This window comes from Argiope bruennichi, chromosome 4, assembly GCF_947563725.1.
Source record: "Argiope bruennichi chromosome 4, qqArgBrue1.1, whole genome shotgun sequence".
NCBI classification, from domain to species: domain Eukaryota; kingdom Metazoa; phylum Arthropoda; class Arachnida; order Araneae; family Araneidae; genus Argiope; species Argiope bruennichi.
Window position 1 is genome coordinate 119,327,595 of NC_079154.1, and position 72,089 is coordinate 119,399,683.

Below are 72,089 nucleotides of genomic sequence, written 5' to 3' on the forward strand. Positions count from 1 at the left end.
CCTCAAACATCTCATATTTGGGGAAAATGCGCCTATGTGCAATAGCTGCAAAGTTAATTTTACTATTCGGCATGTCTTAATTGAATGTCCCGTCTTTAATTCATACCGTACTCGTTTTTTTACCTTGTCTTCAACATTGCAGGACTTAGTGGGTGAAAGAAACCACCCAAATATTTTTAAATTCTTAAGATCTATTGGCTTTTTAACTTGTATTTAGACTTTTTAATCATTCTTTTTTGCGTTGAACATTCCTTTTTGTGTATTTGTACGTTTCATCATTGTAACAAAATCTCATGAATCATAGTTTTTTAAATTTTAAGATGTTAAAACTATTTTCACATAATTTTTTGGGTGAAATTTTCTTTATTTATCTTTGTTAATTAAATAATTGGATGTTCTTTAACAAATTTTATGCATGTACCATTTGATTGGCGCAGTATAGCCAAATTTGGCTCTTGCGCCAGTAAAACACACAAAACAAACAAACAAACAATCTTCTTGGCAGGAGACATGGAACATTCAAGTTCAAAATAAGCTACGTTCTATCAAACCTACCATTAGTTTGTGGCCTGTTCTCCCTATACGTGAGATGGATGTCAAACTGACTCGTCTCCGTATAGCACACACCCGCCTCACTCATAGGCATCTAATTCTAGGCGAAAAAGCAGCAACATGTCCTACTTGTCAACTGGATTTTACAGTATATCACATTTTGGTCCAGTGCCCTGCTTTTAATTCTCATCGTATTCGTTTCTTCCATTCACCGTCTTTAACTTTAGCTGACTTGGTGGGTGAGAATTACCACCCGAATATTTTTAACTTTTTAAAAGCTATTCAACTCTATATCCACATATAAATTATTTTTTGTTTAATTTTTTTATTTGTACATTTGAAATCATTGTTATGTTTGAATATGATACATCCATTGTTGTTTTTAAAGATGTCTGGTTTTTACTGGAATCGTCTGCTTTTGAAATTTTAACCACATAATTTTTAGGATGGAATTAAACCATACGTTTGGCGCAGTATAGCCAAGATTGGCTCTTGCGCCAATAAACCCAACAACCAACCAACCAACCAACCAACAATCAATAATAATAAAAAAAGATCAAATATCAAATAGGTGTTTTCAGCATCAGAAAACAGATATAAAACGAATAAAGAAATCGGCCGCTTTATTCTTTAAGGAAATACGTATCAATTTTTACTACACAATTAATATTGTCATTTGTTGGATATACCGAATTTCCATCCATAAACGAAGATATAATTGTCCTCTTCAAAAATATTACTTTCGTTTCAAGGATGTTAATTTGTGGAGCAAATAATTTCTCAATTTGTTGTTGTTGCTTATCCTCAAAAGATCTGACATATGTCAGATCAGCTCCAGCAGGTTTTTGACCACCAATAAATCTATAATAATAAAGGGATGAGATGTTAAGCATCCTTAGAAAGTCCGATGCAACCCAGAATGTGATCCAGTGAAGCTGGATGGTAACAGCATTTATTACAAGTGGGATGGAGTTTTTTTAAGTGTCTTTCTTTTGAAAGTGGTAAAGTGGACACTTTTTAGTCTAGCCAGAGAATACCGGGAACCACGGTCACATTTGGTTTCCAGTAGAGTGCCAAGTGATTTTACCGTGCACCATTGGTGCGCAGGTGGAATACGCAATATTAAATTGAGGTTAGATCTTTGATTTGAATATAGTTCTAGATAAGTACGCGATGAGCCAGTGGCCGTTTCATTCTCACAACCCTTTTTGGCCAATCTATCAAAGACCTCATTACCACTAATGTATACGTGTGACGACATCCATTGGAGGTATACGCCCTGGTTTTGAGAGATCTCCCCTAGTTTCAGAAAAATAGATAAGCTGGTTTCACCTTTTGCAGATTGCCAGCCATTAATATGTTGTAGTAAGCTGCTACTGTCCCCCTCCTTATGGTTTTGTTGACTCCTCAATTTTAACTTTTGCAACAAAATGCATCTTCGATAGGACAACCGTTTCATATTCTTGATAATACGCTTGACTGATCAATGATATTTTTTTCTAGACAATATCTTCCCTTTATCATCGGCCACAAACATTCGTAAATATTTCAAATTTCAAATTCATGATTTCATTTGTTTTTTATGTTTGCAAACAGGATAAGAAAATCTACTAAATATTAAAGTTTTGATAAAATAACTGATGATTCGTGTTCACATTTAACACAGAAGTTGTTTGATATCAAAAAATTGATACTTCCTTGTTAGCATATCTTTTAAATAGAAATAGAAATACTTACTTCTGATTTAAAATTATTATTGATAATTTGATTCTTAAAAATTATTAATGAAGAAGAGGATCATGATGTCTTATAAAAAAACAATTTTATTTTTATTCATCTACTGATCAAAGTATATTCATGTTTGTTGCTGTTTTACAAACGGAAATTTCACGAAAATAACAGTAAATTCGATGTTTTTATGCAAATTTGAGTTCATTAGATATGGTTATGTATTGTACCGATTTCCGGAGAAGGGCTGTTTTACATGCGTTTGATTAAATCGAAACTGTTTCAGTTTTATAAAGGCAGAATTTATCAGTTTCCATGCACAACTTGATGCTCTAGAAACCCCATTTTGTATAGATTTATGTACGCAACCGCACACAGCTTCGTTTTGTCGCACTGTATCTAGAACCAATTTACTGACATTTCACCTAAAACTTGAAATTTTCAGTTTCTAAAATGGAATAATGAAATTTCAAATAATATTTGCTAAATCGAAGAGCACAAGAAAATATAGCGAATTATTCAGAATTGAAATTTCGTGAATATTACAGCAAATATGCATGTCTTAAGGATTGTCTTAGATGCTAATACGGTAAAGAAAATTCCCTGATTGAGCGCAAGATGCAGGCAAGAAATAACCAAATATATTTCGCGTTATAATTCCGTAAGGAAAATGAAATTTAGATAATATTTTTTGGCATTCTTAACACCGTAATTTCCTTAACTTTAACTTCAACTTTCCAAACTCACAATCTGATTGGTTGAAATTCATGGAACAGCAGATTTTTCAATAAGAGACGCCATTTTGAGTCAAGTTTCTGAAAGTTTGAGTTGCGAAAAAGCAGCGGATATTATTTTCGAGTGACATTACTTTTTTTGAATAAAAATATTTCATTTTATTTCTTTACTTATTTACTCATATACAAATAAACTATGGATTTTTGTGTGTCTTCTTCAGATTTCGTTGCAGGTTTCGAGCCGATGGACTGGGAGGCTTCCTGCACTGAGGAGCCGATGGACTGGGAGTCCGTGGATTGCCAGGAGCCTATGGATTGGGAGGAAGTTCCTCTTCCTCCCCAGGTAAGTCTTCCAGGTACGTCCTTTTCTACACCTCCAGTAGCTAACCCTGAGGCATCTCCTAGACCAACTTTTGCTAGGAGAACCAAGCGCAGAGCGTAAGATCAAAAAATCCATGTATGACAGAATTATGTATATTAATTGTCGCTCGAATAGAAAACGGTTCTGAAAACATCCAATTTAAGCAGGTTATAAAATGTCTTGATACATCTAATGCTTTAAGTATTTAAAATTATTTGATTCGAGAAACTTTCTATAACATTTGGCGATTACAAAATGTAAAAAAACCCAACCTGATTTCAATGTTATTTAACAATATGTTTCCCCCTCAGGGGCTTACCTACTATAGGTGAGTACGGGTGTCCCAATCCCGAGGTACCCAGGGATCTTTACTCCCTTTATGTTTAATCTCCACTGCGCCTTCTGCTGTCTCCTTTTTTCTTCTTTCCCTCGAGGGTAGGCGAGGGAACTCTCCATGAGAAGCTGTCGCCACTCTGTTTGCGTCCTGCTTCTCATGGACAGCTAATACCCCCACGTGTTTGCCGTGCGTGGCGACCCATTAGACGGGCGGTGCACTGTGGTCCCCGGTGTATCAATCGGCCGTAGCTAGCAACCTGAGTTACTAGTCTGCTAGGGATCAAGCGAAGGGGTTACTCCTTGGGCTTGGCGTTAAGGGTGGTCACTGTCCCCGGGGGTAACTCCGAGCGTATAGGTTCCGGCTAGCGCTAGGGTAAGCGCCGAGGCTGGGAATGGCCAGAGCCGGTGGCTGCCTTCCCTTGTTGGGCTCCGTGGTGGGCGGTGCCGTCGGACCTGAAACTCTATTAATATCGTATGGGGCCTAAACTAATTTCGCAACAAAAGAACGAAAAAAAAACTAATGGAAAATATTTTGATCATTTTTTTATAATCAAAAGAATATCAGAAATTAAAGAAACATTCCACACAGTTTCGCCTTTCCTTGTTGAAAAGGCCGTCGTTGGTACACTTGGTGAAGTTTCTTCTATTCGCAAACTTCGTTCTGGAGACTTGTTGATTGAAGTAAACTCCCGACAACAAGCACAACAGATTCTTAAGTTGAAAGCTTTGGCAACTATTCCTGTATCCGTTACCGCTCACACATCTTTAAATACGTCTAAAGGTGTGATAACTTGTGGGGAGTTATTTAATACTTCCAATGAAGATATCGTAAAAGAATTCAAATCTGAAGGAGTAATTCATGTACGCCGCATCTCAATTCGGCGAGACGGACAACTCCTTCCCACAAAGCATCTTGTTCTCACCTTTCAGACACCAACATTGCCAGAAAAGGTTAAAGCTGGTTACATGCGTCTTGCTGTCCGACCATTTATTCCAAATCCTCTTAGATGCTACCAATGCCAACGTTTTGGGCATTCAAAGATGGCCTGCCGCGGGACACTCACATGCGCCCGTTGTGCAGAGAAGGGACATGACAGCCAGCAGTGTACGGCACCCGAAAAGTGCGTCAACTGCAATGGCGAACACACTTCATATTCAAGATCCTGTCCACGTTGGAAATTGGAAAAAGAAATCGTAACTGTGAAAACTAAGGAACAAATCCCATATCCGGAGGCAAAAAGGAAAATCCTTGCACAAACACCTTCCCCTGGCATAAGTTATGCATCCATTACTAAAAATCCATTTTGCAAAAACTGTAAATGTAAAAGTTGTGTTCAGATTTTAACTGAGAAACAAACACCTGATTCCCTTGTAAAACAAACCCCTGTAAAATCATCTGATTCGGATACTGAACCATCTACAAACAGTGCTCCAGAAACTAATGAAACCAGAAAACGGAAACCTAAACCGAAACCCCAACGTTCTCTAAAGCTAAAACTTTCTAAACGCGGTCTTTCGCAAGAAATGGTATCGGAGAAACTGAAAGCAAAATTTAAATCTAAAACCCACAATTCTGTAGCATTAGAACTTGCAAAGCAGGGCATAGCCCACAAAGATCTAACATCTGTTTTCGGTAACCCGCCCAAAACTCCAGATCTCATCACCCTCCATCCATCTGAAGGGGATGAGGATTTTGAAATGAGTTGCGATGTTTCGGCGACTCAAACTATTGTTTCCAAGCACTCTCAACTTGCAAAACTCTCTTAATGGGTACCTTCCTTTCATGGAATTGTCGCGGCATTCGTCCCAAACTCTTAGACATCAAGACAATTTTCAATAAATTTAATCCAGTTTGTTTATGTGTTCAAGAGACCTTCTTGAAACCAAACACCTCTCTTAAATTACGCGGTTATAATTGTGTTCGGAAAGATGCAGACACAGAACCTCGCAGTTCTGGTGGAGTCTGTATCTTTACTTCAAATCTTTATCCGAGCACACCTCTTACTTTACATACATCTCTACAGGCTGTGGCAGTTCAAGTTCACACACGAGCATTAGTCACGGTCTGTAGTATATATTTACCGCCTCATGATGTCGTTAATCAACAACAACTTGATAACCTAGTGGACCAGCTTCCTAAACCATTTATTATGCTAGGCGATTTCAACGGACATAGTACTTTATGGGGATCGGAAGATACAAATTCTCGTGGGCGACAGATCGAGCAATTTATTTCAAATAACTGTCTCTGCCTCCTAAATAATGACGAGAAAACTTATTTCCATCAACCCACTCGCAGCTTCCACAGTATTGATTTGGCTATATGTTCTCCTGAGCTCATGCCACTGCTGACTTTCGCAGTAAGTGAGGATCTTTTCAATAGTGATCATTTCCCTATTATAGTCTCCCACGCTGATAGCGGCGGTGCGACATTATGTCCTCCGCGTTTTCTATTCCAGCGGGCAGACTGGGATTCTTTCAAGCATTTGGCAGAAATCACAGAGAATATGGTTAATACTTACAACATCACGGAAGCAGTGCAACATGTCGTTGATAACATAATAAGCGCCGCAAATGCCACCATTCCAAAGAGTTCCCCACATGTAAGAAAATTCCGCAGACCGTGGTGGAATGAAGCTTGCCGCGATAGTTATAAAAATCAGAAAAAACGCTGGAACATATTTAGAAGATACCCTACGACCGAAAATCTTGTCGCTTTTAAAAAAGCCAAAGCCTTAGCTCGACGAATTCGGCGTCATAGTCAAAGAGAATCTTGGATCAAGTTCGTATCCTCGATCACATCCTCAACTTCCACTAAACTTTTGTGGAAAAAGATAAAAGCTGCAAATGGCATTTATAGCGAATCCTCCATTCCCGTTTTAAAAACAGGAAATATGTTGTATTCTGCCCCATTAGACGTAGCTAATATTCTAGGCCAAGCATTCGCACAAGTTTCCGCAGCTGATTCTTATAGTCCGGAGTTTTTGGCAATTAAGAATCCCGCGGAACGGTTGCCTTTGCATTTTAATGATAGTCATACCTTTGCATACAATTGTGAATTTAGGATGTTCGAATTGGAAAGGGCTCTATCTCAAGCCCACGATACAAGCCCCGGACCAGATGGCGTAACTTATAGCATGCTTCGCCATTTAAATGCGACTTCTCTATCTAATTTGTTACTATTATTTAACAGGATTTGGACTGAGCAGAAGTACCCTAAACAATGGAGCGAAGCTACTGTAATTCCAATTCTAAAGCCTGGGAAAGATCCATCAAGCCCTTTACACTACAGACCAATTGCTCTTACCAACTGTCTTTGCAAGACTTTTGAACGCATGGTTAATGCTCGTCTAATCTACGAATTGGAGAAACAAGGCTGCATCTCCCAGTTGCAGAGTGGTTTCCGCAAAGGAAGATCGACTTTTGATAATCTGATTTTGCTGGAAACCCAAATTCGCAATGCATTTGTTCGGAGAAACCACCTTGTGTCCATATTCTTTGATATTGAGAGGGCTTATGACCGTGCGTGGCGCTTTGGCATACTTTCTACACTTTTTAAATTTGGGTTTAGAGGAAACATGCCCATATTTTTACAGAACTTTTTATCATATAGAATTTTTCGAGTTCGTGTTGGTAATTTTTATTCAAATCATTTTATACAAGCTGAGGGCGTTCCTCAGGGAAGTGTCCTCAGTGTCACCCTCTTTATTGTTCATCTCAGTCTAATTTTAAATCATTTGCCCTCATTCGTACACGCCAGTCTGTATGTTGATGATTTACAGATCTCATGTCAGGGTAGTAACATGAATATAATAGAACAGCAATTGCAAAATGCAGTTAATAAGGTGGTAACCTGGTGCAATAAAAATGGTCACACTATCTCTCCTGAAAAGAGTCGATGTGTTCACTTTTGTAGGAAAAGAAATGTGCACTTAGATCCGGTTATAAAGATAAGAGGCACACCAATTCCAGTTGTGACTGAAGTACGGTTTTTGGGAGTAATCTTCGATCGCAAGCTCACTTTCCTTCCACATGTCTTAAACTTGCGGAAGAGGTGTGAGAAAAATTTGAACATTTTAAAAGTGCTTTCTAGAACATCTTGGGGTGCCGATCGAACCTCCCTGCTCCGTATCTACCAAGCGATCATTCTCTCGCGCATGGATTATGGCTGTATGGTGTATGGGTCTGCCCGTCCTTCGGTTTTGAGACATCTTGATACTGTTCACCACTCTGCTCTCAGGATCTGCTCTGGTGCTTTCCGCACCTCTCCAGTTGAGAGTTTATATGTAATTTGTCACCAGTTGCCACTTTGTTTGCGGCGTCAAAAATTATCTACTTTGTTTTATTTTCGGGCACTATCTGTCCCAAACCATCCCATTCATTGCACGGGTTCTCCTGAAAACCTTCAAAGAATTTATAATGCCCGACCTTATCATATTCTACCTTTTTGTCGGAGAGTCAAAAGTGCCCTGCATGACTCGGATCTTAATAACATAGCCATTAAATCTCTTGATCCTTATTCTTTTCCTCCTTGGGATATTCCAAATTTGTCTTTTCTGAACCCTTTTCTTGGCTTTGATAAATTTTCAACTAGTTCTGTTATTTTTCAACAGATTTTCCATGACCACCGCTGTCAGTATTCCTCTTTTACCCCAGTGTTTACAGATGGCTCAAAATCAGATGGACATGTTGGTTGTGCCATTATAACTCCATCTGATACACTCAGCTACCGTCTTAACCACGTTTGTTCTGTTTTTACTGCTGAGTTGATTGCAATTTTTTACGCACTAAAGGAAATTTCCCCTTCTACTGAGCGTAATTTTATCATATATACTGACAGTATGAGTGCTTTGGAAACCCTTGCTCATTTCCAAAACCACATGCATCCAATCGCCTTAGAAATTTTGTTTAACCTGCGGTTACTACAAAACAGGGGTTTTAATATAATTCTCTGCTGGGTTCCGGCTCACGTGGGTATTGCGGGCAATGAAAGGGCTGATGTTGCAGCTAAATCTGCATCAACATTTCAGTCTCAGGCCCTCCCATATTGTGACATCAAAAAGTCATTTGTTTATAAACTCTGTACAACTTGGCAAGATTCATGGGACCTACAGACCCAGAACAAACTACATTTAATAAAACCTATAATTGGTTTGTGGCCTGTTCTACCTATACGAGAGGCTGATGTTAAATTGACTCGCCTCCGTATAGGTCATACGCGTTTCACTCACCGTCATCTAATTTTTGGTGATAGAGCGCCAATTTGCCCCACGTGTCATGTGAATTTTAGTGTAAAGCACATCTTTGTTGAATGTCCTTCTTTTAATCATCAGCGTCATTGCCTTTTTAAGTCAACTTCTCTTAACTTAAAAGACTTGATTGGTGAGAAACACCATCCAAATGTTTTTAAATTTTTAAAATCAATTGGGTTTTATATGAGTATTTAACATTTTTCTTTTTTCTTGATAATCATTTTTGCGTATCATATGTGTCTTGTGTTTTAAAACCTTTATCGCTTTTAATTCAAATGGTTTCTAGAATTGAACTTTAACTCAACAAACGTCTGGCGCAGTTTAGCCAAGAATGGCTCTTGTGCCAAAAAAAACACAAAAACCAAACCAAACCAAAAACCATTAACAATATGTTTAAGATATTCCGGGCTTTAAGCTAATTATTTATCATTATTTATCGAAATAATTTTTCGCTACTTTTAACGTTCAATGCAATTTACAATTGTTTACAAAAACATTGAATGCTTCTGCTAATATTATCAATTTTTGCTAATATTCAGAGTTCAAAATTTTTGTTGTTATTTTCATAAGTTTGGATACACATAAACTTTTAAAAATGTTTTCTTACATTTCCGTTGGATCGCCAACAGAATGTCTCAAGTTCAAATGCTGGCGTGAAATGACTGTTAGTTTTTACGCATTGAAATGTGCCAAGTAGTGTAATTTTATGACATGGATTTGGCGAAGTTTCGCTGCATATGTTTATGTTTTTTGATATATTGATTGGATAACGGCTTTCGCCAAGCATTAATGTTGTTGCAAAACGTAGTTCAAATAGAAAATATTAATGATTAATAAAAAATTTTTGAAATTAGAAATAAAATCATTTTTAAAATTTAGCAAGATTACAGTTGGTAGATTGCATACAAATCACATTACATCAATAATAGAAAAAGTATGCTAATTTGAGAGTTGCGACAAAGAAATAGCTTTTTATTCAAGCCAAATTCATATTCTATTACAAGACAGTGCATTGCATCGGGGATATAGCTGAATCGGAAATATTTCACGTTCTTTTAAATTTGAAATACATTTTGAAAGCTCCAAATGGAAATTGGTCCACATTGCTTAAAATATGTCTTAAAAAGTGATTGAGGCTTCTTTCTTTCATCCTAAGCGTGAAAAAGATAATTCATTGATTCCATCAGCAATTATTTTATATGTCGTTATCAGTTGTATGTGAAAATAAAAGATGCAAGTATTTAAAAAGTCAATAAAAGCTGTGCCACATCATTCAATGGCCTCCATTATAACATCTATTTAGTTTTGGCAAAAACTCATCTTACAAAAATTTAGCATTTCTGATTTCCAAAATTTTGGATATTAAGGAAATAAAAATTAAGAAATTTATATGATTTCTGACACTTTAATTCTGCATTCCAGCATTATATTATATTAAAAATAATTTTGAATAGGAAATCTTTGAGCATACGCTTGAATTTAAGAAGGCGAAAAATTATGAATTGTTTCATTCGTTTACATAATTTTCTTATTTCTACTGAATATTCTGAAATATCACACATAAAGAGAGCTTTATATTAGGGCATTTAAATAAAATGAAAATAATTTATGAATCAATAGATATATAATTCTATATTTTCATTACTTCTCATTTAGCAGGATAGTTCTTATCGCCAAGTAAAAATTTTAGTTTCAAATAACAGGTATTTGTTGTCAGTTAGAGAGTCGCCAAATGGAAATCACGTTTATAAAACGCATCAAACTGATACTTTAAATGTATTCAAAAGCTGCTTGATTTCCGGTACTGGCTGACTGTATTTGGCTCGATTTGTAATACAGTCGAAGTAAGAAGTGCGTACTGAATTTCTCGTTGAGAAAATACTGAAATTTTTCTTTCTGCACGAGTTATTGCCAATACTTTTTTGAGTCCTTCATTTCATTTTCTTTCCGCTTTTTATCGCAAATGAGATACGATAACTATTTTCCCCATACTTATAAGCAATGGCCTATTTCGTCGGTTCATCGTGAAGAAAGCTCACCAATTGGATGCTAATAAAATCAATTTGATCTCTAAAGCATCATTTTGTTTTCTTTCGAGAGAAAAAATTATTTTTTACAAGGAGTCCTTTCAAGTCTTTTTTAACCGATGAAAGCGCTATTGTGAATAAACAGAGGTGCTTCAGGAGGAATGGATTAAATAGGATGACTGCAAAAATGACAAATTACGAAAATAGGAGTTACGCCAACATCTTGCTGAACAATACATTATTAGAAATTAATTTGGCGCATGTACAAATAAGTTGGCTATTGTTGTTGTGAAAAGAGAGTGTGAAACATTTTAATAACTTCAATTCTATGAGTGTGTTTTTAAATTGAGCTCAGTTTAAATTAAAATTATTAATTGTTTTTAAAAATAGATTTAGTACAATTTTCTCTGTTTGATTATTAAAATTTTATTTAAAACTTTTGTGACTCATTAATTTTAAGAATCCTAATGTTTTATTTTGATACTGTTTTGGAATATATATATATTTTGTTATCCTGCGTTGGAGAAATTATTGTTTTTATGAATAGCAATTTTATTTCCGATTTTCTGAAATAGTGAAAAAAAAAAACCCAATATTTTCAATTTAGCATTTTTTTTATTTTGTTGCCATCACATTCCAAGATATCCAATTGATTCTTGAATATATATCGTTCTTTTTTCACCTGTTTGAGTGGAGGTTTATAATACGCCAACGATAAACTGGTTTGTATTATCCTAGATATGAAACAAAGACATTAGAATCTAAGATGAGTTGGAATTCTTACTTAGACTTTAAAAAATTTCTTCCTAAAATTTAGGTACCGTTTTCGTTGAAAAATTTAATCTTAGCTCATTTTCTGTTTCACATCATCTTTTGAGTTCTAATAGTATAAATGAATTGCAGAAATTTTACATCGTTGACGCAAATTTAAATTTAAATTTATTTTCTGTTGCTTTTCTAACGATTCAACGACTTATGTAAAACTTTATATATATATCTTTTTCTGTGAGACTCGCTTTCTTTGAAATTGCGCATAATGATTGAATACATTGTTAACGACTCAGCTGAAAATAGAGAAAAGCATATGGAAAGTCTATTTAAAAATATATTCATCCCTTTCTTTCAAACTATTTAGTCCAGAAATTAAATTGATAAATGGAAAGACCTAAATTCCATCAGGCCTTTTTATTGCATTTCAGTAATGCCTGCTCTAACAATTTGTTGAGAGTTCAAAATAGCTATTCCTTGATATAATGATTAAAGATAAGAGGCCGCAGTTTTACTAATATATTTTGCTGTGAATAGGTGCTATTCAGTTTTCATTGTGAAAACCAATGCAACAATCTCTTAATTTTCCAAAAGATTCATTTTTGCATATAATTAACGAACTTAACAGATTTATTAAACTTTCTGAAATATAACAGATGCTATGAATTGCAGATGATTGAAATATATGAGGGTTGGAATTTTAATTGAAGTGTAACAATATATTTACATTCGAAATTATACGAGCGCTTGATTGGGATACTTATTGTTCTTAACTCTTTTTGACTTTCTTGATACAGAGGAAGCGGTTTACTCTCGAAGGAACAATTCAATGAATCGTTAGGGAATAGGACGAAGTGGGCTTTAAACTTCAGGAAAACTATTTTAATACTCCTTAAGAGTAGTGCTGCATCCTTTATTAAGCAATTTTTCTCATATCCATGAGTTCTTTCAAAAATATATAGTCCTCTGTACAGATTTGGGTCACCTCAGAAATCTTACAGTTTGAATATTCCTTACAACACTTTCGAATATATTTTGATAGACGAACATATTTTCGGGGACAGTACTTGATTGGAAGTAGCTTTTCTCAGAAGCTGATTTTGTATACTGATTGCGTTGTACAACGTACGTATATTTAAAGTGAAAATATTAAATTTGTAACGTTTGAAAAATTTAGTTAAACTATTAAAAAATTCTTAATATAAATTTTCACATTTTTCCATCATTTTAAAAAGATTGTGACTATCTTTTATCAATCGTCCGTGACTACCAATCGTCAATGCTGCAGCAGCATAATCAAATATTGCTAGAAGTTTACTGCGCATAGCTTTCTTTTCAAAAATAAGTAACCCGAATAGTACCAGAAAAATCGGAGAAAAACACAGAAATAGAGCATATTTATATAATTTGAAACAATACATGTGCATACTATAATAATTTATAAAAGTAGAGTAATTGAAATAAAGTCTGATTTAAGTGCCTACCTTAATTAAAAAATTCAGTATTTCTTCAGTTATTTCTAATCATTATTTCAGTTATTTTTGAAGTTATAAATATCATTAACATCTTAATTATCAGAAGAATACAGATCTAATTTAAGAATATGCTTAGTATAATTCACAAATAATGAATATTTACAATAATGAACTCCAAATGTTATCATATTAATTTTTAAATCTGTTTCAAAGTCATTAACCTTGTAATCGGTCATGTCTGTGCATTCAGCAACAAGTATTTTTACTGTTATAATGTTTTTTTTCTCAAAATAAAGAAATAAAATATTTAAATTTAGAAGCAGATATTCTGTTTTGAAACATACAACTTAAGTTGTATGATTGCAGTTTCTCGAATTTAAACTTTTGAAAATTATGAACATGTGAAAATTTTTAGTAGAAAATGGAATCAGATGACCAAAGAGTTTTATAGATTTTTTTCAATTATTTTTAATTGTTAAGACATTTACAATGAAGTTTAAGTAAATATAAAAATAATCACAAGAAAAAATATTTAAAATACTCACCTGAAAGAATAATATCGGAGGTAGCTTTGAATTTCAATTTAGAATAGAGTAATAAAGAAAGTCATTTTCAAATAAAAACACTGTAGTAACTGTAGAAAATAACAGAAAACCAAAATATTTTATCCTTCAGTAAGGAAATATTTATGGAAAATAAAAGTAAGGCATAATTTTTGAATCATTCAAACACTTACATTTATTTATTAATTGTCAAATTACAAAACAAATAATATAAAAAATAACAAGTAAAAAAAAGCAGATATTCATAGCTGTTATACATTTTCTTTATGGACGGTAGGAAAAAAAAGGGAGAAAATATTTTAAGAATGTCTTCTTCTTTATTAATTAGTTTATTATTGGAGTAGATAAAATACGCTTCTAAAATAACGTGAAATTTAAAAAAATTTATCAAATTCTTACTCAGTGTGAAAGAAAAATCATAAGAAACATGAGAAACTATTTTAAATGTGTTCATACGTATGTAATTATTGAAAATGTATATTTCTTTAAATTCAAGATATTTAAAAGACATTTCACTTATGCGCAAATACTTATTATTGTAGCATTATGCATTTGTATGAAATGTGAGAATATGATTTCTTGATTATGAAGGAGTGCTTCTAGTAATAGCCATGTTTGCGCACAAAGACTCATTTCAAATCATGATAGGTTCATTCAAAGGATTTGAAGATACAATACACGATGTGTTAACCTAATACAAGACAAAGAAATGAAAACAACAGAAGGAAATCGTGGAAATAGTACAATAAAAGAAACAAATGTTTATAATCATCTCAATTTAAGAGTAAAATACTTAACTACTTCATATTTAACCCTTTAGCAGAACATAGATAATCATTGAAATATAATGTCAAGGTACCATTACAAAAACTATTTATTTAAAGCCTTCAATAGTTGAATTTATATTTTCAATGACGAAGAGCGCAGCCATCCATGTCACCATTTAGGAAATTTTTAGTTTGATGAATTTTAAATTCAGCTTTTGATAGCATAAATTAACATCTATGATCATTTAAGGGAAGAATAATATGGATAGTTCAAAATAGTTAGTTCATTTATTATTTCATCAATCGCACATTATTTTGCAAAACGTATGTAAATATTGAAATTAAATCTAAAACTAAAAATTCTTATCTTATTTCAACTATTCTAACCAGCATCTGAAACTAAATATTTTAAAAATGAAACATACAATAGATGGAAAACCATTTTTTTTTTAAATAGAAAGAAGGTTTTATCAACAATACGCAGAAATGTAGGGGGAAAATCCTATTTCGTTCAGAACTGATACAGCATGCAAAAATGTTTTTTTTTTAAAGTTTAATTAAGAGTTTATTTTATTTAAGGAGTTACACGCGTATTAGTTCATAGAATACACTGAAGGAAAGCGCAGTGACAAAAGTTTCTCAGGAAAATCTAGTTCCTACTGAATCGCCAAGCCTCATTTGGATATATCAAATGTCGCATTCAAGAGATTAGCCATCTCTATGACAAATGCATGTAGTAAATGGAAGCAGGAAATATCATCTTTTCTGTTACATATCTTTGAAAAAGCAAGACTTTTAATCTTATTGACATAAAAAAAAATTTCAAATAATTTTCTTTTGTTGTTTCATTTGAAAAAAAATAATTTTTGGTGCTTTAAAGTAAGCATATTAAAGACTGAAGCTTGACTTTTGAGTTTAATTAAATTAGAATATTCGCACATAATTGCAATGATATTTGTGTCTGTTTTTTTTTTTTAATTAAGCATGGAAAAGGTAAGAAGCGTTGTTCATGAATTTATTAAAATCGAAAGAGCAAGTAAGTGTGAATTCTGAATTAAAAGATACATATGAAAGATCATCAGTAAGTTTAGTTCGTGACATAAATCAGGTACTTACTGTCTTATTAATACATTAATGTGTTTAAAGAAAAACTCTGCGGTTCTGTATATTGCCTTTAATGCAGGATCATCAACATTAAATCAGAACTATTATGGCGAAATTGTGGAAAGATTGTACTATTTTTTCGGCACTGCAAATTATTTTTGACATATTCATTAATTATTTTGAAGATTATATCTTAGAATTTAATATTAAAACTATTTATACTACTGTAAATGAAACGTTATCGAAGTAACTACAAAAGACTAGACTGTTTATTAAAGACATTACACATTTAAAATGCCATTGCTAGGAGAATTATAAACAGTAAAAATAAAAGCATATATTTTTTTAATCCAGCATTTGTAAAAATTAAATGTAATATTATTATGAAATGTTTTCATCATATCTTAGCATTATAACGTATTTCCATCCCAAGAAATAATTTGATAAATTACTACCAATTATAAATCAATTGAGAGCGAAACAATAATGACTTCAGAAATATATAAAAAATTAGCTAGATAGGTTTTCGTATTAAGGTGGCATATATTATTTGAAGAATCTCAGCGCAATTTAGTAGCATCTTCTAAAGACACATTTAAACATTTTTTGCTATTAGGAGCGACAGTAATATTTGAATATCCCGATTATGAGTCTTCAAATAAAAGTGGCCGCGCTGGTCCACTCCCATTCACCAGCCACCTTCAGCGCCCCACCAGTGGCCGAGCGCCGAAGCTCTTTGAACTGGGAGGCGGAGTCCTCCGCTGTGGATAGCGGATATCTGCCGGACTGGCTGCATGGGGTTTACCTGGTTTCCCCATGCTTTGCACGAGTGTGGGCCAGTTTCCTTCCAAAGCCCTTCCAGGAAGGCACTTAGCGCACTCCAAAACCCTCTATTCGGCATCACTTCTTTCCAAATTGATTGTTGAAGGGACCAGTTAGTTAAGCATCATTCACACATATACAATTCCAACATTTAGGTTAATTAAACGATTTAGATATAATTAAATATTTAAGTCTGCAGGAGTGCACTAAGTTGTTGTGGACGCGTTGATCCACCCCCCTACCGTCAACGCACGACACTTTAATTTACTCATACCCCGAATCTATGACCAGCAGATGGAACCCGTTTCTTAGGCGTGTGCGAGGGAGGTCGAGGTTTGTTCGACCTCCCGGGGCTGTCCCGGAATGTAGTGATCGGAGTGCAGGAGGACAGCCCTCGAGGGACTCTGGTAGCCGACCTCCAAGTGGTGTTCCTCGGGCAACGCTGCCAAGAAACTGAGCAGCGGCTGACGGGCTACTGATATTCTAAAAATTAATAAACACTAAGACAATATAAACGTCCCTTTAAAGATCGTCTTGATTTTTATAATTTAAAATTGAAAAAAAAAATTCCCCTCCGTCATTAAGAATAAAGATTATTAAATCTTCTTGAGGTCTATTAAGAACACTCTGATTGGTTGGTTGTTTGTTTTATTGGCACAAGAGCCAGTGTAGGCTATACTGCGCCAGACGTATGGTTAATAAATTTTTTCCTAATACAATCTAAAAAAATGACTTTAATAGGAATAAAAGATGCATTAAAAGCCGACGTTAGAATTAAAACGAAAAGGTGGAAAGTTGAACAAATTTAAAATTATGAAGTTTAAATGGAATTGTAAAAACCAATTGCCCTAATAAATTTAAAAAGGTTTTTGTGAGGATTCTCTCCCAACAGTGTTGGCATGTCTAGTGATGAGGAGTTAAAATACCGTAAACGATGAAAATTAAAATCAGGGCATTCAATAAAAATATGACGAATCGTTAAAAGCACTTGGCATCTCGAACAAAGAGGAGCCTGATCACCAAATAGAAGATATTTGTGAGTAATACGAGTATGACCAATGCGGAGTCTAGTCAATTTGACATCGAGCTCACGCACTGGATGAGAGGGCCAGGATATAATTGTTGGTTTTATGCTATGCAATTTATTATTTATCTGCTGATTCCATGATTGTTGCCATAACGAATAAATATGTTTTAAATAAAGGTTCTTTGCGTCGGAGAAGGGTATTTCATGCTGCATAAACAAAGTTGCTGTTTTAGCAGCGTTATCCGCCAGTTCATTTCCGATTATTCCGACATGACTTGGGACCCAGCAGAATAATAATTCATAGTCTCTATTCTTTAGAGTCCTCAAAAGATCCAAGATTTCCAAGGCAATCGGATGAGGCCGACTATGAAAATGGGAAAGAGTTTATACTGACAGCATGAGTTCCCTAGAAACACAAAATTTGCGTTCAGAGCTTTGAGAAATTTTCGGTAAGGCATAGAAAATTGCTAATAATTCGGTAGACAAAACAGAAAGGCATGTATGTAGACTGTAGCCGAATGTTTGTGTTTCAAACACAATACCACACCCAACATGATCATCTGACCTAGAACCATCTGTAAAAATAGGTATATAGGATGAAAACTGACAGCGATGAGAACCGAAAAGTGTTTTAAAAACCACAGGGGCCGTTGTAGACTTTTCGAACCCACAGAATGGGTTTAAGAAGAAAAATTCAGGAATATCCCAAGGTGGAAATGAAAATAAATTAAATGACTGAATATCTATATCACTTAGTTCAGAATCAGCGAGAAGCAATTTTACTCGTTCACAAAAAGGAAGAATGTTAGATGGACGGGCTGCGTAAAATCTCCTAAGCCGAGCGGGGAACATCATAGAAACCAAGGGATGTTTTCGAACGGATAATGACCGGAGGTAATACTGGACATATATTTTTTGGCGCCTCAAATTTAGCGGCAGTTGGTGACATACATTGTAAAGACTTTCGACTGGTGAGGTTCGGAGTGAGTGAGTGAGTGAGTATTACACTAGCGCAAGATCCATTCTCTGGATAAACTGCGCCGCAACTAGATGAAAGCTTTAGCGTTACATCTTAAAAATATGTATAAAATTTTTACAATCCGATATTAAAAAACAACTATAAATTAGGAACAATGATAAGAAGGTATCAACATTTCAAATTTCTTTGATAAAACCAGCTTCTTTTAAATAAAGGAAAATATTAAAATGCGGTTTACGTCCAATTAAAAGCGGAAGACAAGGAACAACTGTATTAAAATACTTAAGACGCAATGAGTCCAGTGTCTGACATTCAATCAATATATGTCGGATAGTTAAACTCTCACCACAACGACTACAAGTTGGTGGTGGCTGCTTCAAAAGTATATATTTATGAGTTATGCGAGAGTGTCCAATGCGTAATCTTGTAAGAATAACATCGCATTGACGATTTAGGGAGGAACACCAAAGATCAATAAAAGGTTTGACTGTGTGTAGTTTGTTTTCTGTCTCGAGATTCCACTGGTTTTGCCAATTTTGGAATAACCATTTACGAACGGAAGAACGTACGTCAGCATAAGGAATGGCTTGTTTGTAGGATTCGTTTGCTGATTTTGCAGCAATATCTACTATTTCATTCCCTTGGATACCTACATGGGAAGGAATCCAACAGAAAAGAATTTCAAAACCATTTTGACATAATTCCTTTAGCAAACTCCTGATATCAGAAATATATGCATGATTGTGCGTCTTTTCAATAAGGGCTTGAAGGGCACTCCAAGAATCGGAATAAATGATTGCCTTTCTAAACTTGTTCTTGGCAATATATTGTATGGCACGATATATAGCTATGACCTCCGAGGTAAAAACTGAAGTAAATTCGTGCAATTTCTGACCTACAACTACACTCTCACAAGCAAAAGCATAACCAACATGAGACTCGGCTTTGGAACCATCCGTGTATACAGGAATGTGATCACTGTACATATGTCTATGAGCAGAAAAAAGTGCTCTAAAAATGAAATCAGGAGTATTGGACTTAAGAAATTTTTGAAATGGATAAAGCAAAACAACATCAAATTGACACCAAGGTGGTACACTAAAAGGACTTTCGTCATGAATTTCAATATTATTGTAACTTTCTGGTAAGAACTTCAATATACGTGTTCCCAGAGGAGGTATACAGGATCTGCGGACGTTGAATAGTGGAGATTGACAATTTAAAAACATTCTCCTTAAAGGATGAGATCGGTTAGATAAAACACGGAAATAGTAACTGGCGGACAACATGTTTCGTCTAAAAGACAACGAAGGTTCACATGTTTCAACATATAGACTGCTAATCGGGGATGTTCTAAATGCACCGCAGCATACACGCAGAGCTTGATGATGAACGTAATTAAGCCGAGATAAATAAGAATTTCGAGCCGAACCATAAACACAACAGCCGTAATCCAATTTGGAGCGAATAACGCTTCGATATACTTTCAACAAACTAGTGCGATCAGCACCCCAAGCAGTATTTGACAAAACACGAAGGATATTCATCGATCGCAGACATCTGTTCCGTAAATCCATGATATGGGGGAGGAAAGTCAAGCGTTTGTCGAATATAACACCTAGGAATGTATGCTGGTCGCATATAGTCAGAGGATTACCGTTCAGTGTTAATTCAGGATCTGGATGTAGTGGCCTTCTACAAAAATGCATACATACAGTTTTTTGTGGAGAAAATGTGAACCCATTGCTTTCAGACCAGGCTACCATGTTGTTAATTGCAATTTGTAATTGCCGTTCTATAAAACGCATATCCCTAGCAGAACAGGAGATCTGCAGGTCGTCAACATAGATGTTTTTATATACAGTGGATGGAATGACGGATAAAATTTGGTTGATTTTTATAATAAACAGAGTCACGCTCAATACGCTGCCCTGCGGTACACCCTCTTCTTGACAATGCGCTTTAGAGAGAGTATTTCCCAAACGGACTCTAAATAGTCTGTGTGCTAAAAAGTTTTTAATAAAAATAGGTAAATTTCCACGAAAGTTAAAATTAAACAAATCCTTTAAAATTCCAAATCTCCACGCTCTATCGTAAGCTTTTTCAATGTCAAAAAAGACAGACACCAAGTGGTTTCTCCGTACAAAGGTATTTCTTATATCTGTCTCCAAAGCTACAAGATTATCAATAGTGGAGCGTCGCTTTCGGAAACCACTTTGGAAAGCGGATATAAATTCATTTTTCTCTAACACGTATATCAAGCGTGCATTCACCAATTTCTCAAGAAGTTTGCTCAGACAGCTAGTCAACGCAATAGGCCTGTAATTCATGGGGTTTTGAGGATCTTTATTAGGTTTTGCTATAGGGATTACAATCGCGTTATTCCACTGAATAGGGAAAACATGTTCCCTCCAGATTCTGTTAAACATATACAGGATATTTAACAAAGCATCATGAGAAAGGTGTTTAAGCATAGCATACGTGATTCCATCCGGGCCAGGAGCCGTTTCTTTTGTATTTGATAAAGCATGCTGTAGCTCGAAAAGGGTAAAATCCGAATTATACGGTAGAAATTTGTTTGTATTAAAACGCAGAGTGCTTCGTTCCGATTTACGTTTAATTGAAAGAAAGTTCTCAGTATAATTGTTAGAATTGCATACGGATGCAAAAGTTTCAGCGAGAGTATTCGCCATTTCTTGGAAGCTAGTAATTTCTTTATTGTTTACTTTTAAACAAGAAAGAGGGACTTCAGGATATATCCCACAAGCTTTCTTTACTCTGATCCACATTTCTTTTGCCGAGACAGAAGACTTAATACTCGATACGTAATTCACCCAACAATCTTTTTGACTGCGTCTTCTGATTAGTCGTGCCTTACTTTTTGATTCATTATAAATTATGAGGTTTCTTGTTGTTGGTTTTCTCCTGAATTTATTCCATGCTCTTTTTTCTCTTTGCCTAGCTTTAGTGCATTCTTGGTTCCACCATGGCTTCCGGTATTTCGGAAAGCAGTTTCCAGATTTTGGAATAGCTGAATCTGCTGCTCCTATTAATGTGTTAGTAATTAAGTGAACTACTTCATTTATATCTTCAACCGTTACCATTGTTTTTGTAATATCTGCTAAAACAGAAAAAGACGTCCAGTCAGCTTTTGAGAATAAATAACGGGAGGGTCGTTGCATTAGAGAGCTATTGGAGTAAACGGGCTCTAAGAAAATAGGAAAGTGGTCACTTTCAAAAAGATCATTTCCCACTCTAAAATTAAATTTCGGTGCCAAAAATGGTGTGCAAATAGCAAGATCTAATGAGTGAAATGTTTTATTTTGCTTATGAAAATATGTGGGTTCTCCATTATTTAAGAGGCAAAGAGAATGAGAGTCAATTAGTTCCTCAATTTGTTTCCCACGAGAATTAACATGCTCATTACCCCAGAGAGGGCTATGGCCATTAAAGTCTCCAACTAGGATTAGAGGGGGTGGAAGCTCATTTAATAAGGCATTAATGTCTCTTTGGTCTATAGGTGCATTCGGTGGTAAATAAATGCTACATACTGTGATCAGAGAGGGAGCCATTATTCGGACTGCAACTGCCTGTAGATTCGTGTGTAGAGAAATAACAGACGATGGACAGTCATGAGAGACTAAGAGGGCAACACCCCCAGATGCTCGATCAGAATTAACGTCCTTTCGAATCAGGCTGTAACGCCGAATTTTTGCATTATCTGATGGCTTAAGAAAGGTTTCTTGGAGCGCAATGCAGACGGGATGAGTTTCATTAATGAGATCTTTAATACGCGATATTTTATTACGAAACCCGTGGCAATTCCAGGAAAACAGAGCTTCCATAAAATTCACTCTTTATCTGGAGGCTTTTTCTTTTTCTTAACACCCTCTGCAAGATTTTTCTTTAGTGAAGCGGAAGAATCCAACTCCATATCTGAAAATTCAGATGATGACGTATCGATTTTTAAAAAATCTTCAGCAACATGAGGCCTTGTTGCAAGTGATTTCAATTTCTTCCTGTTTTTCGCAATTTGTTTTTTTGAAACATCAGAAGTTCGTGGTGCTGACTTTTTAGGAGACAAATTTTTAGAGGTTACAGAAGTTTTTTGAAGCTGAACGCAAGTAGATGACATGTTAGTGGGCAGTACTGGATTAGTAATTGCGCAGTTACAGTGAGTAATATTTGCATCAGTTTGAGAACAGGATGTATTCTGAATAGATTTAACAGCAGATGAGTAGGAAACACCAACTTTTGGAGTTCTATCGTTCACCATTTTTCGCGCTTCTGGGAAAGTTATATTCTTTTTTATCTTAAGGGAAATTATTTCTTTTTCCAGGATCCATTTAGGGCAGGACTTGGAAAATGCAGCATGGGAGCCAGAACAGTTAACACATTTCGAAATATCGGATGTGCAAGCATTCATTTCATGCCCAGATTCTGCACATTTACCACAGATATTTTCATTATTTCGACAACTGGTTTGCGAATGCCCATACCTCTGGCATTTGAAACAGCGTAGAGGATTAGGGATGTAGGGTCGAATTTTGCAATTAATATAACCTCCTTTGATGGATTTTGGCAAAACCGGCGTTTGAAATGTTAGAACAACATGTTGCGTGGGAACAAGCCTGTCACCTCGTCGAATATTTATGCGACGAGCGGCACAGACATTTTGATCTCGTAGTTCTTCTAAAAATTCTGTTTCAGAAACTTTTATAAAATCGGGTTCAGAAAGGACACCACGTGATATATTCATCGTTTTATGGTAAAATGTTTCTACTGGGAAGGAACCCAGGGTTGTCATTTTACTGATCTGCAATGCTTGTTTTTCAGACACTTGTAATAGTAGATCACCAGAACGTAATTTTTTTATATTTTGTACCTCACCAATAACAGATAAAATAAGTTTATTAATGAGAAACGGAGAAATGGAATGAAAAGTGTTAGCTGTATGAATGACCATGTATCGAGTAGTATATTTGGCTTCGACGACGTTAGATAAAGACCCCATATGACATTGATAAAGATTCAGGTCCGGCGGCATCGCCCACCACGGAGCCCAACAAGGGATGGTAGTTGCCGGCTCTGGAAACATTCCAACCTCGGCACTTGCCATAATGCTGACCAGAACCTATACGCTGGGAGTCACCCCCGGGGACAGTGACCACCCTTAACGCCAAGCCCAAGGAGTGACCCCTTCGCTTGATCCCTAGCAGACTAGTAACTCAGGTTGCTAGCTACCGGCCGATTGATACACCGGGGACCACAGTGCACCGCCCGTCTAATGGGTCGCCACGCACGGCAAACACGTGGGAGTATTTGCTGTCCATGAGAAGCAGGAAGCAAACAGAGCGGCGACAGCTTCTCATGGAGAGCTCCCTCGCCTACCCTCGAGGGAAAGAAAAAAAGGTGACAGTAGAAGGCGTAGGGGAGTGGAAATGTAAAGGGAGTAAAGATCCCTGGGTACCTCGGGATTGGGACACCCGTACTCACCTATAGTAGGTGAGCCCCTGAGGGGGGTGAGGTTCGGAAAGCTCCTGAGCAGATTCTCAGGGCAGTGTAGTGTATAGTATCTAGTCTACGCAAAACGGAGGACCGTGCAGAACCATATACCATACATCCATAATCAATACGGGATAAAATAACTGCTTCATAAATTCGAAGCAACGATGTACGGTCTGCTCCCCAAGAGGTTTTAGAAAGTACTTTTAGAATGTTCATTGACCTGTCACACTTCTTCCGCAGATATAAAACATGCTGAAGGAAAGTGAGCTTACGATCAAACACTACTCCTAAAAACATTATTTCACCAACCACAGGGATTGAGGTATCCTTAATATTAATTAAAGGGTCCAAATGAATTTCACGCTTCCGACAAAAGTGAACGCATTTACTTTTTTCAGCGGAAATCTTATGTCCGTTTTCCTCACACCAATCTATTATCTTATTAACTGCAACTTGTAGCTGACGCTCTATTAGATGCATATTGCAACCTTGACAGGAGATCTGAAGATCATCCACATACAGGGTGCCCTCGACAGATGGTGGTAAAATGTTAAGAATTTGACTAAAATGAATTATAAAGAGCGTTACGCTAAGGACGCTTCCTTGTGGAACCCCCTCAGCTTGAATAAAAGAATCTGAATAACAATTGCCAATTCGAACATTAAATTTTCGCAAAGATAAAAAGTTTTTTAAGAAAATAGGTAAATTTCCCTTAAAACCAAAATTGAAAAGAGTTTTAAGAATGCCAAAGCGCCAGGTACGGTCGTAAGCCTTTTCAACATCAAAGAAAATAGAGACCAGATGATTTCGGCGTACAAATGCGTTGCGTATTTGGGTCTCGAGTAAGACGATATTATCATATGTTGAACGTCCTTTTCGAAAACCACTCTGCAACTGTGGAATGCATTCTTTCCTCTCCAGTTCAAATACAAGACGGGCATTTACCATTCGCTCAAGCGTCTTGCACAGACAACTTGTGAGCGCAATTGGTCTATAATGCAGAGGGTTAGACGAATCTTTCCCGGGTTTGAGGATTGGTATCACAATAGCTTCGTGCCATTGCGAAGGGAACCTCTGTTCAATCCATATACGATTGAATAGACGCAGCAGATTAGAGAGAGAGGACGTAGATAAATGGCGAAGCATATTGTATGTAATTCCATCCGGTCCGGCGCTAGTATCATGTACTTTAGATAAGGCCAATAGCAGTTCATGCATGCTGAAATCGGAATTGTAAGAAAGAGATCTTCGGGTGGAAAAACGTAAATTCTTCCGTTCCGCTCGATTCTTAGTCGCCACGAATGCGGGCTGGTATGAATCAGCAGCGGAAACTTGTGCGAATGCTTCCGCGAGAGTATTAGCAACGTCTAATGGAGAGGAAACCGTACCACTTCCCATCTTCAATACAGGGAAAGAAAAATTGTTATAGATTCCGTTTGCAGCCTTCACCTTCTTCCAAAGCAATTTCCTAGAAATAGAGGATGTAATGGACGAGATGAAGCGAATCCTTGATTCTCTTTGACAATGTCGGCGAATCCGCCGTGCATTGGCTCTGGCACATTTAAAAGCAATAAGATTCTCTGTTGAAGGGTACCTTCGAAAAATGTTCCATCTTTTCTTTTGTTCTTTGTGGCTGTCACGGCAAGCCTCATTCCACCACGGGCGACGAAATTTTCGTAAACGTGGGGAACATTTGGGGATGGTGTTATTAGCGGCAAATATAATGCAATCAATAACATTTTGCGTTGCCTCCGTAATATCGGAAGTATTAACCATAGTCTCGGTAATTTCTGCCAGCTGTGTGAAAGTAGCCCAATCTGCCCGCTGGAATAGGAAACGTGGTGGATGTAAGGTCACACCACTTCTATCAGCATGTGAGATTATTAAAGGGTAGTGATCACTGTTGTAGAGATCTTCACTAACAGCAAAGTTCAAGAATGGCAATAAGTCAGGAGAGCATATGGCCAAGTCAATACTGTGGAAGCTGCGTGTGGGCGCATGAAAGTATGTCTTCTCTTCATTATTGAGCAGACAGAGACAGTTATTAGTAATAAACTGTTCGATCTGTCGCCCACGAGAATTTGTACTATTCGAACCCCACATAGAACTATGAGCATTGAAATCCCCTATTATCAGTAAAGGCGATGGAAGCTGGTCGATCAAATTGTTAAGGGCCTGTTGGCTAATGACATCATGAGGTGGCAAATAGACACAGCAGACTGTAACCAGTGTTCGGATGTGGACTTGAACTGCTACTGCCTGTAGAGAAGTATGTAAAGTAAGAGGTGTGCTCGGGTATAGATTTGAGGTAAAAATACAGACACCACCAGAACTATGCCCTGTAGTGCCTGCATCTTTCCGAACACAATTGTAGCCACGTAATTTTAATGGATTAAGGTTAATTGGTTTTTATGGCGCAAGGACCAGGTCTGATCATTCTGCGCCAAACGTTTGTTAAAAATGGCTTTCGTGTTAAAAATTAAAACATTTTAAGTAGATACAATTAAATATGCTGTAAAATTTGAATATCTTTTAAAAAAGTAAAAATATTTGGATGAGGGTTATCTCCTAAAATGTCATTTAAGTTAAAAACAGTCGCTCCAAAATGAACTTGTCGTTGTGATCTAAAATCTTGGCATTCACATAAAATATGTTTAATCGTTAAAACACAATTGCATTTGTCACAAAGTGGTGCAGGATCAGAGTGCAAAAGATGTTTTTGGGTCAAATAGGTGTGGCCTATTCGAAGTCTCGTGATGATGACATCTTTCTTTCTAGTCAGAATTTTACTTTTGAAACCCTTGACAGATGGCTGTATTTGAAAAAGTTTATTCGTAGTTAGCTTTCCCCATGTAGCTTGCCAGGATTTACTTTGAATTATTTTTATTGCTTGTAATGCATCGGATAATGGAACAAAATTTTCCTTCAACAGGGTTGTGCTTTTTGCTGCCTTGTCAGCTTTTTCATTTCCCATAATTCCAACATGCCCAGGTATCCAACAGAATTTAATCGTGAAATTATTTTTTAGCGAATGATATATGTGCAAACTATTTAGAACTAAGGGATGACTTTCCGATGACACATTCTTAAAAGCTGCAATGCTACTTTTAGAGTCAGTATATATAATAAATTTAGAGGGGGATGACGTTGCAATTTTTTGAAGGCTTAGATATATTGCATAAAGTTCGGATGTAAAAACAGAACAGAAAGGGTGAAGTCTTTCAGATATTATTACATTACGAAAAACTGCTGCTGAGCCAATATTATTACCGCATTTCGAACCATCTGTATAAACAGGTTGAAAAGAATGATACTGTTGTCTATGTTCATAAAAACATTTCTGAAACATCACGTCTGATGTTGATGGTTTCAGGAAGTGCATAAAATCATCTACAAAACTGAAAGATAACTCCTGCCATGGAGGTGGACCCCTAATGTTTACAGCAATCGGGAAGTCTTCAGTTTTGAATGTTCGTAAAATCTCTCCTATACGGAATCCAAAAGTTGGCGTAAAAGACAATCTCTTAGAGAATAACGCTCCGTATATAGGATTAAGAACCTTGTTGCACAGTGGATGGTATTCCACACTTTTAATTTTATAAAAGTAGGATAAACAAAGTCGTTTCCGCCTCAATTCCAAGGAGGGCTCACCACTTATAACTTGTAAACTTTGAATTGGTGATGTTCTAAAAGCTCCTGTAGCTATACGAAGTCCTTGATTATGCACTGAGTCTAACAATTTCAAGGTGGATTTGGCAGCTGAGCCATAAATGGGTGCCCCGTAGTCAAGCTTTGAGCGTATCAGTGATTTATATATCTTCATCAAAGAGGCTCTATCTGCTCCCCAAGAGGTGTTTGAAAGGACTTTTATAATATTTAGTGTTTGAAGGCATTTTCTTTTTAAGTTTTGAATATGAGAGCGAAATGTTAGTTTATTATCTAATATCACGCCCAAAAACTTTTTCTCACTAACTGTGGGAATGACCGACTCATTCAGTCGAAGCTCTGGATCTGCATGAAGGCCACGTCGTTTACAGAAGTGAACACTAACTGTTTTCTGAGGAGAAAAAACAAATCCATTTTTCAAAGCCCAGTCTATCATATTGTTTATGGATGTTTGTAAATGTTTTTTAATGAAATCCAAACTTTCGTTAGCACAATGGATCTGGATGTCATCGACATAAAGTGAAGTATGTACAAATGGTGAGATTTTCGAAACAATCCCATTTATTTTTATGATAAACAGTAAAACACTTAGTACGCTACCCTGAGGAACACCTTCATGCTGAATGAAAGTATCTGATAAAATATCACCAACACGAATTTGAAAGATCCTTGTCCTCAAAAAGTTTTGTACAAAAATTGGTAGATTCCCTTTTAAACCCAAGTTAAATAAATCTTTCAAAATGCCATAACGCCAGGTTCGGTCATAGGCTTTATCCATATCAAAGAAAATAGATATAAGATGTTTTTTGCTTACAAAAGCCTCTCTGATAGCAGTCTCTAGTTTTAGTAAATTATCCAATGTACTTCTCTTTTTGCGAAAACCGCTTTGGAAAGGGGAAATCAAGTTTTTCTCTTCTAAGACATACATCAGTCGGTGACTAACCATACGTTCCATTAGTTTACTGAGGCAACTAGTAAGGGCTATTGGTCTGTAATTAGAGGGATCTTGCCGATCTTTCCCAGGTTTGAGAATAGGAATTATTATTGCTTTTTGCCAGTTGGTTGGGAAGACTCTTTCTATCCAAATTCTGTTAAATAAAGTTAAGAGTACCCACAATGACGAATCACCTAGATGTTTCAACATATCATAATGTATTCTATCAGGTCCCGGTGATGTAGAATGGGATTTTTTTAATGCATTTTTCAATTCATGAAACTTAAAAGTAGTATTATATTCCTCCCCGTATGAAGGTAGAAAATCTAATGCTTGTTTCTCTGTCTGCTTTTTAAAAACAATAAAATCTTCTGGATAAAATTCTTCACTCGATATATTAGAAAGAGTTTGTCCAATTAGATTAGCAATTTCTTTTGCATTAGAAATTACTCGTCCGTTCAATTTTAAAAAGGATATTTTATCTGTATTTGTGTAACAGCCAAAAATCTTTTTTACTTTGTCCCACATGATTTTAGAAGGTATTTGTCCTTGAATGGAATTGACATACGAATGAAAGGATTGCTCCTGGCTAATGCGTCGGATTCTACGAAATTCAGATTTTGCTTTTTTAAATTTAATGAGATTTTGGGTGGTAGGGTATCTCCTGAAGGTATTCCATGCTTTGTCTAGTGCTCTTTTACAGTTTTCACATTTATCATTCCACCACGGTTTGCATAGCTTTGGTATTTTCCCCGATGTTTTGGGAATACTGATATCTGCTGCTGCAATTATATGCTCGGTTACAAGCTTGACTGCCAAATCAATAGAAGTTTCATCAATCATATCTGGTGTAAGTTGACATATTGAGTTGAACAATGGCCAGTTTGCTTTACTAACATTATATCTCACAGGTCTTTTAGGAAATAAAAAATCACTGTGCATGTACGTCAATACAATAGGAAAGTGATCGCTGTTGTATAAATTTGAGTCCACGGAAAATTTCCAGTAAGGGGCAAGGGAAGGAGAACAAAGTGCAAGATCAATCGTGTGGAATGTTTTGCTAGCTTGGTGAAAGTGAGTAGGATTATTGTCATTAAGTATACAGAGACAATGATCATCAATTAGATTTTCTATTTGCCTTCCTCTAGTGTTGATATCATCATTATTCCAAATAGGATTATGTCCGTTTAAATCACCTAGGAGAAAAAAAGGTTCTGGCAACTGTTCTATTAATTGATTCAAATGTCGTTGTTCAATACAGTCATTTGGGGGCAGATATAAATAGCAGATTGTTGTTAGAACTTTCAACTGAATTTGGACAGCAATTGCCTGTAAATTTGTGTCTAAAACAACTTCATTACTTGGCAAATGACGTAAAGTTAAAGATGCAACTCCGCCAGATGCTCTAGAATTTTGTTCATTATCCTTTCTTTGAAGGATATAGTTTTTAAGATTGGGAGAGACACGTGGAGTCAAATATGTTTCTTGTATCCCCAAGCAAACAGGTTGATATTTGTTAATAATAGATTTGATATCCTCTTTATGAGCTTGAAAACCGTGGCAATTCCAAGAGACTAAATTAATATTTGTCATTTCGGTTTCCTGAAGAATTTAGATTTAAAAACTTTTGGCTTGGCTGTGCTTACTCTAGCTTCATCGCTCAGGTCCATTTCGCTGAGAGATTCCTCGGATGGATGAATTTCCAACTCAACATCCTTACTATTTACGTTTATCTTTTCTTTCTGTTCATTTTGGTTTTGAATGGAAAGATTCTTTTTCTTTTTATTTTGTGGAACAATTTTTAAAGTTTTTTGGTTTTTTGTAATGTTTTTTTCTTTAGTTATGGAAGACTTGTTCGATTTTATTATTTCGAGCCAATCTTTCAGTTTGATGGTAATGTATTCCTCATTTGATGGAGAGGGAAAAGGCTTCGCGATTGTTTGCGATGGACAACTGTTTTCTTGAATTTGTATCGGTTCAGTTTGCATGCTTGAACAAGTCGTTCTTTTTAAAGCTGTACTGTATGGGAGATTTTCCTTTGGAGTTCGTTTTTCAACTATTTGCCTAGCTTCTGCAAAAGAGATATTTCTAGAAATTTTAATGGTCTGGATTTCTTTTTCAATCTTCCACTTGGGACAGGATTTAGAATAAGCAGGATGACTACCGTTGCAATTAACACATTTTTGGGGCTTTGTGCATGGAGTGTCATCATGGCCAATTTCAGAACATTGTGGACAGCGAGAGGAAGAAGCGCGGCAGCTAGTTTTTGTATGTCCAAACCTCTGGCATTTAAAACAACGCATCGGGTTTGGCACAAAAGGACGCACATCGCAACTTATAAACCCAGCTGTTATCTTTCTGGGAAGCACATGAGTAGCAAATGTCAAAATAACATGCTTGGTTGGAATTATTTTACCATCTCTTTTTAATGTTATACGGCGTGCACTTGTTACTCTAAATGACTGCAGTTCGGAAACAAATTCTTCATCACTAACCATAGTAAGATCCATACTAGATATGACACCCCTGGTATAATTCAGAGTTTTATGGCCAGATACTTCTATTGGGGCATCACCAAAATTCTTTATGGCTAGAAGTTGCTCTGACTGTTTCGGCGTCGCAGTATCTATTAACAAATCTCCAGATCTAAGCTTCTTTACAGATGTGACGTTTCCAGCAGTACTTTGAATATACTTTTGTATCAAAAAAGGTGACATGTTTTTAAGTTTATCGTCTTTACCATGTACAACTAAAAATTTTGGAAGAAATTTCGAAAGCTCAGTTTGTGCAACGTTAATTGACTTGTCGGATTCGGTGTGTGAAGAAAGACCCATGCAAAAAAGACAAAGATTCAGGCCCGACGGCACCGCCCACCACGGAGCCCAACAAGGGATGGTAGCCACCGGCTCTAGACATTTCCAGCCTCGGCGCTTACCATGGCGCTAGCCGGAACCTATACGCTGGGAGTCACCCCCGGGGACAGTGACCACCCTTAACGCCAAGCCCAAGGAGTGACCCCTTCGCTTGATCCCCTTGAGCAGCCCAGTCATGTGCCTAGGATACCGGCCGATTGATACACCGGGGACCGAAATGTACCACCCGTCTAATGGGTCGCCACGCACGGCAAACACGTGGGGGTATTTGCTGTCCATGAGAAGCAAGAAGCAAACAGAGCGGCGACAGCTTCTCATGGAGAGCTCCCTCGCCTACCCTCGAGGGAAAGAAAGAAAAGGAGACAGCAGAAGGCGTAGTGGAGAGTAAATCATAAAGGGAGTAAAGATCCCTGGGTACCTCGGGATTGGGACACCCGTACTCACCTGTAGTAGGTGAGCCCCTGAGGGGTGTAATTTTAATGGAATATTAGGTGTAATGAAAGTTTCCTGAAGACCAAAACAAACCGGATGAAAGGTATTAATAATGGTCTTGATGTCATGAAGTTTGGAACGAATGCCGCGACAATTCCAAGAAAGGAAGGTACCCATTAAGAGATATGCGTCGCTGAAGAGTTATTAGGCGCAACGACAGGAGTGGCAGAAACTTCGCAACTCATTTCAAATTCAGATTCATCCCCCGAAGGATGAAGTTTGAGGTCGGGACAATTCGGTATGCCACCAAAAATAGACGTCAAGTCTTTATGGGCTATACCTTGACTTGCAAGTCCCAAACTACTGAATTTTTAGTAGCCGATTTTTTTTAATTTTGCAGAGAGATTTGTTTTCGAAACTCCACGTTTTGCAAGCTTAAGTTTCAGTGATTTATCTGATTTTGATTGTTTTCGTTTACTTGTTTCTGACTTCTTAGTGTCATGATCATTAACAAAAGATTTATCAGTATCGGAATCGGATGAAGGTTTAGAGGATGGTAAGGTATTCTTATTTTTAGTGCAATTTTGACATGCACAGTTTTCACAAAAATTCTTCCGGACAACAGAGGCGTAGCTAATGCCAGGTGTGGGTGTTTGAGAAAGAACTTTCTTTCGGGCTTCTGGGTATGACAATTCTTCTTTAATTTTTACTGCTGTTATTTCCTTTTCAAGTTGCCATCGAGGGCACGAGCGGGAGAAGGACGTATGATCACCTTTGCAATTCACGCACTTTTCCTGTGCGGAACACTCCTGGCTCTCATGTCCTCTCTCAGAACATCGGGCACAAGTTACAGTGCCTCGGCAATTTGCTTTCGAGTGCCCAAAGCGTTGACACTTAAAGCATCTCAAGGGGTTCGGTATATAGGGTCTAACTGGACGCTTAATGTACCCTACATATATAGACTCAGGTAATTTAGGTGACATAAACGTAAGAATGTGATGCTTGGTTTCTATTGTTTCTCCGTCTCGCCTAATCGTAATTCGGCGGACATGGATAACACCTTGGGATTTTAATTCCTTAGTAATTAAATCTACTGGGAGATTTAATATCTCACCACAAGTTATGACACCTTTTGAAGTGTTTAATGACTGATGAGGGGTAACACGAACCGGTATAGTGGCTAAAGCTTTTATTTTTTGCAATTGCTGAGCTTGCTTGCGAGAATTTATCTCTATCAGCAAGTCGCCTGAACGCATCTTGCGGATGGAAGTAGGTTCACCAATTGTGGCATTGATGGCCTTTTGTACCAGAAACGGAGATACTGTTTGAAATGTCTCGTCTTTTTCAGAAACGCGCTTCACGATATAAAAACGATCAAAATGGTTGTCAATATTAAAAGGTTGAGGAATACGTTGCCCACTAAAGGGACCCTTCTTGGGAGGAGCCATACGACATTGCTAAAGATTCGGGCCCGACGGCACCGCCCACCACGGAGCCCAACAAGGGAAGGCAGCCACCGGCTCTGGATATTTCCAACCTCGGTACTTACCCTAGTGCTAATCGGTACCTATACGCTGGGAGCTACCCCCGGGGACAGTGACCACCCTTAACGCCAAGCCCAAGGAGTAGCCCCTTTGCTTGATCCCTAGCAGACTAGCCACTGAGGTGACTAGGTACCAGCCGATTGATACACCGGGGACCACAGTGCACCACCCGTCTTTCAAATGGGTCGCCACGCACGGCAAACACGTGGGGTTTTGGCTGTCCATGAGAAGCAAGAAGCAAACAGAGCGGCGACAGCTTCTCATGAAGAGCTCCCTCGCTTGCCGTCGAGGGAAGGAAAGACACAGCAGAAAGCAGAAGACGTAGAGGAGAGCGAACTGAAAGGGAGTAAAGATCCCTGGGTACCTCGGGATTGGGACACCCGTACTCACCTATAGTAGGTGAGCCCCTGAGGGGTAAGAACACTCTGAGTTTTGTCGGTCCTTTTAAAAATATCCTGTATATCAAATGAAACAATTATTTGCTTAGATGTATTCGATATAACTTGACACCCCTTTGCAAATTTCAAAAGAAATTTCTTACGAATGTTTTGTAACGATTACATGCACAATACAAAGTTTCCATGAACACATTTAAACAGATGAGATGAGAGTTAATATATTTCAGATTTGCTATTTTCTTTTCATTTTATACCATTCTAACATTGTAAAAATTATTCATATTGTAACATCGATTTCACTAAAGTAGCATTTTTCCATAATTTTTAAAAAAATGCGTAAATTTAATCTAAACATTATTTTTAAAATTCTTTTTTTTTTTTTGTTATGCAATACTAAATCTTATGAGATAATCAAATATATCTATCATTTGCATATGTTTATAAATGTAAAACTTAAGTTGTTCTCTCTATTTCTACTTTTATTATTTAAAATAAAATGATAAAAACTCGTGATCCAAAATTCGTGATTAAACAATATACCACTAATCTGTGTCTAGATTTCATGTGCCTCTTTCCAATTTTGCATAGGAAAGGTAGAATTTATTAAAAAAAAAATAATAAAGATAGTAATCAAACCAAAAAAAAAAACACATTGCAATAATTTGTGCAAAAAAAAAGTGTAAACATGACTATATATAAAACTGACACTAAGGAATAAAAACGAAAATTCTCGATGTTTATAGTACAAGGAAACTGAATGAATGAACACTGTAATTTTTATGTTTATTTACTAGTCGTCTCAGGCTACCACTTGATTTTCTAGAAATAATAACTACAATCGATATTAGATAAATCGTTTAGATTTAATTTCCAAATTTTCTGATATTAAATCCTTGTTTTTTTAATTGATTTACTTCATTTCTGTTTATTAAGTAGAAGTATTTTTATAATGGGGGAAAACTTCATATCGCTCAAATGAAGTTATATGATATCGCTACAAAAACCTAAATATCTGCATAATCATTTTTCTTAATTTCACAAAATTGTAACTTCAGGCGGTCACCAAAGGCAGCTAGTGTACAATATGAGCGATAAAGTGAAGAATTGTATTATCTATTTATAAGGAGAAACACGAAAGGCTGCATAATGCATCGAATACTAAGATAAGGAAGAAAGTATTATAAGAATGAAATATCAGAGAAGGATCGAGACTGAATTATGAATAATATGAGGAGATATTGAAATGTCGAACGGGAAAATTTTATATGATAATCGATAATCGGAATAATTGAACATTATCAATTACTAATTTAATCATGTTTCTTTTCTTTGAATCTTTTTCTTGATTTTAAAGACACTTTTATATGAAAGATTTACCAGTGAAAGTAAGAACCTTTTAGAGTTCCACGAAAGAGTGAAAGGGCGAGATATTGCATAGTGGATAGGGTTGTCCATTTCACCACAGAAATAAAATTGACCATCTGATAAATAAAATTGATGAAGAAAAGAAAAACCGCATCCTGTGGCATTCGCGATTTCTTAACAGCCCGAAGAGAATGGCTTAATTTGACAGTTTTGAGGACTTTATTTACAGATCGATCAATGTTTGATCTACCCCTAATGTTTTGTTAATTTCCGTAAAAATATTAATTGTAGGTGCTAATTGTAAGTCTGTGTGGATGTTTTAGAGCTTCTTCGGTGAGACTGCCGACTTCTTCTTTACCCCGAGAACCAATACGTGGTTTGATTCAATTTAAGAGACTGATTAAAGTTTGGTTAAAAAGGTAAATAAAGAGTTAGGGAATCTGTTTTATAGAGAGGAATAGAGATAAGGGAATTTGTTTTGGACAATATACTAAAGAGACTGTCCAAATTTTCAACACTCATTTCTCTTACTTGCTCGAATATTTCCTTCTTGAAATCCTTATGATTCAGTCTGATTGGATTGGATTGGATATTGTTGTTTATTGGCGCAAGAGCCATATCTGACTATACTGCGCCAGACATATGGTTAAAATATAGTCTTAGACTTTACGTCCTACAGCTGATTAAATAAAACTGATAAAATTGCAAAGCAGTAACTCTTAAAATTGTAAACAAGGTAAAACCAACAAAGTTAAATGTTAAATAAAATGGTAAAATCCAGTTGCTTTTAAAAATTTAAAAAGATTTTTGTGGGGACGTTCCCCCACGAGCATTTGCATGTTCAGTGTTGAAGCACAGAAAAAACGTAAACGATAATAATCAAAATTAGGACACTCTATTAAGAGATGAAGAACGGTTAAAATCACTTCGCATCTAGAGCAGATAGGAGCTCGATTACCGAATAAAAGGTGTTTATGAGTAAAACGAGTGTGACCAATGCGGAGTCTAGACAATTTGACGTCTAGCTCTCGCACTGGTAAACAAGGCCAGGATGAAATGATAGGTTTTACGTTATGAAGTTTGTTATTAGTATGATTGTTCCATGATTCCTGCCATAGTGAATTCATACGACGTTGAAAAATATTTTTTGCATCACAGAACGGGATGTCTCGCTGTGAAAGCAAAGATGCACTCTTTGCTGCATTATCCGCCAACTCATTACCAGTGATTCCGACATGACTCGGAATCCAACAAAACAATATCTCAAAATCCCTGTTTTTTAAAGTCCTTAGAAGATCGAGGATTTCCAAGGCAACCGGGTGAATCTGATTATTACAGTTGGAAAACATTGTCAGTGAACTCATGCTGTCAGTATAGATACAGAATTTACGATCAGAAGAGAGTGAAATCCTCTGAAGAGCATAAAAGATGGCTAATAATTCAGCGGATAAAACAGATAGAGAGGAATCTAGACGGTAACTAAATGTGTCGGTATCAAAGACAATACCGCAACCAACATGATCGTCTGATTTCGAACCATCCGTAAATATTTTTAAGTAATCTGAATACTGGCAGCAATGAGAATAAAACAGATTCTGATAAACAATAGGGGAAGTACTCTGCTTCTCAAAACCAGAGAAGGGATTTAAAAATGAAAACTGAGGAATATTCCAGGGAGGAAAGGAAAATGGATCGTATGTCTGGATTACCTTATCATGAAGTCCATAATCACGAAGGAGCAGTTTAACTCTCTCGCAGAATGGAAGTACGTGAGAGCGACGAGCATTATAAAGTCTCCGAAGACTAACCGGAAATGTCAAAGAACACACAGGATGCTTCGGAACAGACAGTGCTCGGAGATAATATTGGGCAGATAATTTTTCACGCCGTAAACTTAGTGGTAGATGATGGCAGAGAACATACAGACTATTCACAGGCGAGGTGCGAAATGCTCCTAAGCTAATTCTCAAAGCAGAATGATGTATGGTATCAAGTCTACGTAAAACCGTAGGACGAGCAGAGCCATACACCATACTTCCGTAATCTATACGGGATAAAGTCACTGCTTGATAAATTCTAAGCAAGGAAGTTCGATCTGCTCCCCAAGTGGTTCTGGACAGTACCTTGAGAATATTTAATGACCTATCACACCTCTTCCGCAAATGTAGGACATGCGGAAGGAAAGTGAGCTTACGGTCAAATATTATCCCCAAAAACTTTATTTCATTTACCACAGGGATGGTAGCACTATGAATCTGAACTTTGGGATCTAAATGAATACCCCGTTTCCTACAAAAATGGACGCATTTACTTTTCTCTGGAGAAATCGTATGTCCATTTTCATTGCACCAATTTACAAGTTTGTTTACAGCAACCTGCAGTTGTCGCTCTATCAGGTGCATATTGCTCCCTTGGCAAGAGATCTGGAGATCATCCACGTATAATGTGCCTTGAATAGATGGAGGTAAAACATTAATTATTTGGCTAAAATGGACAATAAAAAGAGTAACACTAAGAATGCTACCCTGCGGGACACCTTCAGTTTGAATAAAATCATTTGAATAGACGTTACCAATGCGAACTTTAAACGTTCGACAAGATAAAAAGTTTTTTAAAAATATCGGTAAATTTCCTCTAAAACCATATTTAAAAAGCGTTGAGAGTATGCCGTGACGCCACGTACGGTCGTACGCTTTCTCTATATCAAAAAAAATAGATACAAGGTGATTTCGCCTCACAAATGCATTGCGGATTTGCGTTTCCAGAAGGACGAGGTTGTCAACAGTAGACCGTCCCCTACGGAAACCACTCTGCAACTGAGAGATACATCCTTGTTTTTCTAATTCGAAAATCAAACGAGCATTGACCATACGTTCTAAGGTTTTACAGAGACAGCTCGTCAAAGCTATTGGTCGGTAGTTCATAGGATTGGATGGTTCTTTGCCGGGTTTTAGGATTGGGATAACAATAGCTTCGCGCCATTGTGAAGGGAACTTCTGCTCGGTCCAGATTCTGTTAAATAATAATAACAGGTTGGAAAGGGAAGTGGTATTCAAATGACGGAGCATGTTGTATGTAATCCCATCTGGTCCTGGACTGGTGTCATGAGATTTAGATAAGGCCTTTACGAGTTCAAACATTTTAAATTTACAGTTGTATGAAAACTTGCGACGGTCATTAAAATGCAGAGGCAACCGTTCCGCGGGATTCTTAATCGCCAGAAACTCAGGACCATAAGAATCTATTGCGGAAACTTGTGCAAATGCTTGGCCCAGGATATTGGCTACTTCTAATGGAGCAGAATGTATCCCACTTCCTGTATTTAAAACAGGAATGGAAGATTCACAATAAATACCATTAGCAGCCTTTACTTTTTTCCACAACTGTTTGCTAGAGGTCGATGATGTAATAGACGATACGAATTTAATCCAGGATTCCCTCTGACTCTGACGACGAATGCGACGAGCTAGCGCTTTGGCTCTTTTAAAAGAAATGAGATTTTCAGTTGTCGGGTACCTCCGAAAGATGTTCCATAGTTTTTTCTGCTGCTTGTGGCTGTCGCGACAAGCCTCATTCCACCACGGTCTGCGAAATTTTCTGAGACGTGGGGAGGTCTTTGGAATGGTGGCATTTGCGGCGTTTAATATGGTGTCAATAACAAGTTGCATTGCTTCCGTAATGTCGAAAGTACTGACCATGGTCTCTGTGATATCTGCCAATTGAGTGAAAGTATCCCAGTCTGCCCGCTGGAATAGAAAACGCGGAGGACAGAGAGTCGCACCGCCGCTATCAGCATGGGAGACAATAATAGGGAAATGGTCACTATTATGTAGATCTTTGTTAACTGCAAAGTTCAATACCGGCAAGAGTTCAGGAGAGCACATAGCTAGATCAAGGCTATGGAAGCTATGTGTGGGTTCATGGAAGTACGTCTTCTCATCATTATTGAGCAAACAGAGACAATTGTTAGAAATAAACTGTTCTATCTGTTGCCCACGAGAATTTGTACTTTCCGAACCCCACAACGTACTATGGCCGTTAAAATCTCCAAGTATAATAAATGGAGAAGGAAGTTGGTCCACAAGGTTATCAAGATCTTGCTGACGAATGACATCATGAGGCGGTAAGTAAATGTAGCAGACTGTGACCAAAATTCGTGTATGAACCTGAACAGCCACAGCCTGCAGAGAAGTGTGTAATAGGAGAGGTGTACTCGGATATAAATTCGACGTGAAAATACAAACTCCACCAGAAGGATGAGATGCTGTTTCTGCATCTTTACGAGCACAGTTATAACCGCGTATTTTGATGGGGATATTAGGTGTCAAGAAGGTCTCCTGAACACCAAAACAGATAGGATGAAAGTTGTTAAGGATGGTCTTAATGTCATTCAATTTGGACCGAAGGCCACGACAATTCCATGAAACGAAGGTACCCATTAAGTAACTTTTGCTTCAAGTAAAGGATTAGGAACAGTGTTGAGAAGTTGCGAAGCATCGCAACTCATTTTAAGTTCTTCATCCTCTTCTTCAGATGGATGAAGTGCGATTAGGTCTACATTTTTGGATGTGCCACCAAAAATGGACGTTAGGTCTTTGTGGACTGCACCTTGATTTGCGAGTCCCAAAGCAACCGAATTGCGCAAGGTTGATTTTCTAAGTTTTGTTCTAATATCCTGTGGAGAAAGACCGCGTTTTGAGAGTTGTAATTTCAAATGCTTTCCAGATTTTGTTTTATTTCTTTTAGGTTTGTCAAGTTTCGATAATTCAATTTCATTGTTTGTGGAATGCTCTGTTTCTGAATCAGTTGATTTTTCAAGTGTTTTTGTGTGTGTGGCAGATTTTACACAATTCGGACAAGAACAGTTTACACAAAACTGTTTCTGTACCACAGAAGCATAGGTTAAACCAGGCGTAGGTGTTTGAGCTAGTATTTTACGTCTAGCTTCAGGATATGTAATGTTTTCTTTGAACTTAAGAGTGGTTATTTGTTTCTCGAGAGTCCAACGTTTGCAAAGTCTCGAAAAGGAAGCATGATCTTCACCACAATTGACGCACTTTTCTGGCGCAGTGCACTCCTGGCTTTCATGACCCTTTTCAGCACATCGGGCACAAGTTACTGTCCCGCGGCAATTAGCTTTGGAGTGGCCGAAACGTTGACATTGGAAACATCTTAAGGGATTGGGTATATATGCTCTAACAGGTAATTTCAGATATCCGGCTTTTACAAATTCAGGCAGTTTAGGCGAATGGAAAGTGAGGATGAGATGTTTTGTATTAATGAGTTGCCCATCCCGCCGAATGGTTATGCGGCGTACTTGAGTAACTCCTTGCTGTTGAAATCCTTTAGATATTTCTTCCAGAGAAACATTGTACAGCTCTCCACAGGTTATGACACCTTTTGAATAATTTAAGGAAGAGTGAGGGGAAACAGTAACTGGTATTGTAGCTAATGCTTTTAGTTTGGTTATTTGCTGCGCTTGCTTCTTAGAATTAACTTCTATAAGCAAGTCCCCAGAACGCAGTTTACGTATACCTGCAACATCACCGACGGTTGCTACTATGGCTTTTTGTACAAGAAATGGTGATACCGAGTGAAAAGTATCTTTGGAATCGGAAACTCTTTTAATGGTAAAAAATGTATCGAAATGTGAAATGGTTTGCATTTGATTCGGTAACATTTGACGCCCACTGAAGGGAGAATGGTTTTTTTTGCCCATACGATATTGATGGGGCTTCGGGCCCCGACGGCACCACCCACCATGGAGTCCAACAAGGGAAGGCAGCCACCGGCTCTGGCCAATCCCAGCCTCGGCGCTTACCCTAGCGCTAGCCGGAACCTATACGCTCGGAGTTACCCCCGGGGACAGTGACCACCCTTAACGCCAAGCCCAAGGAGTAACCCCTTCGCTTGATCCCTAGCAGACTCACCAAATGGTTAGCATACCAGCCGATTGATGCACAGGGGACCACAGTGCACCACCCGTCTTTCTAATGGGTCGCCACGCACGGCCAACACGTGGGGCTTTGGCTGTCCATGAGAAGCAAGAAGCAAACAGAGTGGCGACAGCTTCTCATGGAGACCTCCCTCGCTTGCCGTCGAGGGAAAGAAAAACACAACAAAAAGCAGAAGGCGTAGGGTAGAATAAGCATAAAGGGAGTAAAGATCCCTGGGTACCTCGGGATTGGGACACCCGTACTCACCTATAGTAGGTGAACCCCTGAGGGGGCAGCAAATTGGCAAAAATTCACCATTTTAGCTAATATACAACCCGATATAATCCAATCCTCCACCATAGATGATGCACTAAATTACATAGTTGATGCTATAATTGAGGCGGCAAATGATTCAATCCCGAAATCATCCGGTAAACGAAAAAAGCAAAACAAACCTTGGTGGGACGACGAATGCAAACAAGCATACAAAGAACAACGGAAAGCATGGGGCATCTTCCGAAGATATCCAACAGCGTCGAACTTTATTTATTTTAAAAAGACTAGAGCAGTTTCGAGGAGAATACAACGTCGAAAACGAAGGCTTTCATGGCAAAAATTTGTATCCAGTATCAACTCTAAGATTTCAAGCCATGAGCTATGGAAAAAGGTAAAGAGGGCATCGGGTATTTCTACATCAAGCTACACTTCTGTTTTAATTCATAATGGAGTAACATTATCATCCACTAAAGACATAGCAAATTCTATTGCTTCGACCTTGGCACTTACATCTAGCAGCCAGAATTATCCTCTTCCAATTTTAAATTATAAAAGAAAAGCTGATGGTTGGTTGGTTGGTTTATTTGGGTTTAATGGCGCAAGAGCCAAAAGTAGGCTATACTGCGCCAATCGTATGGTTTGAGATGATATCACGTGAGAAATTTAAAATTACATTAAAGATCAGGTCAGTAAAACAGCAACAATCAAAGCATGAGAGACAAGTTAAGCAAAACAAGTTTTAATCTATATAAAATGATAAAATCCAATAGCTTTTAAAAAGTTAAAAATATACAGATGGGGAGGTTCTCCCACTAATTCTCGTATGTTAAGTGAAGTTGAGTTAAAATATTTAATGCGATGAGAATTAAAATTGGGGCACTCAGCTAGGATATGCACAACAGTAAAATCAACATTACATGATAGGCATCTGGGCGCTCTCTCACCAAATAATAGATATTTGCGAGTGAAACGAGTATGACCGATGCGAAGTCGAGTCAGTTTCACGTCGGCTGATCTTATGGAAACAATGGGCCACAAATAAATATGAGGTTTAATAAAATGTAGCTTATTATGGGTCTCCATATCCCAAGACTCCTGCCAAAGGGAATGCGTATAATGAATAATTCTAAGTTTTGAATCCCGATATGAAATTGATGTCTGCCATAAAGTAGAAGCTGCTTTGGCAGCGCAATCAGCGTCTTCATTGCCCAAAATTCCAACGTGACCAGGAACCCAGCAGAATAAGACTAAAAAGTCCCTGGCCTGAAGTGTTTGTAAGCAACATAAAATATCTACTGCCACAGGATGCATCAATTTACCAGGGTGGGATAATATCTCCAAAGCGCTCATGCTGTCTGTATATAAAATATATTTACGCCCATCAGAAACTGCAATTTTCTGAAGAGCGCAAAAAATAGCTACAAGTTCCGCTGTCAAAATCGAGCAAAAGTTGTGTAAACGGTAACTGTAGATTTTTTGTAAAAATTTAATTCCGCAGCCAACATAACTCTCCGATTTTGAGCCATCAGTAAAAATAGGTTCGTATAACGAAAATTGATTTCTGTGAGAGGCAAAGAGTTTTTGAAATATGACAGGTGCTGTGGAAGACTTATCGAATGTATAAAAGGGGTTGAGGTATGAAAAGACAGGGACATCCCAAGGTGGAATGATATAGAATTCTGCTTGTTTAATTTGTATGTTACCAAGACCTGCATCAGCAATAATCGTTTGAATTCTCTCACAAAAGGGGAGAATATTGAAGGGGCGAGCATTGTAAAGTCTACGAAGACCAATGGGAATTGTCATTTGCCTTAGTGGATGATTAGAAAGCGACTGGATCCTAAGATAGTACTGAGCCGAGAGCATTTTACGTCTTAAGTGCAATGGTAACTGATGGCAGATGACATAAAGACTTTGTACGGGCGAGGTTCTGAAGGCACCACAACAGATTCTCAAGGCAGAATGATGTACAGTGTCCAATTTGCGTAGAACAGTGGGTCGAGCCGAGCCATACACAGCACATCCATAATCAAGGCGGGCTAATATTATTGCTTGATAAATCCTGAGCAGACAAGTGCGATCTGCACCCCACGTCGTTGTCGAAAGAACTTTAAGGATATTGAGAAGTGATTCGCATTTCTTCCGTAATTTCAAAATATGTGGAAGAAAGGTGAGTTTCTTATCAAATATCACTCCCAGAAATCGCATGTCTGTAACTACAGGAATGTCCACATTACCAATGCGAATTATAGGATCTGGATGTATACCCGTTTTCCGACAGAAATGGACACAGCGGCTTTTTTCAGCAGAAAGTGTGGCCATTCTCGTTACACCATGTCATTAACTTATTCACAGCATGCTGAAGCTGTCGCTCAATTAAATGCATACTAGAGCCCTGACAAGATATCTGAAGGTCATCAACATACAAAGTGCCCTTAACAGATGGAGGTAATTGATCTAAAATCTGACTAAGATGAAGGATAAAAAGTGTCACACTGAGGACGCTTCCCTGAGGGACACCCTCAGCTTGAATAAAATGGCTGGAATAAGAATTTCCAATACGTACTCTAAAGATGCGAGAGGATAAAAAATTTTGAATAAAAATCGGCAAATTGCCATAAAAATCAAACTTTAAAAGTGATCGAAGAATACCATAACGCCAGGCTCGATCATAGGCCTTTTCTATGTCAAAGAAGACTGAAACAAGATGATTCCGTCTTACAAAGGCATTACGTATTTCAGTTTCCAGAAGCACGAGATTGTCTATTGTAGACCGGCCCCTACGGAAACCACTTTGCAAAGGAGGAATGCAATTACGTATCTCCAATTCATAAATAAGGCGGGTGTTGATCATGCGCTCTAGAGTTTTACACATGCAATTTGTTAAAGCAATCGGCCTGTAGTTTAGAGGGTTAGTAGAATCTTTATCAGGTTTAAGGATCGGAATAACAATTGCTTCATGCCATTGTGAAGGAAACTGTTTCTCAGTCCATATTCTATTGAAAAGGTGTAAAAGATTAGAGAGAGAAACCGTGTTCAAATGGCGAAGCATATTGTATGTAACTCCGTCAGGTCCTGGGGTAGTATCACGAACTTCGTTTAAAGCCATCTTCAATTCAAACATCGTGAATGGCGAATTATATGGAAGTTGCCTGTTGGTTTCAAAATTTAAAGACCTCTGTTCAGCGCGTCTCTTAGTCTCAAGGAAAGCTGGACTATACGAGTCTGCGCATGACACTTGCGCAAACGAGTGTCCAATGACATTGACTATATCTGCTGGGGATGAATACTGAGTATTTCCACTTTTTAATACTGGAAAGGAAAACTCATTGTATATCCCATTCGCAGCTTTAATTTTCTTCCAAATTTGTGCACTAGATGTTGAAGAAGTAATTGAGGAAATGAAGTGTATCCAAGATTCCCTCTGACTTTGCCGGCGAGTGCGACGAGCATTAGCTCTGGCACGCTTAAACGCAACTAGATTATCTATTGTGGGGTACCGGCGAAATATATTCCACCGCCTTTTTTGTTCTTTATGGCTGTCGTGACATGCTCTATTCCACCATGGTCTACGAAATTTACGTGGACGAAGAGAGCTCTTTGGAATAGTATTGTCAGCAGCAAGTATTATACAGTCTATTACCTTTTGTACCGCTTCTGTTATGTTTTCAAGACTAACCATAGTTTTAGTGATTTCTGCCAATCGAGAGAAAGCAACCCAATCTGCTCGTTGGAAAAGGTAACGTGGGGAAGTTTGTGTTCCACCGTTCCTCTCAGCATGAGAGACTATTATGGGAAAGTGGTCGCTATTATTTAGATCACTTTCAACCTTAAAATCAAGCAATGTTAGAAGTTCAGGGGAGCAAACGGCCAAATCAAGAGTATGAAAGGTACGTGTGGGTTCATGGAAATATGTTTTCTCGCTATTATTTAGCAGACAGAGACAGTTATTGTTAATAAACTGTTCGATCTGTCTACCACGAGTATTCGTCTTTTCCGAACCCCACAAATGACTATGCCCATTAAAATCACCAAGCATTAAAAAAGGCGTCGGAAGTTGGTCAACCAAATTATCAAGATCCTGCTGACTTACATTGTCATGTGGTGGCAAGTAAACACAACATATTGTAATCAGAGATTTAATATTGATTTGAACAGCCACAGCCTGCAAGGAAGTGCGTAGTGGAAGTGGTGAGCTTGGATATAGATTTGAAGTCAAGATGCAGACTCCACCTGAAGTCGATGCGTCAGTTACAGCGTCTTGACGAACACTATTATAACCACGTATTTTGAAAGATATATCCGATTTCAAGAAGGTTTCTTGAAAGGCGAAACAAAAGGGATGAAATTTGTTAATGAGGGATTTAATGTCCACAATTTTAGAGCGAATGCCGCGACAATTCCATGAAAGAAATGTACCCATTAAGTAATTTGAGGTGAAAAAGAATTTGAGACGGAAACATTAGGAGTTGGAGAAACTTCGCAACTCATCTTAAGATCTTCATCCTCCTCCTCCGAGGGATGTAAGTTAATTACATCAGAACTTTTTGGAGTGCCACCGAACAAAGGAGGTAAATCTTTGGGTATGAGGCCTTTCTCCGCAATACCCAGGGCTAAAGATTGCTTTTTTGATTGTTTTTTGAACGTCTTTGCTAAATCTTTGCGAGGAAAACCGTGCTTAGAAATTTTAAGCTTTAAAGACTTTTCAGCTTTAGAAGGCTTCTTGCGTTGAGCTTTAACTGTTTCCGAGTTGACCGTATCAGAAGTATCTGTGTCAATGTCAGGAGGAAAATCATTTATTTCATATTGCGTACTTTGGCTAACAAGAGTTTTCTTCACTGCCGAAGCGTAAGTGTTACCAGACGTCGTTGTCCGAGCTTTGACAATCCGTCGGGCTTCGGGATAAGACATCTGTTCCTTGAATTTAACTTCAATGACCTCTTTTTCAAACTTCCAGATAGGGCAAGACCGAGAATAAGAGGTGTGGTTGCCCTTACAATTTACGCACTTTTCTGTTGCATTACACTCAGCGTTATCATGACCAACTTCCGCACAGCGGGCACAAGTACGTTTGCCGTGGCAAGCAGTTTTTGGGTGGCCAAAACGCTGGCAATGGAAACAACGTAGAGGTGTGGGGATATATGGCCTGACTGGGCAGTTAATATATCCTGCCTTGATAGAGACGGGAAGTTTTGGTGATCTGAAGGTCAGGATCAGATGCTTCGTCGGAAGGAGCTGTCCATCCCTTCGTATGAAAATGCGTCGCGCATGTGTAACTCCTTGTGGTTTTAATTCACATGCGATTTCCTCTAAAGGGACATTAAAAAGTTCTTTAACAGTTATGACACCTTTAGAAGAATTTAGAGTTTTATGAGGTTCCACTGTTATCTTTATATCAGCTAAAGCTTTAATTTTCATAATTTGTTTCGCTTGTTTCATAGAATTAACTTCTACAAGTAGATCTCCGGAGCGAATTTTCTTTATTGATGTGACATCTCCAACAGTAGCGGAAATAGCCCTTTGGACAAGAAAAGGTGAAACATTATCGAAGGTTTCGTTATTTGTGGAAATACGCTTGACTAGAAAGAAAGAATCAAAATATGTTGGTAGATTTTTAACAGTGACATGCCCACTTAAGGGACGAAGTTTGCCTTTGGCACCCATGCAGCATGGTAAAAAGAATTCGGGCCCCGACGGCACCGCCCACCACCGAGCCCTACGAGGGAAGGCAGCCACCGGCTCTGGACACTCCCAGCCTCGGTACTTACCTTGGTGCTAGCCGGAGCCTATACGCTCAGAGTCATCTCCAGGAACGTTGACCACCCTTAACGCCAAGCCCCAGAGATTGACCCTTTCGCTTGATCCCTAGCAGACTAACAAAATGGTTAGCATACCGGCCGATTGATGCACAGGGGACCACAGTGCACCTCCCGTCTTTCTAATGGGTCGCCACGCACGGCCAACACGTGGGGTTTTGGCTGTCCATGAGAAGCAAGAAGCAAACAGAGCGGCGACAGCTTCTCATGGAGAGCTCCCTCGCTTGCCGTCGAGGGATAGAAGGACAAAGCAGACAGCAGAAGGCGTAGGGGAGAGAGAACTGAAAGGGAGTATAGATCCCTGGGTACCTCGGGATTGGGACACCCGTACTCACCTATAGTAGGCGAGCCCCTGAGGGGAAAAGAAAAGCTGAAGATCAAAAACTAAAATTTTATTCTCGAGCTGATTTACCCTATAATTGTAATTTTACTTTCTCCGAATTTCAGTCATGTCTCGCCAGTGCCCGTGACTCTTCACCGGGGCCCGACAATATTAACTATTCCATGATTAAAAATTTGACAGTCGAATCCCAAAAAGCTTTACTGTTATTGTACAACCGTATTTGGAATGAGCAGTACTTCCCTACTCTCTGGCAGCAAGCTATAGTAATCCCGATATTAAAACCTGGAAAAGATCCTAAAAACCCAGAAAATTACCGTCCAATTGCTTTAACATGTTGTATATGCAAGCTCTTAGAAAAAATGATTAATCGAAGACTCGTTTACCATTTGGAGACTAATCATTTCCTTCATCCTCATCAAAGTGGTTTTAGGAAATGTCGGTGTACTCTTGATAACCTCCTCGCACTAGAAACTGATATTCGTCTGGCTTTTTTACAAAGGAAACATCTGGTTGCGATATTTTTTGACATTGAAAAGGCGTATGATCGGACCTGGAGATTCGGTATTTTAAAGGATTTACATGACCTCGGATTAAGGGGCAACTTACCCATTTTTATTCAAATTTTTTTTAAAATTGAGGAAGTTCCGTGTCAAAGTAGAATCTGAATACTCTGACTATTTTATTCAGGAAGAGGGAGTTCCTCAAGGTAGTATTTTAAGTGTGACTCTTTTTATTTTAAAAATTAATAATATTTTAAAACAACTTCCCCCTTCTGTGAAAGGTTACTTATATGGTGACGACCTGTACATCTCCTGTTCAGGGATGCACATGAATTTTATAGAGAGACAGTTGCAGACTGCTGTAAATAATATAACACAATGGTGCAATGCCAATATTTTTACCATTTCGGCTTCAAAAACTACTGGTATCCACTTTTGTCGAAAAAGAAATCTACACATGGATCCTGAAATAAAACTAAATGAAATAATTATACCATTCAAAAATGAAGTTAAATTTCTAGGTATTACCTTTGATAAGAAGCTTACTTTTCTCCTTCATGTAAAAATATTGCGAAAAAAATGTGAAAAAGTATTAAACATAATAAAAGTTTTGTCAATTACGGCTTGGGGAGCAGATCGACCATCCATGCTTAAAATATACAAAGCTCTCGTTCTATCCAAGCTCGATTATGGTTGTTATTTACGGGTCAGCCAGAAAAACAATTTTACAAAATTAGACCCTGTTCACCATAATGCTCTGAGACTATGTTCAGGAGCCTTTAGGACCTCTCCAGTTCAGAGCCTATATGTTGATTGCTTTGAGATTTCCCTTGAATTTAGGCGAGATATACTATCTCTGCACTATTATTTTAGAACTAAATCAAATACACAACATCCTTTCCATAATTTTAAACTCCGGCCATTCTTAACCCGAATACAAGAAGCACGAAAATTTTTTATACCTGTATATTTTACTAGAATTCATAATATTCTCAAGGACCTAAATCTACTTCACCTGCAGGCAACACCGCAAGTGGACAACATTTTTCCTCCATGGGCAATTCCTAAAATACAATACCTAAATCCATTTGAAGGGTTTACCAAATCTGACACTACAGATTCTATTTATAGAAAAATTTTTAATGGACATAGGCATCACTATAATGATTATATTGCAATATACAGAGATGGATCAAAAACATGTGATAGTGTCTCAATTGCTGTGGTTTTCCAAAACGCAGTCTTCTCGTTTAAAATCAATCCTTCTTGTTCAGTTTTCACAGCGGAGATAACTGCTGTTCTATTTGCCCTAGAAAAAATATCCGACTGTCTACAAGGTAAATATATAATTTACACAGATTCATTAAGGGTTTTACAGTCTCTAAAATCACCTCACCCGCATTCTAAAAATCATCCTTTGGTCTTAAAGATTTTAAACCTATTTAATAGACTTTCCTCTGGTGGATTTACTATTTTATTATGTTGGGTGCCTTCTCATGTAGGTATTGGGGGCAACGAGAAGGCGGACAGTGAAGCCAAATCGGCTACTTCTACAGCAAACATTAGTATCCCTGTGAGCGATTTAAAAAAAACACATAACTTTGCTTTACCTCTCAAAATGGCAGACTCAATGGGATCTGTTAACAGAAAAACTTCATAGTGTTAAACCTCGTGTTCAACATTGGCCATGTCTTCCAAATAGAAAAGCAGACACTACCTTAACCCGTTTGCGGATAGGTCATACCAGATTCACCCATCGCCATCTACTTTTTGGAGAAGCGGCACCAATGTGCTCTCAATGCAATTGCACCATGTCTGTTTACCATATTCTCAGTGAATGTCCAAATTTTAGTAATCAACGTTTATATTATTTTAACAACTCCACTCTTTCACATTTGCGTGATAGAATACCACATGCTAATCTTTTTGCTTTTTTGAAATCAGTAGATTTTTACCCCCATATTTAAGTAATCTTCATCTTTTTCATTCTTTTTTTTTACATTGCTTTTTAAAGTTGAAATTATATTTTTAATCCTAAAATAAATACAGTTTGGCGCAGCTTAGTCAATACCATGGCTCTTGTGCCAATAAAATCCAAAAAAATCCAAAAATCCAAATCAGAATTCTAGCGTATAAGGGTGAGAATGAAAAATCGATTTCAGAAATCCATCTTTATCGGCAATGAACTTGAAATTATAAATTGCATTAATGCACTTTAAATTTTTTTTAATGGGGCCAAATTGATGAAGAATAACTTAAGTCAACTGCAGATTCCATTAATAACGGTAAGTTAATTATCAAATAGCTCGGTTGATTCAACTAATTAAAAACAGCTAATTGAAAGCAGTGGAAAAAGCACTTTTTATTAAAAAAATGTTTTTAAATATACGAAAAAATGACATTTTTATATGGTCTTAATAAAAAACTCATTGGTAAAATTTTTCGACTTTGTTCACTTTCCCAGGGAATCTCAATATCCTAAGTTAGAAAATGGATTGAAAATGGATTAGAAATGGAATGTGAAATTTGACATCAGATTTTTAAATAAAAATTTACACTTGCAGTCAGTTTTTAATATTTTGTCTGTAAATATGTTACCACTGCGTAATGCTGTTTCGAACAAAAGTTAAAAAAAATAAACGTCTACTTTAAGAATTGTTCAAATATGTTGTCTCACAGTATTGAAAGAGTGGTATACTTTTTAGAAAAAAGTTTAGCGAGATAAAAACTTTGACGCATTTCATTTTTATGAAAAATAAAAATACTTTTGAGGTGAGTGAGTATCTTATTTTTATCATAATATGATTATTTTGTGTAAGGACCTGTTTTTATTTTTACCATAATATGATTATTTTGATTAAGGGCCTCTTTTGCATGTAGAAAACGGCCAAGTATGAAAACTGATACCTGCTCTTTTTTAGAAATAAATATATAAAATATGTATCGTAATTTATTTTATTATTTTTTCCTTTATTTGGCACCTGCAATGAACACATTGATATTTTTTTAAAATTTAATTTGGAAAATCAGACTTTTAAAGGTTAAACAAACTTGTCATTTCAGACAAACAACACTTTTTAATTCAGACAAAGCAACTGCTTAACTTTGTAAAATCTAGAATCATAAATGCTTTTCATGTTAACAGGTTGCCATATTAACAGTTCAGATCTAAGTACAAGATTTTGCATATTTGATTAAACATTATAGTAGGCCCTTGGAATGAAACGGGTAAATATTAGCATCATGAAAACTGCATCAAGATAAAGAATAATTTCTACAAGAAAATAATTAAACACAATAATTTTTTTTCTTAATTTATATTTTTTTAGATGCGCGGTGGCGTTTTTCAAAGTGGACTTCTCATTTCCCTCCATTATTGCTTGATTATATCTGAATATTTAATCACGGGGTACTATTTCCCAGTGGAAATATCTATAAATGTTATAAATATTTTCCTTTAAGACGTCTGCGTATGTTATCGTTTCTGAATACTGAAGACGTTTGCGATTGATTCGATTGTGGGATTTAAGGGCGCAAGGCCCTCAGGGGCTCACCTTCTTTAGGTGAGTACGGGTGTCCCAATCCCGAGGTTCCCAGGGATCTATACTCCCTTCATGCTTACTCTCCTCTACGTCTTCTGCTTTTTGCTTGGTCCTTCCATCCCTCGACGGCAAGCGAGGGAGCTCTCCATGAGAAGCTGTCGCCGCTCTGTTTGCTTCTTGCTTCTCGTGGACAGCCAAAAACCCCACGTGTTGGCCGTGCGTGGCAACCCATTAGAAGGGTGGTACACTGTGGTCCCCAGTGCATCAATTCGGCTGGTAACCTAACAATTTGGTTAGTTTGCTAGGGATCAAGCGAAAGGGCCATTCTCTGGGGCTTGGCGTTAAGGGTGGTCAACGTTCCTGGAGGTCGCTCTGAGCGTATAAGTCTGGACTAGCACCATGGTAAGTGCCGAGGCTGGGGTGCTCAGAGCCGGTAACTGCCATCCCTTGTAGGGCTCGGTGGTGGGCGGTGCCGTCGGGACCCGAACCTCATGACCTTTTGTGCATGGGTAAAAAAAACAAAGCTCCCTTCAGTGGGCATCAAATGCAAAACGATTTATCATGTTCAAAACATTTCGATAAGTTTTTTATTTTGAAAAGAGTATCTTCTACCAACGATACGTTTCATTCCGTTTCACCTTTTTTAGTTGAGAAAAGTATATCGGCACATCTTGGAACAGTATCAACTGTCCGGAAATTACGTTCGGGAGATTTGCTCATTGAGGTTCTCACTCAAAAACAAGCTCACCAGATTATGAAAATAACAAACATTGTATCCTTTCCAGTGACCGTCAGTGCACATTCGACTTTAAACTTTTCCAAAGGAGTAATATCTTGCGGAGAACTTTTTCATACTCCAGTTGCTCAAATAACCAAGGATTTGGAAAGTCAAGGGGTTACTCATGTCCGTCGTATAACAATACGAAAAGATGGACAACTCCTTGAAACCAAGCTTTTGATACTAACATTTCATTCGTCTAAAATACCTGAATACATTAAAGCTGGTTACATGAAATTGGCAGTCCGGCCTTATATCCCGAATCCCTTGAGATGTTTCAAGTGCCAGAGTTTTGATCACTCCAAAGCTTCTTGCCGCGGATCTCTAACTTGCGCCCGCTGTGCAGAAACAGGCCATGAAAACTCTGACTGTAACGCACCGGAAAAATGCTTTAATTGCAAAGGTTCGCACACGTCCTTTTCTCGCTCCTGTCCATCGTGGATATTGGAAAAAGAAGTGATTGCTGAAAAGGTGAAGAAAGGCATTTCATATCCAGAAGCAAAGCGAATGGTGAAAGCTCGTAGACCTTTTGATGGGTCCAGCTATTCTAATGCTGCCAAGAAAACACTGGAAACAAGAGGCACTCAGATATTGCCTATAATCATGCATGTTGATAATAATCCGTTTCAACCATCTTATGCACCCTCTGAAATTTGTCCCAAATCTGAATTATTTATAAAAGACTTTTCACCCAGTATTCCTATGGAAGACACTACTCAAGATATCCCACAGTGTAAAGTTGCTGACACTTCACAAAACTTAGCTAGTTTCAAAACCGTTATTAACAGGAAAAAATATAAGAAAAACTCCAAGCCTAAAGATAATAAAACCATGACCATAAATATGTCCAATCGTAACACCGACAGTGATATAGAATCAGATAATGCAATTGAATATAACCCTAATGAAACAATTGATGAAACTCCACCTGCTCCAGAATCTTCTATCGTTTCCACCACAGTTGATAAAACTGTGTTTAAACAAAGTCCCCAAGACTGTCAAGTTAAATGGGTTGATCTTAAAAATTTCCACTGTGAATCTTTCAGTACCCCCATTCATAACAAATACTTGAAGAAACATCGGATCAAAAGATTACAATGATTTTTTTTCTTTTCACTTGGTTTTGTAATTTATTGTACTAGTTTTAATGTTATGAGTGTTGCACCTTTCGAATTGGTATTTTAATCTTTTAACATTTTTGAAAAAATTTACTTTCTGGGATGTGAGTTGCAATTTTAAAACCACTGCTAATATTCATTACTAGATGTCTTTCATTTTATCACGATAATTTAATTTTAAATTGTATGACTGAATTGTACTTGGCATTTATTAATACCATTTGTTTGGCGCAGTATGGCCATATTTGGCTCTTGCGCCATTAAATCTCACAATACCAATACCAATTAAGGGCGCAAGAGCCATAGATGACTATACTGCGCCAGACATATGGTTATAATATAAAAAGCGTGTCTTTATGTAAAATTAGAAACCGATTAAAAATTACTTGGCAATGACTCTTAAAATTAGCAACGAGAGTAAAAAATGGTAACGAAGCATTAAATAAGATGATATAAACCAATTTCTTTTAAAAATTTAAAAACATTTTTGTGGGGATGTTCCCTCACAAGCATTTGCATGTCCACTGTTGAATCATTAAAAAATCGTAAACGATGATGATTAAAAACAGGGCATTCAATTAAAAGGTGAAGAACTGTTAAAATCGTTCGGCATCTGGAGCAAAAAGGAGCTCGATCGCCTAATAAAAGATGTTTATGGGTTAAACGAGTGTGACCAATGCGGAGTCTAGTCAATTTGACTTCGAGCTCACGCACTGGAAGAGCAGCCCATAATGTAATTGTAGGTCTAATAAAATATAATTTGTTACTGTTTTGTTGATTCCACGATTCCTGCCATATAGCATTAATACGACGCTTAAACAATTGCTTCGCATCGTAAAATGGCACCTCACGCTGCATAAACAAAGACGCCGTTTTCGCAGCGTTGTCAGCCTGTTCATTTCCTGTTATCCCAACGTGACTCGGAACCCAGCAAAATAAAATTTCGTAGTCCCTGTTTTCCAGAGTTTTTAAGAGGTGCAGAATTTCCAGAACGATAGGATGTATTTGATTATGAAAATTGGAGAGTGTTTTCAAAGAACTCATGCTGTCGGTGTAAATACAAAATTTACGCTCAGTAGAGAGAGATACTGTTTGTAGCGCATAGAAAATTGCCATTAATTCAGCAGATAATACTGAAAAAGAGGTATGCAAACGATAACTTATTGTTTCTGTATCAAAAATGATACCACACCCAACCTGTCCGTCCGACTTGGAACCATCTGTGAAAATAGGCATATGGGTCGAATACTGAGAGCGATGAGACATAAAAAGGTTTTGAAAAATTACAGGGGCCGTTGTCGGTTTCTCAAATCCATAAAAAGGATTTAAAAAGGAAAACCGAGGTAAATCCCAAGGAGGAAATGCAAATAAATCAAATGTATGAATACTCACATCATGTAGTTCCGAATCCTCGAGGAGTGATTTAGCTCTCTCACAAAAGGGAAGAATGTGAGAACGTCGAGCCATGTATAATCTCCGAAGGCGAACAGGAAGCATAAAAGAGTGTAAAGGGTGTTTCGGGATTGATAAAGCACGGAGGTAATATTGTACAGACATTTTTTGGCGCTGTAAATTTAAAGGAAGATGGTGACAGACAACGTAAAGGCTCTCCACTGGTGAAGTTCGAAATGCTCCCGAACAGATTCTTAGTGCAGAGTGGTGTATGGTGTCCAATCTGCGTAAAACGGAAAACCTTGCAGACCCGTAGACCATACAACCGTAATCCATGCGTGAAAGAATGATTGCTTCGTAAATTCTAAGCAAAGATGTACGATCTGCTCCCCAAGTGGTTCTTGATAGTACCTTAAGAATATTCAATGACCTGTCACACTTCTTCCGCAGATGTAGGACATGCGGAAGGAAAGTGAGCTTACGGTCAAATATTATCCCTAAAAATTTGAATTCATCCACAACAGGAATTGCGACATTTCGAATGTAAATTGCAGGATCTAAATGAAGACCTCTTTTCCTGCAAAAGTGAATACAGCGACTTTTTTCCGGAGAAATCGTGTGTCCATTATCATCACACCAGTCAATAAGCTTATTAACTGCAATCTGCAGTTGGCGTTCCATTGAGTGCATATTGCTGCTTTGGCAGGAGATCTGGAGATCATCTACATATAAGGTGCTTTGAACAGATGAAGGTAAAACATTAAGAATTTGACTAAAATGAAGCATAAAAAGCGTTACACTGAGGATGCTTCCCTGTGGAACTCTCTCAGCTTGAATAAAAGGATCTGAATAAAAATTACCCATTCGAACACGAAATGATCTTAAAGATAAAAAGTTCTTTAGAAAAACAGTTGTTTGTTAAAATGTGCAGTGTTTGTTTAATAGACAACTACAAACACAAGTTGTTTGTAGATTTTACAGGTTGACAAGTTCAGGAAAATGATGCAATTTAGAAAGAAATTTTAAACCTTTAAAATAGGATTGATCTTACCGTATGTTTGGCGCAGTTTAATCAAAAATGGTTCTTGCGCCAATAAACTTCCTCAACCAACCAAGCAACCAACCTTCTTACGTTCGCCCCTTTTCTGAGAGAGTGAAAAGCACACTTCAAAATTTGGATTTGCAGTTTCCTGAAATCCAGACTGTTGATTTCCAAACTTTTCCACCTTGGGATATTCCCAAATTTTCCCTTTTAAATCCGTTTAGCGGTTTCATAAAAGATACAACTGCTCCAGTGATTTTTCAACAAATTTTTTGTACTCATCGCAGTCAGTATCCTTCTTTTGTGCCTGTCTTCACTGACGGTTCAAAGGCAGCCGAGCATGTTGGTTGCGGAATTGTTTTTTATTCCGACATAAACAGTTTCTGTCTCAATACATCCTTTTCAGTTTTGTCAGCCGAATTAGTGGCAATTTTTCATGCTCTGATGAATATATCATCCTCACCTGAGAGACAGTTTTGTATATATACAGATAGCATGAGTTCTCTGGAAATCCTCTCTCAATTTAATCCTCATACAAATCCAGTTGTAATAGAAATCTTGGGACTTTTGAAAACTCTTCAAAATAGAGGTTTTAATATTTTATTTTGCTGGATTCCCAGTTATATGGGAATTGCTGGCAATGAGCAGGCAGATCATGCTGCAAAAACTGCGTCTTTTCTCTTACATCACAGAATACCATACAGTGATGTAAAGAAATCTATTACCAATGGGACTTTTACTCTGTGGCAAGAGACATGGAATATGCAGACACAGAATAAATTGCATTCTGTTAAACCTGTTATTGACACATGGCCCGTTTTACCAATGCGTAGGGCTGATGTAAAATTGTCTCGCCTACGTATTGGACATACTCGGATTACCCACAAACACTTGCTTTTCGGAGAAAGGGCACCTGTGTGCTCCTCATGTCACACCGAATTGACAGTTGGTCATATTTTGATTGAATGCCCAGCTTTTGAATCTCATCGCCACCATTTTTTTCATCTATCAAATGCTACTCTCCCAGAATTGCTGGGAGAGAATTATCATCCAAATATTTTTAAATTTTTAATTGCTATACACCTTTTACCATGTATTTGACTTTAACAATTTCCATTTTTATTATTTTAAAAAAAAGTGTCATATTTCGTCTTAATCTGTTTTAGCTATTTTATATTAGTTTACACATAAGCACACTTAATTTTATACTAAATTCCAATCATCAACAGAGCTCTACTTTTCACCATACGCATGGCGCAGTATGGCCAAGAATGGCCGTTGTGCCAAAAAACCCAAACCAACCAACCAACCCAACGGCACCGCCCACAACGGAGCCCAACAAGGGAAGGCAGCCACTGGTTCTAGATCTTACCAGCCTCGGCGCTTACCTTGGTGCTAGCTAGGACCAATACGCTAAGAGCCACTTCCAGGAACGTCTACCACCCTTAACGCAGAGCCCCAGAAGATGACCCCTTCGCTTGATCCCCTTGAGCAGACCAGCTAAATGGCTGGGACACCAGCCGATTGATACACCGGTGACCGAAATGTACCACCCGTCTAATGGGTCGCCACGCACTTCCAACACGTGGGGTTTTGGCTGTCCATGACAAGCAAGAAGCAAACAGAGCGGCGACAGCTTCTCATGGTGAGCTCCCTAGCTTGCCGTCGAGGGAAGGAAAAAACAGCAGAAAGTAGAAGGCGTAGGGGAGAGCGAATTGAAAGGGTGTATAGTTCCCTGGGTACCTCGGTATTGGGACACCCGTACTCACCTATAGTAGGTGAGCCCCTGAGGGCGAGACGTTTTATGAAGATCATTATTTAAAATTAGTAAATTAGATCTCTGGCATTATTTTGTTTATTTCGAAAGCTATAAAACTATATTTATAGAAAGATACATACTTCTATAAGTACAACTGCGTTTAGATGCATTTGAGTGCGTATATTAGTTTTCAAGAATTGAACTTGTAAAATTTGTTCATTGAAATGTCTAACGACGAGCTTGACCCTGAATTGTTCAAAAGAAATCTCAGATGTTGCTTCAGTGTTGTTGCTTATAGGGTAGATTAATTGGAAGTCTCTAATAAAATAATTTTAAAAAATCTTGAGCATGAAGCTTCTATTCATCTTGGAGGGGAAAAAACTATCATTAATGCAACTTTTGATAGCTTATTAAACATCGAATTTAAATTTGAATGTTTTATTTTGAATAGTTCTTGTATTTCAAGAAATCAAACTTTTTAACAGCTTTCCGAGATGTTGATATCAGAACTTGAGGATAAACGGGCATTGTGGTATGTTGCAAAGGCAGGTGACAATCTTATGTGGAATAACTGAAATGCCTCAAAATATATTTCTTCCGATTAAAAGAGCTACTACAGTAATATTTCAACTGACTCATCGATTTAAAATTCAATTTTGGGATCCAATACATGTATTTAAAGAGCATTGATCACTTTTAAACGAATTCTTTCAAAGAAATATTTCAAAATAAGATTATTAAAGTACCAAACTGATAAGTTTAAAGTTTTAAAAATATCATGCGTTTTTCACACAAATCACAAATTTTTATCTCAAATTTTCGGATGTCGGATATCAAAGCTGTGACTTATTGAAGACGTTAAAAAAGGATTCAAAAGCTTCAGTTGAAAGCATTGCATATTGCAGCTTAAAATCAAATTTCGTACTTTCATTGAAATTTAAGATAAAGAAGGATTTCACTTTCATTAACAACTCAAATTGAATTGCCTTCCAATTTTTATGGGATTAATTTATGCCCAAATGGACGGTAAAAATTTAGGAAAAGAAATGCCATATTTAAATTTCAATGCAGATGAAGGCTGATTTTGAACTATCCTCTCAACTGGTGGCTGATTGAGCTATCCCCTCAACTGGTGGCTGATTTTGAACTATCCCCTCAACTGGTGGCTGAGTGAACTATCCTCTCAACTGGTGGCTGAGTGAACTATCCTCTCAACTGGTGGCTGAGTGAACTATCCTCTCAACTGGTGGCTGAGTGAACTGTCCTCTCAACTGGTGGCTGAGTGAACTATCCTCTCAACAGGTGGCTGAGTGAACTATCCTCTCAACCGGTGGCTGAGTGAACTATCCTCTCAACCGGTGGCTGAGTGAACTATCCTCTCAACCGGTGGCTGAGTGAACTATCCTCTCAACCGGTGGCTGAGTGAACTATCCTCTCAACCGGTGGCTGAGTGAACTATTCTTTCAACTCGTGGATTTTTTTTTCACTTTGAAATCTAGTTTCAACGCAAGCGGAGCCTGTTTTTTGATTTTTAAAATTCAGCTCAAGGAAGAGCTTTTTTAAGACTGAGCTCAAGGAAGAGCTTTTTTAAGACTGAGCTCAAGGAGGAGCCTGTTTTTTTTTTTTAAGTAAGCTCAAGGAGGAGCCTGTTTTTTTTTTTTTTTTTTTTTTAAGTAAGCTCAAGGAGGAGCCTGTTTTTTTTTTTAGTAAGCTCAAGAAGGAGCCTGTTTTTTTTTTTTTGGGTTCAAATGAAAGTATACTGAAATTGTTCGGATAAATTTAATTTTTTGTTCAAATAAGCAACATTCATTGAATCTGATCAGACGAGATCTATTTGGAAATGTGCAGGATTCCTATTTTTTAGAGACAATTCTGCAATAGAGACAAATATTCCTTTAGTATTCCAGTTCAAGTGAAATAATTTTTTTTTTCGCAGCTCACGCTGCACAGTTTTAAGAAAACATCTTTTAGTTTAAAACGCTAGTTTAATTTGAAGATGAAGTTAAATTTTAAATAATGGCTTGAATGATTCAGAAATTTTCTGTATCAAGTAGAAATAAGTTTGAAATTTATAATTGGAAATGTAATTTTTAGACGAGGGGAAGTCTTCGGAATGGTGGCATTTGCGGCACTCATAATGTTATCAACGACATGTTGCACTGCTTCCGTGATGTCGCAAGTATTGACCATAGTCTCAGTGACATTTGCCAATCGCATGAAAGCACTCCAGTCTGCCCGCTGGAATAGGAAACGGGGGGACAAAGAGTCACACCACCTCTATCAGCAGGGAAGACAATAATAGGGAAGTGATCACTATTATAAAGATCTCTGCTCACTGCAAAGGTCAGCAATGGCAGAAGTTCAGGAGAACATATAGCCAGATCAATTGTATGAAAGCTACGTGTAGGTTCGTGGAAGTACATCTCTTAATTATTGAGCAGACAGATACAGTTATTAGTTATAAACCGTTCGATCTGCCGCCCACGAGAGTTTGTACTATCCGAACCCCACAATGTACTATGTCCGTTGAAATCACCGAGAATAATAAAGGGCTTAGGAAGCTGGTCCACTAAATCATCAAGATCTTGTTGGCTAATGACATCGTGAGGTGGCAAGTAAATACAACAGACTGTGACCAATGATCGTACATAAACTTGTACAGCCACAGCCTGTAGATCTGTATTCAAAGTGAGATGTGCTCGGATATAAATTTGATGTAAAGATACAGACACCACCAGAACTGTGAGAGTCAGTGCCTGCATCTTTCCGAATAGAGTTATAACCACGCAATTTAAGGGGAATGTTTGGCGTCAAAAAGGTTTCTAGGACACCAATGCAAGCAGGATGAAATTTATTCAAAATGGACTTGATGTCAAAGTTTGAACCGGAGGCCGTGACAATTCCATGATAAGAAGGTACCCATTAAGAGGTTCTTGTTGCAGAAAAATTTGGAACAGTGTAAAGGGGTTACGAGATTTCGCAACTCATTTTTAAATCGTCATCCTCTTCTACTGATGGATGAAGTGATATGAGCTCAGGGCGTTTGGACGTGCCACCAAAAATTGAGGTTAAGTCCTTGTGGACTATGCCCCGATTAGCAAGACCAAAAGCGACTGAATTTTTGAAAAGGGATTTTTTTAATTTTGGAGAAAGGTTTTTTTCAGATAGGCCACGTTTAGAAAATTTTAGCTTCCGAAATTTATTAGGTTTCGGTTTTTGTTTGGAAGTTTTTGATTTGACTGGCTCAGGAGCACTGATAGTTGAATTTTCCGTTTCTGACCCCCTCAGTGGCTCACCTTCTTTAGGTGAGTACGGGTGTCCCAATCCCGAGATACCCAGGGATCTTTACTCCCTTTCAGTTCGCTCTCCTCTACGCCTTACCCCTCAGGGGCTCACCTACTATAGGTGAGTACGGGTGTCCCAATCCCGAGGTACCCAGGGATCTTTACTCCCTTTAGGTTTACTCTCCTCTGCGCCTTCTACTGTCACCTTTTTTTCTTTTCCTCGAGGGTAGGCGAGGGAGCTGTCCATGAGAAGCTGTCGCCGCTCTGTTTGCTTCCTGCTTCTCATGGACAGCAAATACCCCCACGTGTTTGCCGTGCGTGGCGACCCATTAGACGGGCGGTGCACTATGGTCCCCGGTGTATCAATCGGCCGGTAGCTAGCAACCTGAGTTACTAGTTTGCTAGGGATCAAGCGAAGGGGTTACTCCTTGGGCTTGGCGTTAAGGGTGGTCACTGTCCCCGGGGGTAACTCCGAGCATATAGGTACCGATTAGCGCTAGTGTAAGTGCCGAGGATGGTATTTTCCAGAGCCAGTTACTGCCTTCCCTTGTTGGGCTCGGTGGTGGGCGGTGCCGCCGGGATCCGAACCTTTTTTCTTCCTTGCATGGGTCATTCCAAAAGGGCTGCCTTCAGTGGGCAACAAACGAAACCAAAAAAAAATTACAGATAATCATTTTGACACTTTTTTTATTATACATCGTACTCTGATTTGAAAGAGACTTTTCACACTGTTTCACCATTTCTCGTTAAAAAGACTATTACCGGGTCTCTCGGAGAGGTTCAGAAAATCCGTAAACTACGCTCAGGTGACCTTCTTGTAGAGGTTAAAACCCGAAAGCAATCGCAGCAAATACTTAAGCTGAAAAACTTGGCCACTATACCAGTGTCGGTTAGCGCTCATTCTTCCATGAATAACTGCAAAGGAGTCATAACTTGTGGAGAACTTTTTAATGAAACTATTGAAAAAATCACTTCAGAGTTAGCTTTTGAAGGAGTAACACACGTACGACGTATTTCTGTTCGTTGAGACGGAAAACTCCTTCCTACGAAGCATCTAATTCTAACATTCCATAGGCCTAAATTACCCGAGTATATCAAAACTGGTTACATGAGATAACCGGTGAGAACATACATCCCAAATCCGCTACGATGCTTCCAATGTCAGAGGTTTGGCCACGCTAAAACTGCCTGCCGCGGTACTCTCACATGCGCTCGCTGTGCAGAGAAAGAGCATGAAAGTCAGCAGTGTGACGCACAAGAGAAGTGTGTTAATTGCTTCGGTAATCATACTTCTTATTCCCGCACCTGTCCTCGTTGGCAAATTGAAAAGCAAATTGTAGCTGTGAAGTTTAAAGAGAATATATCATATCCTGAGGCCAGACGCCGAGTCACAGCACAGACGCCAGTTCCTGGTATCAGTTATGCTTCTGCGACACAAGGAAAAATTAATAAAAATACTAGCGGAAATCAATCACCTGAAAACTCTTCCAACTCTGATTCGGAACAATCTGGAAATACTGTTCCAGAAACACCTAAATTTCAAAAAACTACTTTGAAATCTAAATCGCAAAAATCTCTCGCTCTGAAACTCTCAAAGCGCGGTCTTTCACCAAAAGCGCTACCCTCCAAATTGAAAAAATTTCTTGTTCATAATTCTGTTGCTTTGGGTTTGGCGTCACTAGGCGTAGCCCGTAAAGACTTAACGTCTATTTTTGGTGGGGCCTCCAAAGGCCCAGACCTCATTTCTCTGCATCCATCTGAAGAAGAGGATGAAGATCTGAGAATGAGTTGTGATATTTCGCCAACTCAATCTAATGCTCCAACTGGTTCTGATGCAACAAAAATCACTTAATGGGTACTTTCATTTCCTGGAACTGTCGCGGCATCCGCTCCAAATTGCAAGACATAAAGGACATTTCTAACACTTTTCATCCAGTCCGCATTGGAATTCAAGAGACTTTGCTGAAGTCCAATACCCCATTTAAACTTCGTGGCTACAACTGTGTTCGGAAAGATACAGACAGTGGAATGAATAATTCTGGCGGTGTCTGTATCTTAACATCAAACCTTTATCCGAGCACCCCTCTTACTTTACATACTTCCCTAGGCTGTGGCTGTACAGATTCATACTCGATCTTTGGTCACGGTCTGCTGTATCTATTTGCCACCTCATGATGTTATTAATCTGTTGGAACTTAACAACTTGGTGAGCCAGTTACCAACGCCGTTTCTGATAATGGGTGACTTCAACGCACATAGTATCTTGTGGGGTTCGGGGAGTACGAATACTCGTGGGAGACAGATTGAGCAATTTGTTTCTGATAATTGCCTCTGTCTTCTCAATGACGAGGAGAAAACATACTTCCATGGGCCCACACGCACATTTCACTGTATTGATCTGGCCATCTGTTTCCCAGAACTCTTGCCGCTATTAAATTTTGCAGTCGATGATGATCTCCATAACAGTGATCATTTCCCATTAATAATCTCGCATACTTATGGAGGTCGTGACATTCAGTTTCCAAAGCGTTTCCTATTTGAACGGGCAGATTGGACTGCTTTCACACAAATGGCAGAAATCACTGAAAATATGGTTAATACTACAGACATATCTAAAGCAGTACAAAATGTTCTTGATTGCTTAATGACTTCTGCTAATAATACCATTCCTAAAAGTTCGCCACGTCAGCGAAACTTTCGAAGGCCGTGGTGGAATGTTGCCTGCCGTGACAGCCACAAACAACAGAAAAAATTATGGAACAAATTTAGAAGGTGCCCTGCTACAGAAAATCTTGTAGCATTCAAAAAAGCCAAAGACTTTGCTCGTTGCATTCGTCGACGTAGTGAAAGGGAATCATGGGTCAAATACATTTCATCGATTACATCTCATACCACAAGTAAACAACTTTGGAAGAAAATAAAAGCTGCCAATGGAATTTATCAGGAGTTTTCTTTGCCAATTCTGAAATCTGGAAGCGTAACATATTCTTCTCCATTAGACATTGCCAATATTTTAGGGCAGACATTTGCGCAAGTTTCTGCCGATACTTCTTATAATTCCAAATTTATGGCGACCAAGACTCGCTCAGAACGACGGATTTTAAACTTTCAAACCCGCAATACTCTTCCATATAATTGCGAGTTCAAGATATTTGAACTGAAAAAAGCTATATCCCTAGCTCATGATACCAGTCCTGGTCCAGATGGAGTCACAAACAGTATGCTGCGCCATCTGAATGAGGTATCGCTCTTTAATCTCCAGCATCTGTTCAACAGAATATGGAATGGGCAAAGTTTCCCATATCAATGGCAAGAAGCGCTCGTGATTCCCATTCTGAAACCAGGGAAAGATCCAGCAAACCCTATGCACTACAGACCTGTCGCCTTAACAAGTGTTCTTTGCAAAACACTAGAGCGTATGGTCAATGCCCGTCTTATCTTTGAATTGGAGAAACGAGCATGCATTCCACAAATACAAAGTGGCTTCCGAAGGGGTCGCTCAACTGTTGACAATATCGTCCATCTGGATACCCAAATTCGCAATGCCTTTGTGCGAAGAAACCATCTCGTCTCCATTTTCATTGACATAGAGAAGGCATACGACCGTACATGGCGTTATGGAATCCTTCAGAGACTTTTTGATTTGGATTTTAGGGGAAATCTCCGTTTTTATTCGAAACATTTTAACTTCTCGAATTTTTCGAGTACGTATGGGCAATTTACTTTCAGATCCTTTTACTCAAGCTGAGGGCGTGCCGCAATGGAGCGTTCTCAGTGTTACACTTTTTATCATTCATTTCAGTGACATCCTTAACCACTTACCACCATCCGTGCAGGGAAATTTATATGTTGATGATTTGCAGATCTCGTGTCAGGGTTCTAATATGCATTTGATTGAGAGGCAGCTTCAAACCGCTATTACAAAATTAGTTGCTTGGTGTGATGAGAATGGACATACTCTTTCAGCTGAAAAGATTAGATGCGTTCATTTCTGTAGAAAGCGAAGCATTCACCCTGAACCGTCAATCTCTATACGGAACAATCCAGTACCTGTCGTTAATGAGATACGTTTCTTAGTAGTGCTTTTTGACCGTAAACTTACCTTCTTACCACATATACTAGATCTGCGGAAGAGATGTGAAAAATCTCTAAATATCCTCAAAGTACTCTCCCGGATGTCTTGGGGAGCCGTTCGTTCATCGCTACTCCGTATATATCAAGCTGTTGTCTTGTCACGGATCGACTATGGATGTGTGGTATATGGCGCTGCCAATATTACTACTTTACGACGATTGGATACCGTGCATCATTCTGCTCTGCGGATATGCTCAGGGGCCTTCCGTACATCGCCTGTAGAAAGCCTATATGTCATATGCCAACAATTGCCTCTGAACTTGCGACGTAGAAAACTTTCTCTGCAATACTATTTCCGAGCGCAATCTCACCCCCATCATCCTATTGCTCACATGACTATTCCGGAAACACTCCAAAGGATTTACAATGCTCGCCCCTCTCACATCCTTCCCTTCTGTGAGAGAATTAAAAAAATAACCGAAATTTCGGAACTTAATTTGCCTGCCATTGAAGATGCTGATTTTCTTATCTTCCCACCATGGGATATTCCCAGGTTTTCCTTTTTGAATCCTTTCTCTGGGTTTGTGAAAGATAAAACCAATCCAGTCATTTTCCAACAACTTTTTTGTTCTCATCGGTGTCAATATTCCTCGTACACGCCCATTTTTACTGATGGTTCAAAAACAGATGGACATGTTGGATGTGGTATTGTATCTGGTACCAACATAAGCAGTGTCCGTCTGCATGCATCCTTTTCAGTTTTGACAGCCGAGTTGGTGGCAATTGCACAAGCCCTTCTTAATATTTCGGTTTCAACTCAGACTGTTCTGCATATATACTGACAGTATGAGTTCGCTGGAAACTCTTTCCCATTTCACTTATGATATGCATAAAGCTGCTGTTGAAATCTTAAAACTTTTGCAAACTCTTCAATGTAGGGGCTACCACATTTCATTTTGCTGGCTCCCCGGTCATGTAGGAATTCTTGGCAATGAGCAGACGGACCAAGCTGCCAAAACTGCCACTTGTCTCTCGAATCGCAGAATTCCATATTGTGATGCAAAGAAATCCATTGCATGTAGAATATTTTCTCTATGGCAAGAAACATGGGGTTTACGCAGGAACAATAAATTGCATACAGTTAAACCTTTCATAAGCTTGTGGCCAGTTTTACCTGTGCGTGGAAATGTTATTTTAACACGCCTTCGTATAGGGCATAGTCGGTTCACCCACAAACACCTTCTATTCGGTGACAGAGCACCTATGTGCTCCACATGTCGCACAGATTTTACAGTTCATCACATTTTAATCGAATGCCCTACTTTTAGTATTCATCGTAACCAGTTTTTTCATTCATCACCGTTAACTCACACTGATTTATTGGGAGAGAACCACCATCCAAACATTTTTAAATTTTTATATGCTATTAAAGTTTTACCATACATTTAAACTTTTCAAGTGTTTAAACCTTTAAAAAAATTTGCATTTTAAATACATATCCATTTGCTACTGTTTCCAGTATATTTTAACTATTTTATTGTTATCGTATAACCATTCGTATATTTAAATTTTAAAGAAAATTTAACCTCTTTTTTACCACATGAATGGCGCAGTTTAGCCAAAGATAGCTCTTGTGCCAGAAAAATGCAAACAAACCAAACCAAACCAAGTGTTCGTTTCGGAAATCCCTTGGTACTTTTGCTCCTTAAATATAAGTAGTTATACTATTAAATATTATACTTGCCGTATGGAAGGTTATTGGTTGATTTTAAAGACAAATTATATATTTTTCAGTATTTCCCACAAAAGTTATCACAAAATTTTTTTCCATAAATACCGAGAAACAACGATTGCAAGATTCCTTATCGGATAAGTATCAAATAGTGTGCTTATGCATTTGTGAGAGCTTTGTGCCACGCTTATGGTGTAAATAAAGTTGTTAAATTAATAATAACAAATTCTAGACAACATTTTTTTTTTGCCATAACTGTAGGAATAAATCTCCTGCTGTCTTATTCGAAAACGGAAGAAAAACAGGGCTCCTTGCAAACAATTTGCGAGTTCCGCCCCTCAATATGAAAGAGAGGAAAGAAACATCTAAAAGAACTTACATACAGTTGTAAAATTTGTTCATTCATATTATAGCTTTCATTTTACAAGTGATCAATGACAGGGTTTTCATCGTTTACATTGCGTGGAATAGATCAAAGTGTAATTCGTTAACAATGTCTTTTAAAAATCACTCTCCTTGTATGAAATTTAAAAGGATAATTTCAAATATATGTAAAAAACACATGAAATATTCAAAAGTAAATACTACACATTTAATATACGTGTCGGAGTGAAAAAATCACGGTATATTTGTTTCAGTGCACAGGAAGAGATAAGGTATTGATTTTTTTTTTCTTAGAGTACAAATGCTGCCATTTAAAGACAATTCATCATGATTTTATGATACTGTAACAAACGAAATTAAATCCAATAATTTCCATCATAAGATGTTAGATAAGAATAATTTTCTTTAAGATTCTTACAACTGAAAGCTATTTTTTAATACAGTTGGATGGTTTTAAATATACAAATCGACATTCATGTTAAAAACAAATAGATATTTTCAGAGATATTCAGGAAAGAACCTTCTATCAATCTAAAAGAATCATCGAATTTTTCAAAATATTCAACTGTGAAATCAGATCTTGAACTCTCTGAAACCTCATGCACCATTCCGCAGAATAAAGACATCATTCCATGTTTCAAACTAGAAAATACACTTTTAGTGTGCAAAAATGACATGTATGAACAGAGAAAAATATACTAATGACATTGAACACTCAATTACATAGCCCTCAGAATTTCAGAAAACCGAAATCGCGTTCTCTTCGGCAGTATTATAAAATAATAAAAAAAAGACGCACAATGTATGACACCCTAAGAAAAACAGCTTTCACCGAACAGCAAGACATACCATATCAAAAGTTTTTTTTTTTTAGTGTGCCTTTTTCTAATTTATTTTCGATTTAGAGGCGATATCGAAAATCAGTTTTCCTTGTGCAATCCCATTAAATGTATTCAAGAGAAGAGATTCAAGTATCGTAGAAACAAATCTTGATAAGCAAGGAGAATGGCAATACATAATACACCAATATTTCCTGACAAGTATTTCATCAATTTCAGTTGTTTCATGGTAATGCAGATAAGCTTAAAGCAACAGAGCGCAATTAAACACCGCTCAGGAAACAACTTTAACAAGACGCCAAAAGAATACTACAACCTTTCTCTATGAAGTGACGAAAAATCTTTCAGGAATTTCTTTATTACAATTTCTTTTTTTTTTTGTGAAAAATAATTATCTTCATTTTGTTCGTTAATATTAGATTTTTCATTTACGTTTTTATAAAACATATAACGGTTATCAAATATTTGAAATTTAGTAAATTTCATGTTCTTCGTAATCATAATTTTTATTATTTTTCATTGAAAGCATTTTTCAGAAATATAGGATGATGTTCATATCAACAAGTGATAGAACAGGACTACTGACATTTCTTCTCCAGTCCTAGCACCAGAAGCTTCTAACGCAGTCTTTCTACACTGACAACAAACCAGTTTTGGAAAAGCAAATATATTTTTCTTTCTCCTTTATTCATGTGAATGTTTACGTCATCATGTTTAAAATATTAGGTTATTCTCATGCAATTTTTAATGATAAATACTTCTTGATTTACGGATTCAATCATTTGTATCTTTTCATATTGAGAAAGTCAATGATGGCCTGTATTATTAAAACAAATGAAAGCCATTTTATGTGTACACGAAGACTTTCAGACAAAATCGCAACAGGTCAAGCAGCCCCACTTCAACGGCATTGGAAAAAATATGACAGTTCAGACCATGTCAACGTATTGGCTGAAGCTATGGGCCTTCACTTAACCTCGAGGGGTTTACAGGAACATTTGAATAATCCTTACATCGTCCCTAGGTGCTCTAGGATTAATTTTTAAAAGTCCTTCACGTTGTTCTTAGTCCCCAGTGGACGTAAAAAAAAATTAAAATTACTTCTGGTTCCTTCCGGGAATCCTTCTCACAGGATTAGCCCCTTTTATAGCCCATTCCACAAATGTCCCGTCGTCATTAGTGGGATAGCCACTTTCTTCTGTACCCACCAAGACGGCAAGAACCTTGCAAAACCACAAGATCCTCTTACTAATTCTTACTGTGACATATGGGCCTTCTTTTCAGAGATAAACTGATTTTACCTTAAACAGTGTTGTGAAAATTTGTACAAGCAAAGATTGTCGGGGCATTTCATTCGCTGCGAAATACACACCTTAATACTCTGCAATATTTAGTAGAATAATATATAACTTTATACTAAATTGTATAATTTGTAGTACATTATGCAAAAGTGTAGCTACAAATTTAACATAACTGATGTTTCATTATCATTTAAAATGATTCATTCTTGTTTCAAGAATAAAGGATGCTTCATTTCGCAATTTGGTTTACAGCTTATTTAATAAATAAGCTTTCAAAAGAAGGCCATTTCACATGTACCAAAATTTTCTTTCAACCCAACATAGCATAACGTATTGAAAAAACATTCGGAATTCTCATCTATGGTTATAGCGGTACGTATATGCTTCTAATTTCCATAAAACACATAGCCTACAGCTTCGAAATCCTACCAAACTGGAAAAAGGAAGGAAAGTGTCCCTCAAATTTATTTGTAACATTACCAGATAACAACGAATCGAGGCAGGGATATTGCTACACCAATTATAACAGAAAGAAAACCTCTATTCTATTTCATCACAAGAGATCAACTTTCCCCCTCTCCCAACTGACAGTTCTATAGTAATATGCAGACAAATTTAATGCATCTCAACAAAACTAATTAACACTGGACATTTCATAGATTCAGAAATTTAATGTGTTAGATTAATGTTCGAAAATCCAGTGTCAATGAAGTGTGATTGGTTATTCATACATTACTGCTTATCAAACAATACAATAAACTTAACCACGTCTTAGCAAAACGAAGTTACCCCTGACTTTCAAATGAACTAATCAATCTTAGTACTTTTTTTTTTGTATATTGCTGAAAATTTTATCAGATTGAAAAATGGACGTTATTCCTAACGGATAGTGTAATGTCTTTTGCAGTTAAGCAAAAAACGTCCTGACTAGTTTCAAACAAATACGAAAGAAATCCGGGAAAATGCAAGAACGAATCATTGCAAGTGCACCCATCTGGAAAATTTCAAACTATTGCACAAAAACTGTTGGAATTTCTATAAGAAATCCAACATCTCTTCTAGCTAGAAATTTGGATTGCAAAAATTACATTCCTTATTTTTTATTTCCATTTTAAAATCGAAAAAGAATATTTAGAATTTTTAATTTATTTGTGATATTATTGTCCCAATTTCTGCATGAAGATGCATTCAAATTGATAAGGCCTACGATCACAACTTGATGCGAGAGTGAATTGATCTCATACAGCCTTTCAATTTATTCTTATGTTATGTAAATCGTTTAATCTACAATACGATGAATTAAAAAGACTTCCAAGTGTGTAGAATAGTGAAATTATGTAGGTTCACTTATTACGCATAAGAAGTTTCATCATGGCAGTCAGTTCTGCTGGCAAGGACAGAGAACAAAATCAATGAATGGAATCGTTTTAAGATACTCGGTAAATAATTCTATAGCCGATTCAAGACATTCAGAATTTTAAAAAAAAGAACATGACTCAAAAAAGGGTACATTTCCCTTCATATGAAATCTACCTCTAGATATACTAATAGATTTTCTCACTGCAATTCCAAGAAAATCCCGAGATACTAGTGAGACGGCAAGCGTGGCAGCTCTCCATGAGAAGTTCTTGCTGCTCTGTTTACTGCTGGCCTCTTATGAAGAGCCAAAACCTCCCATGCGTTTTCCGTGCCTTTCGACCCATTAGATGGATGATGCACTGTGGCCCTTTGTTTATCAATTGACTGGTAGCAATTCATCTGAGTGTTTAGTCTGCTAGGGATCAAACTAAGGAGTAACTTCTTGGGCTTGTCGTAAAGGGTGGTCACTCTCCCCGGAGATGCATAACTGGGCGTATAGGACCACCTTTTATTGCAAAATATCAAATACCCTTGTCACAGTGGGGTTTTTTTTTCGCGTTTCGAAACATTATTGTAATACGATTTCGAATTTTTGCTTCATTGAAATGTTTTTCATTTCAATCAATACTGTTGAAACAATATTTTAACTGAAATGAGGTCAAAAAAGAAAGTTAGGCAATTTTAACAGTAGGAGTTTTTTTAGAAACAGGTTGATTTTATTTAAGTGCTATTGTTTTACAGTTTTAACTGTTTTGTTAAATACTGTCTTTACATTTACCATTTATCTGGCGCAGTATAGCCAAATTTGGCTCATGCGCAATTAAACACCAATATCCAATCCAAGAATCAAGCAATAATTTTACACGGGAGAAGGAATTCAAAACCAGAGGAGTGTCATTTCTCAATACCTATAGCACTTCTTTCCGATATTTCAGAAATCAACAATTTTGAAAATTGTAAACAGGGAATCAATCTTCCATGAGATCGTATGGGGAGAATGATTATCAAGAATCAAAGACTAGTCAGAATATTTTGTGTCTGTTGTGAACGTTGGGCAAAATGTACGATTTTTTTTTGTTTTTTTTGAAAATCCAGTTTTTTTAATGTTTCTATTAAAGGGTATTAATTTATTGAAACTGCAATGGAAGCGAAAATAATATCAATGAACAAAAGCAGATTTTACCTAATTGAATTTTTTTTTCTTCCTTTGGCTGCCTAGGGTATAATTTTCTTTTACATAAGTAGCAAAGATAATCTTAATCCGCAAGGATCCTTCAGACCATCCTCGGTTATAAATGCGGCAATGAAATACGAACAAAGAATTCATTTATGTTATACACGTTATTAGTTAAAGTGTCCACCGAGTCCTGATAAAGAAAAATTTCACTTTTTTGATGTT

At 37.5% G+C, this 72,089-nt stretch overlaps 3 protein-coding genes across 3 annotated transcripts; 1 reads left to right on the forward strand and 2 right to left on the reverse strand.

Moving 5' to 3' along the window:
- Positions 1-22,345: 22,345 nt before the first annotated feature.
- LOC129966418 (uncharacterized) lies at positions 22,346-23,614 on the reverse strand. Its single transcript, XM_056080840.1, has one exon. It carries the CDS (start codon positions 23,612-23,614, stop codon positions 22,346-22,348), a length of 1,269 nt encoding a protein of 422 aa, XP_055936815.1.
- Positions 23,615-45,849: 22,235 nt separating this feature from the next.
- On the reverse strand, positions 45,850-47,091 carry LOC129966419 (uncharacterized). The gene has a single exon (XM_056080841.1). The coding sequence runs from the start codon at positions 47,089-47,091 to the stop codon at positions 45,850-45,852; it is 1,242 nt and encodes a 413-aa protein (XP_055936816.1).
- Positions 47,092-47,096: 5 nt separating this feature from the next.
- Positions 47,097-55,902, forward strand: LOC129966421 (uncharacterized). Its single transcript, XM_056080844.1, has 4 exons — positions 47,097-47,187; positions 49,589-49,651; positions 52,309-53,439; positions 55,862-55,902. Exons 1-4 carry the CDS (start codon positions 47,097-47,099, stop codon positions 55,900-55,902), a joined length of 1,326 nt encoding a protein of 441 aa, XP_055936819.1.
- Positions 55,903-72,089: the final 16,187 nt, after the last annotated feature.

Coding starts and splice junctions, on each gene's coding strand:
- LOC129966421 (XM_056080844.1), top strand. CDS start 47,097: ATGGTAAAAAGAATTCGGGCCCCGACGGCACCGCCCACCACCGAGCCC. Junction 47,188..49,588: donor TCTGGACACTCCCAGCCTCG/GTACTTACCTTG, acceptor CTTCTCATGTAG/GTATTGGGGGCAACGAGAAG. Junction 49,652..52,308: donor TACTTCTACAGCAAACATTA/GTATCCCTGTGA, acceptor ATCTTGGAACAG/TATCAACTGTCCGGAAATTA.
- LOC129966418 (XM_056080840.1), bottom strand. CDS start 23,614: ATGGCAAGTGCCGAGGTTGGAATGTTTCCAGAGCCGGCAACTACCATC.
- LOC129966419 (XM_056080841.1), bottom strand. CDS start 47,091: ATGGGTGCCAAAGGCAAACTTCGTCCCTTAAGTGGGCATGTCACTGTT.